General features: G+C 32.1%; 11 protein-coding genes across 19 annotated transcripts; 5 read left to right on the plus strand and 6 right to left on the minus strand.

Moving 5' to 3' along the window:
* Positions 1–582: 582 nt before the first annotated feature.
* On the plus strand, positions 583–6,441 carry LOC103494553 (uncharacterized). Of its 4 annotated transcripts, none has more exons than XM_051087324.1 (10): positions 583–963; positions 1,866–2,025; positions 2,294–2,355; positions 4,147–4,306; positions 4,392–4,512; positions 5,083–5,164; positions 5,262–5,365; positions 5,777–5,867; positions 5,953–6,003; positions 6,075–6,441. In XM_051087324.1, the coding sequence occupies exons 1-10, from the start codon at positions 592–594 to the stop codon at positions 6,156–6,158; spliced, it is 1,287 nt and encodes a 428-aa protein (XP_050943281.1). In that variant the 5' UTR covers positions 583–591; the 3' UTR covers positions 6,159–6,441. The 4 variants fall into 4 exon arrangements, with proteins under 4 accessions (XP_050943281.1, XP_008454000.2, XP_050943283.1 ...); XM_008455778.3 differs by having other exon boundaries at positions 5,789–5,867; XM_051087326.1 differs by having other exon boundaries at positions 815–963; positions 1,860–2,025.
* A 3,257-nt stretch (positions 6,442–9,698) lies between these two features.
* LOC103494554 (uncharacterized) lies at positions 9,699–11,250 on the minus strand. Its single transcript, XM_008455781.2, has 2 exons — positions 10,938–11,250; positions 9,699–10,269 (listed from the first exon to the last, which is right to left on the minus strand). The coding sequence occupies exons 1-2, from the start codon at positions 11,055–11,057 to the stop codon at positions 9,961–9,963; spliced, it is 429 nt and encodes a 142-aa protein (XP_008454003.2). The 5' UTR covers positions 11,058–11,250; the 3' UTR covers positions 9,699–9,960.
* Positions 11,251–13,921: 2,671 nt separating this feature from the next.
* LOC103494555 (rho GDP-dissociation inhibitor 1-like) lies at positions 13,922–16,088 on the plus strand. Its single transcript, XM_008455783.3, has 5 exons — positions 13,922–14,343; positions 14,509–14,575; positions 15,078–15,308; positions 15,514–15,638; positions 15,786–16,088. Exons 1-5 carry the CDS (start codon positions 14,137–14,139, stop codon positions 15,876–15,878), a joined length of 723 nt encoding a protein of 240 aa, XP_008454005.2. The 5' UTR covers positions 13,922–14,136; the 3' UTR covers positions 15,879–16,088.
* A 1,797-nt stretch (positions 16,089–17,885) lies between these two features.
* LOC103494556 (phosphoglucan, water dikinase, chloroplastic) lies at positions 17,886–31,760 on the minus strand. 2 transcript variants are annotated; one of them, XM_051087327.1, is made up of 19 exons: positions 31,058–31,760; positions 30,195–30,915; positions 28,644–28,730; positions 28,433–28,564; positions 27,427–27,552; positions 27,129–27,307; positions 26,293–26,377; positions 24,173–24,340; positions 24,040–24,092; positions 23,343–23,551; positions 22,194–22,303; positions 21,840–21,910; positions 21,634–21,751; positions 20,975–21,061; positions 20,743–20,829; positions 20,584–20,660; positions 20,338–20,509; positions 20,078–20,186; positions 17,886–19,134 (listed from the first exon to the last, which is right to left on the minus strand). In XM_051087327.1, the coding sequence occupies exons 1-19, from the start codon at positions 31,267–31,269 to the stop codon at positions 18,233–18,235; spliced, it is 3,705 nt and encodes a 1,234-aa protein (XP_050943284.1). In that variant the 5' UTR covers positions 31,270–31,760; the 3' UTR covers positions 17,886–18,232. The 2 variants fall into 2 exon arrangements, with proteins under 2 accessions (XP_050943284.1, XP_008454006.2); XM_008455784.3 differs by having other exon boundaries at positions 22,194–22,312.
* Positions 31,761–34,051: 2,291 nt separating this feature from the next.
* LOC103494557 (probable xyloglucan galactosyltransferase GT14) lies at positions 34,052–36,518 on the plus strand. Its single transcript, XM_008455786.3, has one exon. The coding sequence runs from the start codon at positions 34,647–34,649 to the stop codon at positions 36,330–36,332; it is 1,686 nt and encodes a 561-aa protein (XP_008454008.2). The 5' UTR covers positions 34,052–34,646; the 3' UTR covers positions 36,333–36,518.
* A 1,628-nt stretch (positions 36,519–38,146) lies between these two features.
* Positions 38,147–40,974, minus strand: LOC103494559 (probable aldo-keto reductase 2). The gene is made up of 4 exons (XM_008455788.2): positions 40,278–40,974; positions 39,441–39,613; positions 39,255–39,357; positions 38,147–38,643 (listed from the first exon to the last, which is right to left on the minus strand). Exons 1-4 carry the CDS (start codon positions 40,692–40,694, stop codon positions 38,308–38,310), a joined length of 1,029 nt encoding a protein of 342 aa, XP_008454010.2. The 5' UTR covers positions 40,695–40,974; the 3' UTR covers positions 38,147–38,307.
* A 1,340-nt stretch (positions 40,975–42,314) lies between these two features.
* On the minus strand, positions 42,315–45,915 carry LOC103494558 (probable aldo-keto reductase 2). Its single transcript, XM_008455787.3, is given in 5 exon segments — positions 42,315–42,835; positions 43,451–43,553; positions 43,640–43,658; positions 43,661–43,811; positions 45,218–45,915. Coding segments are annotated over 5 exon segments (1,029 nt in total). The 5' UTR covers positions 45,638–45,915; the 3' UTR covers positions 42,315–42,499.
* A 4,210-nt stretch (positions 45,916–50,125) lies between these two features.
* On the plus strand, positions 50,126–54,623 carry LOC103494560 (uncharacterized). Of its 5 annotated transcripts, XR_007822259.1 has the most exons (3): positions 50,126–50,427; positions 52,544–52,734; positions 53,982–54,623. XR_007822259.1 is itself a non-coding variant. In XM_051087329.1 (2 exons), the coding sequence occupies exon 1, from the start codon at positions 50,184–50,186 to the stop codon at positions 50,388–50,390; it is 207 nt and encodes a 68-aa protein (XP_050943286.1). In that variant the 5' UTR covers positions 50,126–50,183; the 3' UTR covers positions 50,391–50,427; positions 52,544–54,623. The 5 variants fall into 5 exon arrangements, 4 of the variants coding, with proteins under 4 accessions (XP_050943286.1, XP_050943287.1, XP_050943288.1 ...); XM_051087329.1 differs by having other exon boundaries at positions 52,544–54,623; XM_051087330.1 differs by lacking the exons at positions 52,544–52,734; positions 53,982–54,623 and adding an exon at positions 51,458–51,682.
* LOC103494562 (uncharacterized) lies at positions 52,582–54,398 on the plus strand. Its single transcript, XM_008455790.3, has 2 exons — positions 52,582–52,734; positions 53,982–54,398. Exons 1-2 carry the CDS (start codon positions 52,582–52,584, stop codon positions 54,396–54,398), a joined length of 570 nt encoding a protein of 189 aa, XP_008454012.1.
* A 60-nt stretch (positions 54,624–54,683) lies between the features above and the next one.
* Positions 54,684–56,697, minus strand: LOC103494563 (nuclear transport factor 2B-like). The gene is made up of 2 exons (XM_008455791.3): positions 56,237–56,697; positions 54,684–54,965 (listed from the first exon to the last, which is right to left on the minus strand). Exons 1-2 carry the CDS (start codon positions 56,531–56,533, stop codon positions 54,891–54,893), a joined length of 372 nt encoding a protein of 123 aa, XP_008454013.1. The 5' UTR covers positions 56,534–56,697; the 3' UTR covers positions 54,684–54,890.
* Positions 56,698–58,416: 1,719 nt separating this feature from the next.
* On the minus strand, positions 58,417–60,239 carry LOC103494564 (probable WRKY transcription factor 24). The gene is made up of 2 exons (XM_008455792.3): positions 59,670–60,239; positions 58,417–58,680 (listed from the first exon to the last, which is right to left on the minus strand). The coding sequence occupies exons 1-2, from the start codon at positions 60,143–60,145 to the stop codon at positions 58,503–58,505; spliced, it is 654 nt and encodes a 217-aa protein (XP_008454014.2). The 5' UTR covers positions 60,146–60,239; the 3' UTR covers positions 58,417–58,502.
* Between the last annotated feature and the right edge of the window lie 682 nt (positions 60,240–60,921).

Below are 60,921 nucleotides of genomic sequence, written 5' to 3' on the forward strand. Positions count from 1 at the left end.
TATTTTTAACCGTGAATTTCCTGTTTTTGAGAGAAGAGATTACTTGCAAGATAAGGGAGAAACTGCAACATACTTACGAAATACATATTCTTTAAGTTGGAGAATTTTAAAGATTGTAGCAACTTCGAACGTTTTGAGAGTCTATAACGAACATACTTCCAATGAATAACATAGTTGAGGGAATCCTTGGGTTCCGCTAACAATGTGTTAAACACAAAAATTTATGCATTTCACTAACAAAGTGTTAACTACGTCCACTAAGCAGAAGAAAAATAATTTTTTTAGAGAGAATATATATAAAAAAAAATCAGAAAATAAATTGTAAAAGATGACAAATACTTAAATAACTTAGGTTTCAGAAACGTTGTCCTCAAACCCCACTAACAGAACTAAGAAATACTTAGTTGTTCATAACATCATACAACAAATACAAGACATTCTAACATCGAGCATATGCAAATTTGGGAAGATCTTGGGTGGTTGGTCAAGTTCAATTTCATGTGTGTTAGGGATATGATTTGTCCAATCTTAAAATCTTCAATTGATAGAGATATATATACATAGTTTGATAAAGGGAAATGAGAGACGTGTATGTTTATGCGTCACGCAAATAAGCGATGGGTTCCCATTCGGATTTGCAGCAGTTGGTGGCATTCCATATCCGAATCCTTTCCCATTACGCTCCTCCCCGCCATTGTCTTCCCTCTTTCCACTCCCATAATCATGCCAATCTTTCTTGCAACCATCGCCTCTGTCTCTACTCATTCCTTCCTCTCACTCCTTGCTTCCACTTCTGATGCTTCTTCAACCTCCTCCTCCTCCTCCTCCTCCTCCTCCATTTTACCACTCAAATCCCCCTCTAAACGCCCTTCCATTTTCCCCTCCAGAGTTTCCCTCTCCGGAAAACCTGACCCCATTGCCGGAGTTCTGGACACCTCCCCGGAATCCGTTCGACGTGCTCGGGTGAGTCACGTTCTTCTTCCCTTCTATCTATGTTGTTAACAACAGACTGGTCTGTTGTTAATTAGTTCGAGATACATGTTATCTTATATACCATACCATGTCGTAGCCCATAAAGCGTAAATGGGTATTTGATCTAATAAAAAAGAAATCGTTATCTACCAAAAGAGTCACCATGTGAGGGGCAAGTTAATAAGTACACATTGGAAAAATCAAGGAAAATCATGAACTACTCCTTTTATTGCCAATTGGTTTTTTTTGATATGGAACCAGCTTGTTATTAAAAACTATAAGGCTTATTCGTCATAGATTTTAATGAACATTTTACTGCTGGCCAAGTATAGGGTGGTGGGAGCGAAGAGGAATTGACATATCTTAGTTACAATTACAACTAAGTGAGAACTAGCATAATGATTTTAGAAGAAATTGTAAAGCACCATCATGCTGTGTTATTATGGAAGGCTAGATAGAAGCTCATTGGCCTATAAAAATTGGCTTCTTATCCGAAAAATTGGTGCACACGACCTGAGGAGAATATCTCTACATAAGGGATTTGAATGATGCAGTTATATAACAAACATAACATGTGTGACAAAATAATATATGCAAGAAATTACTGATATACTTACTTTGCTATTACAAACACAAGGAAATATTAAAGGAATGGTAGGATAAAAGAAGTGCTGCATTCCATAAAACATTGAAGTTTATTCTTTGTAGATTGAGTTGCCAAGATCCAGCAGTGATCGAAAATGCTGCTCATTAATAGTTTAAAACATTTGTACTGATATTGGGCATGTTTAATTAGGAATTTGCTAGAACGAATTCAGTTTATGCTTAGCCTGAGTTTCTATTACTTTCGTATAACTCTTGTAATCTAATACTTGGTTTCTGCAAAGAAGTAGAGATCTGCTGATTGGAAGGCAGCGAGGGAATACCTTGATAGTGGATTTATCTATGAGGGCAGGATCGAAGGTTCAAATGCTGGAGGCTTACTTGTCCGATTTTATTCTCTTATGGGGTTTCTTCCATTCCCTCAATTGAGTCCGTCTCATTCTTGTAAAGGTACAAGTTTTTTTAATGCTATACTTTAAAATTTTTCATTAAGTTGCCTTGACAACATGTCCCATATTTTACTTTTATCCAGAGTAGGTCCTGAATTAAGATTAGTAAAAAAATTATGCTTCCCTTTTTACGTGGTCATTTCTTGGGTTAAATTCTATGGAGAGAAAGTCAGCAGTTTACCTAATGATGACTTAAATTTCTTGAGGTAGATGTGTTTCAAACTTTTAACATGATTCCTCCCTGCGCTTGCCTTCTGAATTTCTTGCAGAACCAAACAAGAGTATTCAAGATATTGCAAAAAGCTTAACTGGTTCGCTTATATCAGTAAAGGTAGTTAGCTTCTATGGTTGTCCGTAATTCTAATCATTTATAGTTCTGAAAGCTTCTCTTTTAGTTAGCTGAAGACTGGTATACCTCTATATATTTGGTCACTCCCTAGGTTTACTGCTGAAAGAAAGTAGGAGACTTGGATATTTGTTTCTTTAATTTCTTGATTTGTTGGATACACCTAAAATAAGGAGTTGAATTATAGATGGTTTGATAATGTACACACTCAGTCACATCCCAAACACCAACTTTTGTCTTGGAGGAAGCAAAGTTCTCTACAACCATGAATCTCTTTTGAGGGTTGCTTTATTTATTGTTTTTCTTTTCTATCTTTCTTTCTTTCTTTCTGTCTCCATTTTTTTCTTTAAAAAAAAAAAAGATTATAAGAAACGATCATTGTATTTAACCGAAAGCAAGACAGCCTAGGGGTTGGAGGAAGAGGAATCCCCTGAATAACAAACTTACAAAAGTGCAGTGCCCACTGTCACTGTCTCTATCACTAATAATCATGAAGCAGATGAAGTCACAAAATAGTTTTTATGGTTTTTACACAAGCAAGAGGTTGTACGTTGTACATTATTACATCCGCTGAGGATGATTTCCTTAAACAATTCTCTGATTTCTCTCTTTCCAAATAAACTATGAGGAATAGGAAAAAAAAAAAAAAAAAACTAAAGAGTAGGTCCGATAGTTCACTTCCATAAGATTCTAGCTTTTCCTTTGAAAAAACCCAGATATAAATACTTTCATTTAGCCATACATCCACAGAAACTGGGAGGGAGATAGCAAGTTAAAATGGTAGAAAATAAAGCTCCACATTTTCTAACCAAAATATAGCAGCAGAAGAAAAACGGTCCAGTGATTTCTTGTCTCTAAAGCAAAGGCAAATGGAAGGAGAAAGACTCCAGTGAGGAAACTTTCTCTGAACTCCGTCTTCGGTGTTTGGGCTCCTGTTTAACAAAGACCAAGTGAAGATCTTTACTTTCTTGGGGACTTCAAAGTTGGAAACTTTGTCCATTTCTCGAACTCTGAACGCCGGCCTTGGTTTGGTGAGATGGACTAAGGCTGATTTAACAGAGAGCTCCGGACGACGCCATCAAAGCCCCTCTCAAATTGGACGGACTCAAGTTCACGGCCCATCATGATAATTCCCTGTCAAACAGTTTTCTACAAATACCTTAGTTCCACATCAGCTTTGAGCCTTGCAACCCAGCAATCAGCAATCCGCAATAGAAGCCCCCTTTTTAGACCAGAGGCCATAGAAGTCAGGAAAAACAGAGGATAAAGAGATTTTGCCCACCCCAAGAGTCTTCCCAAAAACATATGTGATGCCTGTTGGCCACCTTAACTGAACAAAATCCAATAACCACTTTAGAAAATGATCACTCTCCCCACCCTGCTTATTAGGTTTATCGAGAGAAAATATCCCATTCTGCATAGTGTGCACTTTGGAAATTGAACTATGGGATGACATATCCCTGCTTATTAGGTTCAGAACCTGTTGAATATAAATTCAGCTGATCCAATTTAGGTCCAAAATAAATTTTATCATCATGGTCAGTGAAGAGAGTAAAACATATGGATCATGTGGAGAGCAGTGCCATATTTTGATTTTTCATAAAGTGAAATGGGAGTTGTAATATAATTGTTTATGATGGAAATTAGGGAAAAATTAGGAGTCTCTTCCATGTGGGTGAGCTAGTTCTTTCATCATTCATATTAACATTTAACCATCTTTGCTTGTGAAATATTTAAGTAAGAATATGTTAAACCCTGCCATTTCTTGTTTTCAAGGTAATCCAAGCAGATGAGAGAAACAAGAAATTGATATTTTCAGAGAAGGAAGCTACGTGGTCAAAGTTTTCTGGGCAAGTGGGTGTGGGAGATGTCTATGAAGCTAAAGTTGGATCTCTGGAGGATTATGGTGCTTTTGTACATCTACGTTTCTCTGATGGTAATATTTTGTTTCCTATTAATCTTATCTGCTGACGCTGATGTATTTAGAAATCAATGGCCACTTATTTTCCCAAATTCTGCAGGTCTTTATCATCTTACTGGGCTAGTACATGTATCAGAAGTTTCATGGGATCTAGTTCAGGATGTACGAGACATATTAAGTGAGGGTGACGAAGTGACAGTGAAAGTCATTAATGTTGATAGGCAAGTGTTCTCAGATTCCTTCTTGTTACCGACTAATTTGCTATTTGCATTTTCTAGGAAACATCTGTTATTTTTAGTATTTTCAATTATTATGTAGTAGATTTATCTCTTTTTTCTATTATTTACTTATTTTGCATGGACCTCATGAAATTTGTTAGGTTCAGGGTTTTGGTTATGTTGGATAGGGAAGTCGGTTAGGAAGTAGGTGGAATTGTAGAAAGTGGGAAATTAGAGTCACAAGGATAGGTGAAGATTCTCATAAATCCCTCCCCATTTTTTAACAATTATTACTTTTATTATGATTATTTACCAATAATCCCCACTCCATATTAAGAATCAGATTGCTTCTGATTCTCAACGAAATACAATCTGTTTTACTTTGATTATGCAATTTCTGAATTTAGAAACAGGAGTCATTTGAATTGTAATTTTCGCACAAGGTTAAGAAATGGAAAACGAGAAAAATGTGATAGACTTACTAAATTTATATCATCTCAAACTTTTAGTCCACGATCTTTGCCATGCATTTCAGCATTGGGATGCTGAATTTGTCTTATCGGTTTCACGCAGGGATAAGTCTAGGATCACATTGTCGATCAGACAACTCGAGGAAGATCCACTTTTAGAAACATTGGACAAAGTAATACCGCAGGTTTGTAAAACATTATTGTACGCATTTAGTCAACCTTTTCAACTACTCTCATCTCCTAACCAAGCTTTAGCTATATGATGAACGTCATAATTAACAGGACAGTTCTGCTGAACCTGATTCTTTCGGACCTAAAAGCGACAGCGAAATAATACCCCTCCCTGGACTTGGAACAATAATTGAAGAGCTACAGCAGGAAGAGGGGTATGTTACTATTTTTAGTTTGACATATTGAGGGTCATTTCTGAAAAGCTTTGAAAGTAACACGAGCACTGTCTTTAAAGATTACTGATAACAACAATGTATCAGCATCAACAGTAATAAATATGCTGTGGCTTGTTCTGAAATCAATAGCTAATATTCTAGTGATATTTGGACATGTGCAATTTTATGGACATGCTAAATTTCCATAAGCACGGACGAAGTAATTTTACACATACAAACAAGGAGATGTGACAACTAACTCAAAAGATCTTCTTTTTAACTTTCGCGCATACTTTCACTCCATGGATTACCCTTGTTGGGGTTTTAGTCATCGGTGGAGATCATATTATGAGTTCGTGGCTTCTCAAGTTATCTTGACCATGAGTTACAATATGATCTTAATTTGGCTAGTTTGAATATCAGTATAGTAGATGTTCGTGTCAACCGACAAGGATTTGAGAAACGGGTGGTTTCACAAGACCTACAGCTTTGGCTATCGAATGTAAGTTGGTTTTGTTCCTATGAATATGATGTGGGGTTTCGTCATTGGCTTCACTTTTTCGCCTCTCATCTCATTGCTACTGTAGGCACCTCCCATTGAAAAGAAGTTCACTCTCCTTGCTCGTGCCGGGAGGCAGGTAATCGTCTCTCCTCACACACAACAGAAACACATGCAACAGATACTAATCCATTATGTGTGTGAATTTAGGTTCAAGAAATTCAGCTGACAACATCACTCGATCAGGAAGGTATAAAGAGGGCATTGCAGCGAGTGTTGGAACGTGTCCCATGATTTCGGAAACAAAGTTCGTTTTTGTTCGATTTTGTATGAAGTTTTCTGTAAAGAAGATGATGCCAACTCAATTGTTTCCAGTAAGTTGTATATTTTGTCTGATCTCTACATCTATTCTAATGGTAAAAGTAAAAGGTGTTGTAAGCATGAATGCTCGATCCTCGTATAACAACAGCCTTCTGCTTGGAAGACTTGTAGTTTTTGCTTTTCGTAGTCAATATTATATATATGTATGTATGTACATATTCTTTGTTTCATTGAATTCAAAGAAAATTTCAACTAACCTTTGTTTCTTATATTCTTTACTTTCTATATCTCATTCTTCTCACCATAGCTAATATGACCCTATTTGGTATACATATTTGAATTCTCGATCTCTGTGTTCGATATATTTTGTAAGTTTCAGTTCATATTGTATTACAAAAAATTTTAAGTTAGAAATTAAATTTAAGTGTGTTTAAAAGAAGTTCACTTAAACATTGATTTATCTAATAATATAGTTAACATTTAAAATTTTTGTATTTGTACATACCTTATGATTGAAAAGATTATAGGTCCTTTTTGTAAGACTAAAATAATCTGACATTCAAATCTAAAATTATTCAAATATTTTATTGAATTAATTTAGACAGTACAAATCTGTAAGAAATCAAATCTGTAAGAAATCAAATCTTCTTGTTTTATTATATATTTTATCGAGAGAATAATTAACTCTTTTTGTCCCTAAATAATTACACCCATATAGAATACAAATTGGGAATAAATGTAAGTTTGAATTACCTAAATAATTACATAGATGGCTAAAGGTCTATCTATATATGATCATTAAAAGAAAATAAAACAAGTTATTTTTATCCTTTGAAATATTGTAATTGTGCACGATCATGAATAGAATAGACTCGTTTGGTTTAACGTTTTGTACGTGTTTAATTTATTATTTTACTACCACTCAAAATAGTTTTATTTTAAAATGTATTTGAAAAATTGTTTACCAAATTTCTTTTAAATAGAAATGTCCTTTTCTCTGCCCAATTTAATTAGGCTTTAGAGAGATATTTGGTTGAACATGATTTGTGTTTTAAAAATGGTACTAATTATTTCAAAACTACTCTCAAATATATTATTAATAGTTGTCATAATTGGCACCTCAATTTAGGATTTTGATTTTCTTTAGAAAAGAATAATTACTTAGAGATCCTTATATTTGTTTAAGAGACTGAATCTTTAATCTTCGAAGTAGCATTCGACATTATTTTCTTCGTTGATCAATTTTAAAAATGCGGTGAGATTGCATCATCAACTTTTAGAATAGTAATTTAGATGTTTTCATATATAGCAAAATGAGTTAATATATTTACAAATACAACAAATTTTTATCTATGATAAATAATAATAGACTCCGATAAGAATCTATCACTTCAATGATAGAATCTGATAAATTTCTATTTGAGTTAATCACGATCTATCACTTGTACTAATAGAAAATAAAATTTATCTATTTTTATAAATTATCTTTTTAAACAAATAAATAAGTGCACGATAAACTCTTGGTTGAATTTTTTTTTTTTTATAAACTTTGAATTTTGTTCGATTTTATTTTTAAATTTATCTCAAAGTTCATTCTAGATTTTTATTATGAAGTCTAAATATTTTGTTGTTTTATTATTCTTAAAAAATCCCCTTCTTATGATACATTTCAAATATGTATTTACATATTGTATTTTCTTGCAAAATAACGTAACTAAAATTCGTCAATCAAAAATACTAAAACTAAAAATACTACATCAATTAAAAAAAAAAAAAACTAAGCTCAACAAATTCACATTGTTTTCTTCAAATTAACAATTTGCCAGTTTCACGAGTAGAATATAGAACAAAATATTTCTTTCATTAAGTAGTTGAACAAAAAATAGTAATTTTAAGTTTTTAGTTTTAACTTTTTTTTCAAGAAATTGTAATGATTGCTTGAGGAGGGTTAGCAAAAGCTTAAAATTCCAAATCGAGCCGTTGTTTATAATAAGTAATCACACATAAAATATACTATTTATTTTTGTATCCCTCTAAGAGTATTAAACTATCAAAAAATATAATATAAACTATGTCTATTGTATGTACAATAACGTTTGCCCTCTCAACCTTTCAATTTTTTGAACACCTCTATAGCATAGCACAACGCATGTGAATTGAGTTATGTTCGAAAAGATCGTAAAGAAAATAATAAATAGGGAGTAGGGTTTGGGACTTACAGTTATTAGGGTTTGAAAGGATAAGGATTTTGGCAGAGAAATAAATGGGTGTGGGATGTGATTTGTTGTTATTATTATTTATTCCCAATGAAAAAAGTGTTGGGAGAAAGAGAGAGAGAGAGAGTGTGTGTATTGAAAGTGAACCTTCAAGTCGTATCCCTCTGCTGCCAATGGGAATGTCATTTCCCTCCATACTTTCTTTTCTATATCTATATATAGAAAATTACTTTTGATTCAAGATGATTTAGATTTGATCTCTAAATTTCTAACCTTTTTCATCTCAATTTTTCATGAGATATGTAAATGTTTGTTACTTAATTTAAAATAATTTGTGAAGTAAAATTTTCAATTTGATTTTGAAAATGAAGAAAAATAGATGAAATTTGTTAACATACACATGAAAGACGAAAATTAAATATTTAGAATTTTAGTTAATTAATATTTGGAAGGTTATGTGACTTTTAACAAATAGAGACCGAACACTGTTGATATGTTATTCAAAGTTTTAATTTTATTCCTAAGTTTTAATAGGCTTCTTCAAATCTAATAGTCATTTTGAAACGTGATGATTAGAGGTTCACATTCTATATTTAAAATGTGTTTATAAATTTAAATCCCAAGAGTTTATACATTCGTAGTTTTTTACTATTTTTGTTCACAAATTATTCACAAATTTAAAATTAGAGTAATAATTTACCGCACATCTAACACACATAATCTACTGTGATTCCTGCCATCGAACTATTTCATGTAATCTAATGATTAATGTAATTTGATGAACCTTTTTTGAAAATGACAATTCAGTGTAAAATCATCTCGGAAGATATTTGAAATCGTTTTTTTTAAGACAAATTTCAAAAGTGATCAGAATTAACCTTTTCAACAAAAAGAAATCAAATTCAAAATGACAAAAAGTCAGATCATCATGGCACCTAGTGGTCATTGGGACTGGTGAAAAAAAAATAGGACTTTGAAAAAATAAATTCAAACCCAATGACTGCCTGTCTACATATTGTAGAGTCATGCAGTAAATTTAGGATTTATTTAGGTTTATGCAACCCATCCCAACACAAACCCTAAACAAAACAAAAAAAGACACCGATCAAAACAAAAACCATATGTTAATGAATTGAAAGTTCGAAACCCATATTTTTAACTCATCAAAAAAAAAAAAAAAAAAAGGGAGACACCCATAAGAGAGAGAGAGAGAGAGAGAGAGAAACATTTTTAAAATGGGATGAACTCAGCAAAAAAAAAAAAAAAAAAAAAAAAAAAAAAAAAAAAAACAAGCAAATCAACCGAGCAAAGAATCAGTGGAGGCGGATTTGGGGACAGCTAAAGAGTACTATAGCTGAAAAGTGCTTACAAAAAGACAAGCTATGTCAAAGTATCATTAAATATACTCACAAAAGAAGAGCCATGACAAACGACAACAACAACAAACAACATTTAGAAGCTATCCAAGTCAAGTCATAAAGACATAATAAAAATCATACCAAAGTTCATAAGAGACATCATCAATGCTTTTCTCTTATTAAGCCCCGCTGCCACTGTCACTATTTGGTGGGGTCATCTTCTTTTCCACCGTTTTCATTGCAATCTTCTTTGCAGCTGATTTCTGTGTGTTTTCTTGATGACCCTTTACAAAGCTCGACTGGATACTTCTTCCCATTTAGCTCCATCTTCCTTAGTACTGCTTTACCAAGATCAATCCCGCAAATATCAGCAAGTCTTACAAGATAAAGCAAAACATCTGATAGTTCTTCACCAAGATGTTGCTTCTCTTCTTCTTTCCAGTCAGGAAGGCCTCTTGGAACCTCCCCTTTCCATTGGAATATCTCTGATAACTCACCAACTTCGGACACCTGAAGTATATTCCAAAACAGAGAGTCAAAAGCCATGAAGAATGGGACAAGTTAAGAGTGTAAGAAATTTTCTATTTGGCAGTCAAAGTTGGGATATTCTCATAGACAAACAGACAAAACTTCAAATAAACTAATCATTTATGCGCAATCCACTAAATAGAATGGCTATCAAGATTCTCTGACGATGCTTAATCCAATTTCAAATAGTTTAAACAGTTCAAACAGAAGCCGCTTTCACTGTTCCTAAAATTTGTACCTCATGAATGGGAGAATGATTGCTATGCTAAAATGAGATAAAATCTGGGCGGTCAAATGAGTAACCTATGCATAAAATTTCAAGGCAAACAGAAATTGTTCTCCCAAAGATCTTCAATGTCGCAATATAACTTCCGTTAAATTAGTTCTTCAGCGATTAAGCTTCAATGAAACCCTAAAGGAACGAGGAAGTATTGAATGATTCATCGACGAATGAGAAATCCCAACTAAACATTTATTAACACAATACCGACATGAAAAAGACCGATCAACCCTCTCATTCCTCATCGGGAAAACGAACCACTAAACATTCATCATATATCGTTCCGAAGAATGCGATACATTCATATTCTAATTCCACAATGCAAACGCGCAAGAATATACAGTTTGCCGAAAGAACATTAATACATTACCATCGCGAGAAGGAGATTTCTAGGGCTATGAAACTGATCCCAGTCCCTCTCTTTAGCAAAATCCGCCATCATGTTCTTCAATTTCTTGAGAGTTACGTCCATTTCTACAACCTCAGCCATCGCCAGGCGCTGACAGGTAAGTAGTCGCGTTCACTTTTGTCAAACCGGAACACCGTACGCGGGCAGAAGGAGAAGTAAAAGACGGCCGCCGTTTACTCGCCGGACATGAAATTGGAGAGAAGCATTAACTTAGTAAAAGGAAAAACGTCGGGGGTTCTGTTTATGTAGTGCCTTTTTCACTGGGATCACGGGAGAGAGGGAATTAATGACCGGGTACGGGAAAATGCCGGTTGATATGACGGGTGGTTTCATAGCTGCGGAACAAACAGATGTCGGTTACTCGGTTAGTAAGGTTTTTTTTATTTATTTATTTGGGGATTAATTTGCAAAAAAGAAAATCTTTTGTTGGAGAGAATAATAGTTGTAATAATAATAATAATATTGGAGCATAGGAATTATTCCGTGAATCAATGTACGTTGTAATAGAGCCCACTCTACACTATCTCCCATTTAGGTATGTGAATTAACTTTTTTTTCTTTCTTTTGTTTATTATTTTCATTTTCATTCAGTCAAAATCCATGGGAAGAAGATTCACACAAAAACAAAATAGTTTTATCGAGGATAAACCGTATAAAGAATAGGAGACACCCGTTCTTCTAATGTCTTTCTTGCGTCGTTATAAAAGTGGCACAAAGAAAATAGGTTCAATATCATGTCTTTATCGATGAGAAAAGATACCTCTGTGGAAGTATTTGGAACAAAAAGTTGATTGTCATGTAAATTGTTGTGGTTGAATTCGTTTGTGTTTGTAGGTGTAAATGTGTTTGAAATATAAACTATTTTAGTTTGAGAATGTAATAATAAATGCGATAACATCAAAAAAATAAAAAAAGAATGAAATAATGTTAATCGTAAGTAATAGAGGATTACAAAATAATATCACAAAAGATAATTAGATGTTTCCTTCACAGTTTCTATCATAGCGAATCTACGTAGGACTAGGAGGTTGCTGCCCTCATCAAATTATCGATTTTTTTAAGAAATAGTAGAACGTTAGACTACGTTTTTGTAATATTTAAATTATACTTTTTTGATTAAAGCATTCAACTAAACCTTTTAATTATATATATATATATATATATATTTGCATTATATTATTAGTGATACTGTTGAAAACTATATTTGATTGAAAATAATTTAAAATTTTCTTAAATAATCTAAAAAAATAAAAGAGAAAATTTAGATTAGAAAGCTCATTTTTCTACAAATACGTTGTGATCATTATGAAAAAAGCTAACAAAATCCAACCATCAACTTTAATTATAATTATAGAGGATAATAAGTGTTTTTAATTAGTAAGAAGAAAACTAACCTGGTTTTTATTATGATATTACTTTAATTAAGGTCATTATCAGTAACATCACAACAACTTCTGTACTAAATATAAACCAATTCAAACTTTGTTTACAAACACATCTTACTATATCTAAGTTTGATATAACAACATTTCTTAATACTATAAATATAATAAAATCTGTTAGAGGATATTGTCACTACTACAAATTTGATATTTTTTTATGAATGCAAATTTTGATTTCTTGATCGTCTTGGCAAAGGATCATCAAGACAAATATTTTTCTTGATACAATGTTTATCTTGACAGTCTTGTACATCAAGAAAAGTCCCCATATTTTATTAAAGAAATACGAAAAAACGTAAAAACAAAAAAGTGTATTCTTAATTTATTTGATGGGCAAAGTTTCCTTAGTTTTGTTGATGGTCCACAAATGTCAAGAAAACTATTTTTCAATGGATAATAAACATCAAAGATAATATTAACTATACGAAGAAGGTAAAAATTGACATACAGATATATATGATTCACTAACAATATTAGCTACATTCACTGACAAAGATAAAACAAATATTATTGGAGAGAATGTATACAAATACAATACAACCATTAGGTTATAGAGTTTATATATTGCATTTCTCTAAACCTTACTAGATTAATCGCACATCTAAAGGTTATATTGCAAATATTGGTTTATTATGTAACTTTTTTTATAAATGTCTTTATATATTTGATTATTATTATTAAATTTAAGATTTTGTCAATTTTGGGGCACACTCTTTGGGCTCAAGCTTTGTTGGTTTTGAGGGTAACCCTTTGGGCTTGAGCTTGATGACTTTTGGGCTTAATGATTTGGATTTGGACTTGATGCATGGCTTTAAGCCTAATTCTTTGGACTTTAATGAACTTTTTAGGCTTATTTGAACACTGAGTTTGAATAACATAAGATTCAATTTGACCAAACTAACTTTTAATTAACAAACATGACATTATTTAAAATTTTTCATTTTCGTATTCATATTTAATTTAGGATACAATTATTGATTGACATGTCCCAATTTTAATACTATTGTAAATTTTCAATTTAAATATATCAATATGAAAAAATTGAAGATAGGATATATGAATTATTCATCACCTATGTATCTTTTGAGCTCAAACGAAAAAAAAGAGAGAGATGAACATAAACCAAAAATAATAGAGAAAAATGTTTTAAAAAATAGTGAAAAAGGTAGGGTGTTAAGTTGTATATAAAGTTTACTTGCCTAATATTAACAAATACTTTAACTAAAAATAACGTTGTAATACATTTTCTAATTTAGAAAACTAGGAAGAATTATATTTTTTAGTTAGAGATACAAAAAGCAGAAGTGTTATCAAACAGATCGTAAGAGAACATTTTTTTTAACAAAGGACAAAAGTTTAGGTATATTCACATTATAATTTGATGATGTAACTTATGGTTTAATGCAGAATCCTTCTAAGTTGGTATACCACATAATTAGTTAATAGTTAGTGTGTGTGTATATATATGTATATATTTTGTTTGTGTTGAAAAAGGGTTGGCTGGTAAACTTTGCTTAAGACAAATGATAATAATTATAATGTTGCCCTAACCTTTCTCTCTCTTACCTTCCACAGTTTTTATTTATATAAAAGGGAGAGGGGAAACATCTAATTTTAGCAAGGTATCTCCTAAAAGCATCTGCACTTTTTTGGTTTCTTGTTATCTTGGACTTTCTCTCTTTCTTTCGTTCTTTCTTTTCCTTTGTCCATTTTTTACGATGTCGACTGCAGTCGGTTCTCTCTCGACTAAGGATGTTAAGTTTAATCCTCAAGTAAGAGAGGAAGAACTCGGTAGGATGACGATGATAGATCGAGAAGAAGAAAAGATCACTGAAGAAGAAGAAGAAGAGAACAAACTTAAGGGAGAGAGAGAAATGGATCTCGGTCCTCTATTCTCTCTCAAAGAACAACTCGAAAAAGATAAGGTAAATTTTCAATTATGGTTAACTTAGAGTATTACTAACCGCACATCCAACCTTTCATTTCTAGAAATGTATAATATCATATTATTTAACTACTAGTCTAAGCTTATTTTAACTATTGCAACGATTGTGTTTGGAATTCACGTGAATTTGGTTTTCTATACGTAGGACGATGAAAGTTTGAGGAAATGGAAAGAACAGCTGCTGGGTAGTGTGGATCTCTCAGCCATTGGAGGTGAAAATAAACATTAACTCTTCTTTGTAATCATCATGTTTTACTTTAAGAATCATAACTAAACAACTCTTTCATGATATTATAAGCCAAAATCTTCCAAATACTTTATTTGCCAACCATTAGTTTTGTCTTCTTTTTTCTTTAAATGGTCGAAAAAATTCAAAGAAAGTAATAAAACTTGGAAACACAAGAAAAATAATACTTGATATTGCTATATAAATGATTATTAAAAAATATTATATGGATTGAAATTAAGGGTTTGAAACAAACGAAGACAACTGTATTTATAATATCTTGTCTAGGGACTCAAAGTTCTAATTTAGAATCGGTGCTTCATATTATAAATTTAGTATGAACTATAATTTATGAAAAGTCCATGTATTGATTAAATATATTTAGTAAGAGAAATAGAAGGGTTTAAGGATTTACCTTGACACATTATTTGTAACAAAGTTCAATTAATAAGATAAAGTAATGTATGTTTTATTATGGTGAAAAGCAGAAAGTAAAGAAGCAGAAGTGAAAATCCTGAGCCTAACCATCCAATGTCCAGGGCGACAAGATCTTGTGCTCCCATTGCCATTTACCAAAACAGCTTCCAAGAGTAGTAGTAGCTGCCTCTTCACCTTAAAGGAAGGCTCTCGGTACCGACTCCTGTTCAGTTTTGTCGTTGCTGGGAACATCGTCTCGGGTCTCAAGTACACAAACACTGTCTGGAAGACTGGGGTTAGAGGTTGGTATTCATCATATCATTTGAACAAGTCGAAAAAATAAAACTTGGTTTTTTACTTTTGGTTTGATGGGTTTTGGATTCAAAGGATGAAAATATTCATCTGCATGTCGATATAAATATTTTATCGGTTTATCTACGTAGAACAATTGAATTTCGAGATGATCGATATTTTGATTGTTGGTGGTTGGACTATCGTGTTTGGCAGTGGATCATAGCAAGAAAATGCTTGGAACTTTCAGTCCTCAGAAGGAACCTTATGTGTATGAAATGGAAGAAGAAACTACACCCTCTGGAATGTTTGCAAGAGGATCCTATTCTGCAAGAACAAAGGTCACTAGTCTCGTGTTTAATAACTATTTCGTTCTTAATATCACTACTTTTATTTTTTAGATAAACATTTGGAATTCTTAATCAAATGGTAAAAACAAAAACATATTTTTAGACTCTGCTTGATTTTAGTCTTCTGTTGTTAAACAGTTTGTGGATGATGATGGGAAGTGCTATTTGGATGTGAGTTACCATTTTGAAATCCAAAAGAAATGGCCAACAACACCCTCTACTTCATCATGAATATTATATATATATGTTGTTGTTGTTTATTAATTTCAACAAAAACTTTGTTCTAATTCCTATATTTGGAGATATAGCTTTGGCTTTATTATCATTATTCTTATTATTATTGTGTTTCTTTTTTCCATTAGCTTTTGCTGTAATCCAAATTGGAATTATGTCTATTCACTTGTTCATTCAATATATATATACAGATTTTTTTTCCTCTCTCATGTATTTGTTATATGATTTATTTTCTTTTGGGCAATTTTTTACCATCTTTTATCAACTAACAAATAGGCTAAATTATCATTTGTTATAAGTTCAATCAAATATGTTGATATTATTGTTTTAGTACAACAAATGTAATTTATGTTAACATCGTGATATTTTTAATGCCAATTACTATATTGAGCTATGTGGGACAACTTAATATCTATCTAGCTAAGGTTCCGAGAAAGTTATTAGAATTTGTATAGTTTTCATAATTTTAAATGGAAGAACATAAAATTTAAATTAGATATTGAAGGTATGATCTGTAAAATATTCTATATAGTTTAAGAACTCATTAGAGATAAACTTAATTAAAGTTTAAAAAGAGTTCACATTCAAATAGATAGAAACTTTATAACATTCAACGTCTAAAATTATATATTTAAAAATTATTATCTAAAAATTAAATTTCGTCTATAATAATATTCTAACGTTTTTACAAATACATTGAGATAATTGATATATTTAGTGCACTTTATTTATTGTACATAAGTTGGAGCAATTTTAAAATTATAAAAACCATTTTTCTCATATTTAAAATCACTTTTAAACATATTTTTAATCATTTAAAATTGTCCAAATATGAAAATAAGTTTAGTTAAACTATAATTAACTAAATCTTTTAGAGATTCCATCCTAATTATAGAACTAAAGAAGATCACTCGGAATTAATTGATAAAAAGAATATTGGAAGAAGGTTTGGTGGGATATTTCCCTTTTAGGTTTATTATCTTATCAATGACATTATTGTCATTCATGTGGTGCCAAAAAATTAGATACTTTATCTTAAATAATAAATAAAAACAAAACTTTTCATTTTCTCCTTTTAGAGAAGGAGAGATTTTATGCATAAAAGTTTTTTAGCTTAATTATTTGTGTCCCATCGTAAAATCGTACAGAGCTCAATTGATGTAAACGGCATTAGATTTAAGATATTCCTCGTTCTTATTATACTAAAAATAACAATAATATTTATCTGTGTCCATTTTATCAAAATGAGTATAACTCAACTGACGTATTAATAATAATAAATTTATGTCATTTTAAAAAAAAATTGGCTTCTTACCCTCGATATTAATGATAGTTGGACTAGAGAGAGCTTTATAGTATCACCCTTGTAAATCGAAATACGTTATATTGAGTAGTCGACAACACATATGTTTAAAAACCGTTAAATGGTATCTATAGAAACACAATATTAGAAGCTTAGAGTTCTCACTGATTTTGTTTGCTAGTGGTTGAATTCAATGATTATAGGTTTGTTAAAGCTTAATTATGAGAGGTTAAAATGGAAAAAATCATATAGTAGTGGGCAGGCTCTCCCAACATGGTGTGTTTTATTGTTCTTATTATTTTGCTTAACTCTTACTCCAAACTTAATCAATAAATATTTTCATTCCCTTGTCTTATTTCTATTTGGTGATTGATAATTAGTTTGGTGGGTATTTGTCAAATCTTTGTTGGTGTGTGTTTATGCTTTTTTATTTTCCTTTTTCCTTCTTAATCTCAATGTTGAATAACAAATCAAGATTGTGAAGTAAAAATTTATATGTATTTAAAAAATAAATTAAGGTCACATTTGAATAATATATCATTTGGTTTGTAGTGTTTTTATTCTTTAAATTTAATTTCATAAGTTTTTTTTTTATTTTATCTCTATAATAATTCATTGTTTAATATATCATTTTGTTAGTGCGTGAAATGAATGGAACTAAGACATACAATTAAATCTCCAAACTTTCACATCTAAATCAATAGGGAAAAAAACACCGATTCTTGAATTACAAGAAAATAATATTAAAAACATGTCATCACTGCATCCGACCACCTATAATAATCTACCAAGAAAGTAGCCTTGGCCAATGATGAATTAAGTTTGATACAAAACATATTAGATTACTCTATGGCTTTACCAATAAACTGTAATACAACTGCAGTAAATTACACAGCTTCCTCTTTATATCTAATGAACTTCAGATAATGTTGTTTTATTTTAGGACTTAGTGTACTTGAGATGGTAGAATAACAACGGGTGGTTTATTAGACTTCATCATCTCATCTTTCTAAATCCAAGCAGCCGTTCATTGAAAAGACCCTATGTTCTACAATGGTTGCGGGCGTGCTTGGACTATATAAATGTCATCACCCACGGTGCAGCCTTCGACGTCCTGTGGACAGCCAAACTTGCATTCCAAGAAATAGCCAACAGCGCAAAGACGTTGACCTAGCTGTTCACGAAATCTTGGTTCAACGGACAGTGGTTTTTTGCTGTAATCTACAGTAAAACGTGCCATTTCTCCATCAGCAGGGCCAGTAGAAAGAACTCTTAGTTCTTCACTGAAGTTTGCAAATGCCAGTGTTTGTACTACACCATCAAACTTCCCAGATGAAAGACGCCAGGGTGTGCCACGGGTGCCAGAAGCCAGAGTTTCACCAAGTCCACAGGCAATCTCAGCCTCAACAGACTTGTCGTTTTGGTTGGTTGGGCTGTATGTGTGTAGAACAAATGATAAGTCGGGAGAAAGCATTTCTTGCACCAGCACTGCCATTAGAGCATCTTTCTGAGGTACCCCAGCAGCTCGTCTACTTAGAACTGCTCTTCGAGTGTACAACGACGCCCATACTTTGCTAACAGCATTGCTAAAAACAGTTTTATTTCTCACACTTACATTTGGAATTGAATCATAAAGTCCAGCAGCTGACATGCCAGCCAAATCCTCAACATTGGCACTAGACCGGACGATTAAGCGTGCATCTTCAGGAAATATTCTCCCCACACTATCAATTATGTCTTGTGATAATTGCAGGGAGGACACCAACTCCTGTAGTTGTTTGCAGAGTTCATCTAGTTCCACTCCTACTTTTGCTGTTTCTATTTGTTCCAAAATAGATTTGAACGTTTTCATGGAATTGCTTTGAGTGAGTACTGATTCCATAGAACCAAATGGAATCACTGCCCCTGCAGGGACTCGAAACGCAGCTGGAATCTGTAGATTTGTAAAACCTGCCAAAAAAATTTATTCATCAACGGCTGGTAGTTGTGTAATATAATAACCTCCAACAATAAATGACATTAACATCGATAAGTTCAAGCGTCGATAAATCACATCAGACTAAAGCAGTTCTGAAGCCTCACCGTTCATTAACCAGATGACAAAAATAACAAAACATAACAATTTTTTTGGAACCATTTTCCTCTCCACTTTTTTTTCTTTTATAGGTTAGTTTGAAATGAAATTTAGCCCAGCTCATCTACAATCATAATTTACAGAACAGAAATCCATTTACTTCCTCTTTGGGTGAGCAGATAAGCAAAATCTTTGATGTCTGAGAGTTTAAGCTCTAGGGCTTTGGGGCAGGTGCGGATTTTATTAAGCTTGTGCATTCTATATAATGATTTTTACTTTAGACTTCATCCACATTTAGAGACTTTGCAAATAATCTAGTCTGCAATAGCAATTCCTAAACGGAACAAGAACTTTTAGATAATCTAAATTGGAAAAAGGCCACACTAGGGAAATCGGAGCATTGGAATTCCATAACGGAAGTGTTTGCAGAAACAAATACAGACTAATAACTACAAGTTCACATGAAACCTCTGGGATTAATTATTTCAAAATATATGAAGCAGCAACAGAAGTTAACACTATTTGAATATTGATATTTCTAAGTACTTACCTCTCCTAAATGTAAAGTACGTCTTTTTCTATATGGTGTACCTGGATGAAGAGGTACGTACAAATATTGACTTCTCTAATGACCGACTCAATTTACTCCCATGATGTAAGTAGTAGATATTTCCTTATGCACTGTATTAGGACTTCCTACCGGTTCATTTGAGGTGGGAAAGTTTAAAACCTGAGCGTAGTTTCTTCAAAGACAAATTTATGATGCATATGATTACATATATATTTTGTTAAGGGAAAAAGGTTAGATTCAAAACGTACTTTTCTCAGAGATGGCAGCCAAGGAAGCCAAACGACCACAAGCTGCAGCTTTTGCTCCTGCAATTTGAGCACCTGCATCAGCAAGCGGTACCACTCCAGAAGAAATTTCCTGGACAAAAAAGTTCAACCGTTGCTGATCAGGAGAAAAATAAATACACTATGAGAATAAAAATTCTGGTGAGGCAATTTTGGAGATCTTTTAAAGAAGGAAGATATGTCCAAGTATCATTGAGAAATGGTTTGACTACAGTATATGGAACCTGTTTCGAGTCGGGAGGTAATGAGGGATCCTCCATACTGGACTTTTCAAAAGTAAACACATATTCATCTGGAGCAGTTCTGGCAGGAAATTTATCAGTGCTAATGGGAAAATTATTGGGGCTAGAATCTGATGGAGGACATATATGAACGCCAGTTGCCGATGCTTCCATCCTACAATCACCATACAATCACCATATATAAGAACATAAACAAAAAGCCATAAGTAGTGGACGAAGAGTACAGACCTCACAAATTTTCCGAGAAGTTTCTGCAGAACAGAAACTCTCTCCTCGTCTTCACACGTCACAAATACAACTTTTTCCTACAAAGTCCAGGCATATTTTCATTGGTAACTGTACAACAGCACTTGACAAAAGGCACTCTGTTAGAGAGGCTAAACTTACTTGACGAGCCCTGACACCAAGATGAGATAAATGAGGTAGTTCCTGTAGTAGCACAACTCCTGTTATGTCGCTTCCAGCAGCTGTTATCTGCAAATAATCGACTTTAACATCATTTTATTTTCTTTTCTTTCATGGAGGTGCATTCTAATTCTACCATCAATGTCATAAGAAAGAGGTGCAAAACAATAACGGGACCATCGATAGGGAAAGTGATACATATTTAACTTCAAACCTCTTCATCGCCATCAGCTTTATTAACCATAAGAATAACAGGGCCCTCTATGGATGTTGGAAGAGACCCTGGGACAATCCTCTCAACCTGAAGGCAGACTCACAATTACAGTTGCACAATAGTAAAATTTTAACAAGTAGGCAATGCAGATATCTTTACATAACATGTGGGTTGCAGGCTAAGTAATCAATGCATTTCATATTATGTCTTTAAGTAATGTTTAGTCAAAGCCTTTCCTATCAATCCTCACTCTAGCATCTTTCTTCAATACAGACACTCTACCTTAATTTCTCACCATAAAAAAAAAAAAAAAAAAAAAAAAAAAAAAAAAAAAAACAGCCATGTACCCTAGATTCTATTGCTCAAATGAAGCTCTTTGCCCCAACAAGAGTTCCCTGTGTAGGGCTACAACAATGGTAAATTGTAAGCTCCTTTTAGGATTGCCAACTTGCCTTTTTCTTTCTTAGTTTAGTATGCCCATGCCTTCTCCTAAAAAGATTAGACTTTAGATACATTACATGCAAGTTCAAGCTTACGTATGTGTTTTAATGTGTTAGTGTGATGAGATAGATTTCAGTGTTTGTGAACTCACTTAACTTCTTTAACTTCCTCTTTACTTCAATACTTGATTTTTGTAAAACAAATAAATAGATGATCACCTGAACAAATGTTCCTTCAACAGATCCTGGCACAAGAACATCCCAGCCCTGTGATCCAAGTGAACTTCTGACTGCTTTCAGAAGAATAGTGCATAACTTCGATACCTGAAAAATTACACTATATTTCCCCAACAGACCACTATCAACTCTTGACCGACACACAGTAATAAAGAAGAATAAAGTAAAATTATCCCAAACCATTATACCTAGCACGAATTTCAGCTTCAGCATATGTTCTCACATTGTTCTCAGGGATCCCAAATGCTTTTCCAAGCATCTGAAATGAAAAGCCAATCAAATATGTATGTTCCGTTATCCACAAGACAAGTTACAATTTCGAACTTTGCAACTAGAAGAACCATGAAATCCTCTACAGAAGTCTCAGACAAAGGTTGTTCTTAAAATGGTGATATTCAACAGAAACTATGACTATTAATAGATCTACTGTTGCCGACAAAAATACACATTAGTCCATTGGTTGAGTTCATTGTCCAGGAAGTCAAAGTTATCATCTCAGTAAGTAGTTCTTTCGTGCTTATGAATGATAGAAATATTTATACCTGAACTTTCTCAGGGAATATTTGAAGAAGTGCTTCGGAATATTCTTCAGTCAGCCTCCTTGTTCTATCAAGAGTAGCCTTAAGCCTCAATCCCCAAATTTTTTGGCCATCTTCACTTCCTTGATAAGGAAAAGTCAGTCATAGAAATGTCAATTGATTCAGAGCTATGAACATGAACACCTTAATTTGGGTAATGTGTCCTCACTAATATAAATGGTGCACCCACATTTGTTAGACATATGTTAGACATTGGGTAAACACAATAAATGTATTTCCAACAAATATTGAACAAATAGAATTCGTTGGATATGTGTTGCACATTTGCTGAGCACAATAAAGATGTCAGGCACTTGCGAATATATGATCAACAATTGTTGGAACATTTAAACTAAGGAGATCGATTTTTTTTACTTATTTTTCTAACAGATTTATAGACATGAAAAGAAATATAGTTGAAAAAAAAAAAGATTTTAGGTTCTTTTAAAATATGTTAGATTATGTAGAAGTAGAAAGAAAAGTCCGGTAGAAAGTTTATGCTACATTTTAACACAAGGCCCTACTTGTTTCGATATCAGTAACTAGCTCCTTCAACTCTTAATGAATTGCAAATTTTGTTGCTTCTTTCACATTATCTTTACTTCATATAATAGAAAAAGATTAAGAAAAACACTACAATAGTAAAAATTAAAAATTAAGTTAGAAGTAATCATATATGTACTAAATGCATATTTCAATAAAAGTTAAATTATAAGTTTAATCTTTAAACTTTCAAGTTTGTGTTCAATAGGTCCTTGAAATTTAAAAGTGTTAAGAGATCTCTAAATTATCAGCTTTGTGTCTTATAAGTCCATAACATATTTGTCAGTTTTTAAGACTGATATATCTATTAAAGAAAACTGACTTTTGTCTAATAGATATTAAATTTCAAATTGGTACACAATAAATTCATGAATTTTAAAAAATGTCAAATAGGCTAAAGACCTATTAGACACATTTGAAAGATTAAGGACTAAACTTATAATTTAATCTTTAATTCAATGTTCTTTTTCCCAATAAAAATCAATAAATAAACAGCAAGTCCATTTTCTAATCTTGTTAATTTTAAGCAGAAAAAAGATTTTTTTATGTTATGCTAAAGCCAACCATTACCTTCCCTTTCAGCGAGGCCTCTCTCCTTCCAAGCACTAATCTCATTTACAATAGCCACACACTCTTCTGGTTTCCAACCAGATAAACCCAGTTGATGAGTACCAAAAATTAGGGCATCCAGAGGATCATTCCAAGAGCTTACATTCTTTGACTTCACATTTTCTGCCAGCCAATCAGCACCCCTTGTTGCCTCCAGCACATTTAGGAATCTAGCAACATCAGTGATCATTAGAGACCATTGGAATAAATCAACTTTCAGTTTGTACCCTCCATCTGGAATATACTAGTGATAATAAACAAAAACAATTATAATGATAATAATAGACCATCCGATTAAATAAATTTTCAGTTTCAGCCTCCAAAGCTAACATCAAGAATTTCCCCTAAAATGCCTTCAAAAGTTTCATTGAAATTAGGATGGCCGAAATGGGAAGAAAGATCCAAAAGATACCTATGCTTAAAAACAATAAAAAGTTTTTGCTTGTAGGAGTCTACTGCCTCTTCCAACTACTGTCAACCTTATCGCCAAGTTTGGTCGACCGAGTAAGAGTTATGAAGTAAACAGGCTTGCCACTGCCAGATATTTCCTACAGAATTGCCTAAGATAGATGCTTTACAAACAATTCAATTCACCATGCACTGTAGGCCTCTATAGTAAACAAGAAAACAGGCTATAGGAAGCCTGAAAAAACTGTACCTGCTAAGAAGAACAAATAAGTAGTCCTCAAGTCCAATCTCACAAAGGCGCCACTGCACTTGCACAAAATAAGACCTGTAAAGAACTCAAACTTGAATGATTTTATAAATAAAAATACTTTCAGTTAGCTTGCCTTTTGTCGCATGGCTATTGCAGTATCTGAAGCATCATTTCGTAAGCCACTTTCAAGACCTCTTACGAGTATTTCTCTCAAAGCATTCAAGGATTGAATGGTTTTGAAAACCAGGTCAGTGCCTTGGTTTTGGAAAGAACTGCCCAACTCGTCTGCAGCATCCAAGTTCTGCAATAAAATACAATTCCTTCATACTCACCCTAGCTATCTAAAGTTTCTCTACCAAACATTTAAAGAAAAAAGAAAAAAAAAAACTGTTGGTGCGAAAAAAATCTAGTCTTATTCAACTGCATCCAGCACTAAGTGGGGGAAACGAAAGGAAAAAAAAAACAGAAAAAGCAAGATATTGGAGGCCTGAATGTCCTACAAAATTTATTAAAATGATGCTATGCCCCACTTCTAAAAATCAGCAACCATATTATCGAGAAAATAGTTGTCTGTAAACAAGAAAATATAATGTAACAAGAATTGAACAAAATTTATATATTAGCGAACCCTTGGATCTAAGCTGTTTGAAACCCAGAAGAATTGAGAAGATTAATATTCTCATCAAATTTTTGCTTAATCAAGCATTAAGAACTGCTGAAAACTTTTTCAAGAAGAGGGAAAAAAGAAAAGAAAAGAAAAGTGTATTGTTAAGCACGGAGAGCACTAAAACCTTCAGTTTGTTATGTCTTAAGGCAAATGAGGATCAAAATCACCCTTTTTACCCTATTATTAATATATGTAGAAATTGTTGACAGACTTCATTCAATCTTTCAATAACCACTAGGTGCTAAAAAATGATTCCCCAAAGGAAAAAAGAAAAGGAAAAGAAAAAAGGAAAAAAAAAAACCCTTCAGCTTGTGTATGGTCCAAAGTTCACCTCTAAGTTAAGTTGTTTAGATTTGCATGGTCAAACCAAACCACTATTTCAAAAGTTTAGTGCAATGAAACCAAAGAATGTTTTAAGATAAATTCCTTACATGGAGGGAGAATATAGAATTAGCTAAATAATAATGTTCACGGAGGTCACTATCTCCATTTTTTGTTACTCATGATAATGCCAACCATTTTGTTTTTTGAAATAATTGGTGTAATGCCCCATGTGCAAGGTTCTTGTGATTGAGCCACTAAAAAGAATGTGTACTTTGTTGGTATCGGCAGTAACTTTCATTCTTTTACGTCTTTCTTAACCATACTTTAAATATTCTTAGGATCTCTCTCATACAGATGTGATCTTAGTTCATTCATAACCCCCTCCTAAACTCGGACACTACATGTTCTCCAGTTTCTGCCACATCTTTATTGGGAGAAATTCTGCTATGATACTATCTATAACGTCCTAGGCCCAAAATTCGAACCAAGATTCGAATCCGGATTCAACAACTGATGACCCCGACACTTCCTAGTGTCCCCTACAACCTGGTAGCACCATTCTTTCTTGTCTTGAAGGCTTCTGAAAGTGAACTATCTCCACAAACCAACACGAGTCCTTTCAGCATGTTTTATCCTCACTCACAAGCATCATAGTAAATTTCAAGGTCACCCAACATAAGATTACTCCAAGTTAAGCACACTTAACTTTAAAGTTTTATAATTGAGCCATTGGAAAGGAATGTACACTTCGTTGGTATAGATAGTAACTTTCAATTCTTTTAAACCTTTCTTAACCATACTTTCATGTTTCAAGATCTATCTCATTAAGGTGTAATCTCAGCTCATTCATGTCCCCCTCCTAATTTGAGAGGTTACAAATTGGCTTGTAAACTGAAAGCAGGGACTACATAACCAAACCTCATGGGTTAAAGTGTTGCGTTTGAAAACTAAAAAAACTTCATGCAACCAAACCCAAACCTCAATGACTACAACCACAATGTATTTTTCTCTACGAGCATATATTTCTTTTTAAGTTTTCTAGTAAAATTGTCCATTGAAGAATTGAAAGCTCATATTCATATGAAAAGAAAACATACTAATAATATCTTAAACAAGAGTCAAAAAGATAATTTCATTTTATTTAATCACTCTTTTCACTAAATTAATACAAAATAATTAACATGAATAAAATATTCATGTTTCTTACAAAAAACTCAAAAAGAAAAAAAAACACAAACAAATTTAAGACAACAAAATATCACCTTTTTGCACTCCAGGAAGTGGGCAAGAGCCGACAAGCCATGTCCATCAACAGACTCCTTGATTGATTCAAGTTGTTCTGCAAGGCTGAACATAGCACAAAATTTCTTATTTGGGGTCTTAGATTTGCACTATAGTTTGACTCGTCAATAAAGACATGTTACAGGATTTCAACAAGCTTATTTAAAAAAGTGAAAAGATGTATATCTTACCCCCAAGTTGAAACAAACTTTTACATTGAACTATTCTCAAGGTTTTGAAATAATTTCATATTAGTCGGCACATTTTAATTTGACAGATTGAGCATTGAAGATTCAACCTATAAATCAGAAAACGGTGTGCATGGCTTTGATATCAAAACAAGATCATTATAATGTATGAGAGAAAGAGAGAGACAGAAACAGCTTAATGTGAAGAGTATATTTGTTTGACCCCATTATCATTCTTAAAAAATGTGAATCCTAATAAAAGCATTATCAGCCCTTATAAGTTATAACTACTTAGGCTGTAAATGTGAAAGTTCACCTTGTCGATAAAAGACTTAATCTCAAAGATTTGGCATAGATCATTCTTAGTCTTCTGTAAAAAAAAAATCATTTGAATTCTGTACACTTTTCCTTGTCTTGTTGCCAAACATGACTTCTCACTTCGTTATAGCCTAAGTGACTACACTAGAGGAGATAATCCTCCCAGAATCAAGGTTTAGAATCTTTATGATGAATTAAGTAGTCTAATACATGAGAGGGAACTCATATATATCACAGCACATGTAGCACATCGAACATAAACATCAAAGAAAGACAAGATGAAGGCAAAACAATGGGACTCTTTATCTGACCTCCCAGCATTGAAGAAATCTTTCAACTCTTGATAGAATATTTTGAACTGCTCAACAAAAGCTTCACTATATTCTCCAGGGTTTTTGGTTATCCTTGTAAGCATTGCTTCTGTGGCAATTAAGTCCTCTGGACCAGCATTGCGATGAAGCTTGTTTTGTATTGTATGTTTGATTTCTTGCTGAAATGTGAAACTTCAATCAAAACATATAAAATTTACTCTATAGTGAACCAATAAAAATCACTAGTGGAAAAAAAAATCTATTCGTCTCTGACACTGACAGGTCTTCATGGGATTACCTTGAGGTCATGAGGGATATCATTCCGATGAGCAATATCACGTATACGTGTTAACGGAACAGATGCAGTAAATTCTGATTTAAAAGATGGCAAACATGGATGAATTTTTCGGATAATGAGGGCTACCTGAATATAAAAAAAAAAGTAAACAGTTTTAAGCTGAGAAAAACAAAGTCAAAAAGAATGTATGAAGACAGGAATTGACGTATAATGAAATAGGGAAATGCCTACAATAAAAAGGGTAAAAAGTGATGAGGATATAACCGGATGCAAGTTTTAAAAGTTCGTCAATGGCTTTTCTTTTCAATGGAAAAATGGAGCTTTTATAAATGGAAGAAAACAAAAGAGCCTACATAATAAAAGCCTAGAGAAACATAAGGTTGTCAATGGCTTTCCTTTCCTTTCCCTACGAGTTGGAGGGGGTTTGATAAACAGAAGAGCTGATCCTAATGCCTATATTCTTTTTTTAAATTATTATTCTTTTATTAATTCTCTGCATTGAGTCTTCACTACATACTAAGCTCTGTCCTTAATTATTTACTGATCTAACTTGTTGGTTTTAGTCTGTCCTCTACATACCTACTGGCTCAAATAGGTTGGCCGTCATTGTACCATTTCATTATATATTAACAGGTTGGCTATTTGATTTTGCTCTGATACCTAAAGACCAGTCCCACATGCCCGTCCTTAACTGTACATAACTTTCCTTATCTCAGCCTTTTACTTCGAGATCAGAAAAGGTTGCTGCGCATTCTAACACAACAATTGCTACCCTTCTTTCTTCCCATGTCAAGCTTTCTTTACCGTGTCTTCTCTTTTACAAACATAAATCTAATTAAAGAATAAGCTAATCTATAGTAGGTCATTCCAAAGCCAGAACCTTTTTTCTTTTTGGTATGAAGCTGAACTTCATTGAGAAATTGAAAAAGAAAAAAAGGATCATACAAACAAAATTAATTATGAAAAAAGAGGTAAAACAAAGAAGTTAGTAGTAGAAGTAGACCACCTGGGGAGAAATATCTTTCTTGGAGGATAATCGTTCTAATTCACGAAATATAATCCTAGAAATTTCAGCATGCCTATTTGGCCTGTGATGACCTCCATCCTCAAAACAAGGGATTTGACCTGTATTTATCCACTGAACAAGAATGATATTGAGAATATAGAAATACGGAAGGAAAAAATTTTTTAAAATAAAACAAGAAGTTGAAGAAAACCTTGAGGTAGATAGCAGAATATATCAATGACTCCAGGCAATTCTCAGCATGCACATTTTCAACTAATAATTCACGCACAACGTCAAGCTGCACAAGTAAAAGTAGAAAAATGTATCAGGAGGATAATTTTTTTATAATTTTATCAAAATAAAGATGATAGTGAATTCAATGCTAAAAGTAAGGGGTTGTTTGGGTGAAGGAACCGGGAAGTAGGGAGTTAGAAAGTGTGGAGTTGTGAACTTTACCCCTTGATCGACCAAATAAGTTCATGGGTCCCACGACTTGAAAACATTCTGTCTGATTGTTAGTGGTATAATATTAAATTAGCCTCCACCTATCGGTTTAAGCTTTTGAGTCAATCGATAATTTAACATGGTACCAGAGCAAGTGGTCTAGAAGGTCCTTATATTCAAGCCCTTAAAATGTTATTTCTTCCATTAATATTGATTTCACCTTATTGGGTGTCCTATGTATGTTAAACCGATAAGTAAAGGAGAATGTTAGTGATATAATATTAAATTTTCTTTTACCGGACCTATCAACTTAAGCTTTTGGAACGATCAGTGATTTAACACTTATTAACTCCCTACATTGTAGTCCCTATGAGTTCTTAACTCCTTAGATTTCACAACTCCACCTTAGAAATTGCAACATCCTACCAAAAGTTGCAAATGCACGAGTCCAAAAAGGCCATGCATGATGATTCTACAGACTTCATCAAGAGAACGTCCCCTAGGGCAAGGATGCGATGACCAATAAACAGTTAAAAAAAATTGAAGTATGAGGCAAAAATAAAGTCATTTATAACATGACATGTCATTAACTTTCATCTCAGCCATTAGCAGGACTGAGCCACCTCCAAGGTTCTCTGCTCCTAAATTTAATTAGCTATAAAATGGGTCAAATAACCCTATAACTATCTTCACATGTAAATCCAATTAGTAGCATTACTTGCATTCTATTAGAAGGCAGAAACGCAACAAAATTATCTCATCTTCACTAAAAGCTTTGAAGCCCCGATAGTCACTTGGTTCAACCACTTGAAATAGGGTGCTAACAACGATTTCATCACAATCTACTCTAGAGTTCTACTAAGGAATTTTCTTTTCCTTTTTTCATTTTGACCAAGGTAACAATTCGTTTCATTTAAGTTATGGAAACTCTATTATTTTAGAGGAAAACATATACATCGTTCATTGTCGAACCAACTTTCAACTTTTTCCTTTTGAAACATTTTGTTGACCTGACCCGCATGGTTAGTCAAAGTATGCAAATGAAACCTACTTTGGTCGCCTCATAACTACATTATCTCTCCCCCAAATTCAAAAAATGGCAATGATTGATCAAAATTTTCATCACTGCCAGGTGCATCAGAATCACCAACATATCCAGCACTATGTTAGAAGCCTGGTTGAATTTCGAAAAAGAAGAAAAAAAGAAAGAAAGAAAAAACGAGATAGACAAAAGAAAGGCATAAAGATAACAAGACATCCACATCAATCATTTAAACTCGAAATAAATTAATAAAAATAATGGGGTCTGGAAAAGTACCTTTCTTCGCCAATTCCTGGCATTTTTATCTCCTTCCACCAACTGTAGAGCCAACCCCTTAAGATCAGAAGTGTTCCAAATCCTCTCAGATTCTCGGTTGTGATGTTCGTTAGACCTCATAAATGAGATTTCCTTCCCCTTCCACTGCCCAACAAAAGGGCTGGCCTCATCAACCAAAGATCCATTGCCATCTTCAACATCCTTGTTCTTTTCATCTCCTTCGTTAATCTCATTCTCATCAAAAAGCGACGCCCCAACTTCTTTGTTGACCCCTTCTGCATCCAATGGCAACGTTTCATTTCTTTCTCCAATGGCCTTTGCATCCAAAGGCAACGTTCCATCCCCATTAATCTCCTCTACTTTCAGGGGCAACATGTCCACAGCCTCCCCAGTTTTATTCCATTTATAAACTAAGCTAAATTTCCCTACCTTAGGCAACTGGAGAACCCGGTTATCACCTGATTCCCACAATACACTCCCATCCTTCCCCAAAATAACGAACTTGAACTCCACTCGTTCATCCCCTCTGTGCTCTAAATCACAAACCCACCCATCCTTACTCCAATTCAGAAGAGTATAATTCTTCCATGAGCCCAATTCTTCAGACGATCCTAGTATTACAACAGACTCCCCAAATTGAACTTGGTGATCCAACCTCACCTTCAGAAGGACTTTCCCGCCACTTCCAAGTTTCCCAGTCATCATTTGCTCCTCATCTTCCCTGTTAAAGTCCAACACGATTTCATCGTCAAATAGCTGAAATATTAGAGTTAATCAGAAGAAGCAATAAAAAAAACACCTCAAAAGAACAATTCTAATCAAAAGCAAAAGAGGAAAAAAAAAAAAAGAACTCTTCACTTAACCTGATAGTTTCTTGAGAAGCAGAGGAAACCCCACAAACGATTCGTCTGCTATGATTACAAAAAGAAGAGAGAGACCCAGATTGGGAATAAACAGTCAAATGAAAAGGGTTTTTCCGGCATTGCAGCTGGTGACGGCCGTGGCAATTCAAAGAACAGGGGAGTGGGAATCTGTTAGAGGTACGAAAACAATGTGGAAAACGAATGGAACCCATTACTGCTAGAAGGAGAAAAGAATCACTGGTATCACTACAAGCATTCCCAATTCAACACAATCGATTGATTCAAGAGAGAGAGAGAGAGGAAGAAAGTGAGATTTTTCACTCGATTGATAGAACTTCCAAGTTCCCAATGGAAGGAAGATATTTTAAAATTTATGAGGTAATCAATCCCCAGAATGAATCCGACCTTAGCCACGTGAAATTAAGTAGAAATATGAAACTGATAATAATAAATATGCTATCTTTTATCATAATTGAAGTAAAAGACAAGCATACACACAAGACAGAGGAAATGAAAAGACTCTTCGCAAATTCCAAGCCGTCGGTCTACTCTTTTTCTTAGATTTTGCTTTCCATTTGGGTGAGGATGATGAAGAAGCAGCTATGATTATGAACCACAAAATCGATTAAAACAATCGCCAACCTTTCAGTCATCTTTCATCTTATATGAATTGGGAAAAAACAACTTTTTGGACCTTTTTCTCTCCCTCGTGTTGGCTAAAAAAGGTTTGCACATGATTTTCTTTTTTGTTTTTCTCTTTGTTCTTAAGAATATATGAAATATGACGGAGGAAGGTGGAGGATAATTTGCATGATTTTTCTTCTTGGAGTTAGATCTCTCACCGCAGTACAGATTGTATCGAAATATATCTATGTTTACGAAAGGACTAAAAATCGAATCTCAAATTTCGAAGTTGATAGTGGTTCATATGAGTTAAAGTATACAAATAGAATGTGTATTATCAAATAAAAATGTGTATATATATATAGAAAACTTGAATATCTAATCTCTTCATCTATAACATGTATTGAGTCGGTTAATGTTAGTTTGTCCTACTAATAAGGCTAAACATAATAATATATATTAGAGAGAGTACTATGGAGAGCGAAGAGAAAGAGTCGAGAGTAAAGATTGAAAACATGTATATATATAGTAGTGTGACTAGAAGCGAGATCGAAAACGAGAACAAGACTCAAGAGTCCATCAAGTGTGCAGAATAAAATCATTTTAGTAATGTATGATGATGATACAAGTAAAACGTTATAAAATTTGGTTCTAATTGTACACCTATCTCGAACATTTTATTATTTTTTTAGAAAAGCTTTAAATTTCTAATAAAATTTTAAAAATATATAACAAAAGTTTAGATATATCACTGATAAACACGAATAGGTATATAAAAAATATTTTGATATATAGCAAAATTCTATCGTTGGTAGAATTTGAAATTTTGATATATTTTGTAAATATTTTCAATAGTTTTGTCACTTACAATAATTTTATCAAAATCTCTCACTCTATTTTATCATATATATTTTATTACCCGATGGATTTCATTTATTATAGTTGAATTTTACTCTTTAGGTTAAACCACAAGTTTAATCGCCAAACTTTGATATGTTTATGACTTAAAATCTACTAAGTTATTGAATTGCCGAGTTTGTATATTGTGTAGGTTGCATAGCATGTGTCCAACCCAAAAACACCTAATTTTCCTTTTGTGTATTACATATCTTTCAACCTTAAAATGTATTATCTAATTGTCTTTGGATTTCACCAAACGTTGATTATCTGTGTGATGAGTAGCATTTTTAGGGTCGAATATGAAACATATTATAACAATTTTTTTTTCTAAAGAATTGCAAATTAAGAAAATCTATTAGTGTAAATCAACCTTTAATTTTACTACTTATAAATTCTTGTATATTGTACTGATATTTTGATTGAAATACATAATTCTTTATATTTGCAATTCTCTCTAACTTTTTTTAGTCCAAAATCAAAGAAAATAAATTTGAGTTTGTTCTTTGTTAAGGAGCATTGTAATTTTCTTTCCTTATCTTAATAAAAGGTGCTTTTTTTCAAAAATATAAAAAATATTTACTACCTTCTCGAAAACAGAAAAAGTAGATGGGCCCACAACAAAAAATACAGAATAAAAATGGTTCTTAAGTATAGCATATTTTCTTTACAAAGGATAAAATAATTTTAAAGAAAATGTGGAAAAATAAACACTTTTTTCTTTCTGAAAATAAGAGCAATTTTTTTATTTTTTTTTTCTTTTGTAAAACAAAAATCAAACCACACCTAATATACATAATAAATTGTAACATTAAGTAGGCAAAAGAAAAAGAAAAGAATGATTAACCCAAGTAATTGCATTATGGCTTTCCCTAGTTTGGAATTTTCCCCTATTAACTTAGTTATTTGATTTCTTTCAAAAAAAAAAAGTATTTAAGATGATAGACCTTTTCTTCAATAAATTGCAAAAACGAGCTTTAAAGTAAATTCGAATCTTCACATTCATATTCAAATATTGTTGTGTTCAAAATAAATTAAATACTTCAACTAGAGGTGGTCATTCAAACCACAAAAACAGATCAGTTTCTTAAACCGAATCAAACTGAATACTCAATTAAAAACCAAACAACTTTTAATTTAAAGAAAAAACCGAATTATTTTTAGAATGTTTTAAAATTACCAAAACCAAATTTGAAACCAAACCGAATCGCATAAATAGGGTTAGGTTTGAGCTAATAAATCGATTCTGTTTGGTTGAACCGAACCATTTCCACCACTAACTTGAACTATGTTGAGGAACGAGAATATGATCGTTTAGAGGAAGAAAATAGACAATGTAAGATAGAATGTAATTGACGAAACAACACAAAATGGAAACATACAAAACTAAAATTGGGATGAAATTAATTGGCAATAAAAGAGAGGTTATGTTTAGAAGGTTTTTCATTGAAGGACGTAAATATTTTGCCTTGTATGGCTCTATTCTTTCATTCAATGGATTTCTCAAAAGAAAACTCCTCATTTTCCTCCATTCCTTCACCATCAACATCCTCTCTTTCTCTGTCTCCTTCCTTCCCTTTCAAGAAAAATAATAAACAAAACAAAAAACCTCCATTTTCATTCCTTCCTGTTGCAGTTCTTCTGCTAAAAAAGAATCTCTTTTTCTTTCTTTCCTATAATACAATTCCATTTCCCTCATAGCTCTATCTTCACCACTATTTGAAGGGCTTTTTTTTCTTCTCTTTTGAATGCCTTCTTTATAATACCACTCTATTTTTCATTTGTCATCGTAGGGCCGACATCATTACGGTCACTGTGTTGTAGGGTGTTGGCCTCCATACATGGTATTACGACTTTGTGGAAACCTGTGTTGTTTGTTCGAGTTTTATCACTATAATTTGTTGTTACATCGTTTCTTTTGAAGTTATGGAGCTATTTTACTAAACTTCTTCGTGAAGAGAGGAGGCATCCTTCTCTCAAAGTTGTCGTTTGTTAGAGTGAGTTGTTACGTAAAACATTTTGTGCTAATGATTTTAGGTGGTTAAGTCCATTGAAAAACAGCTGAAAAATGCAGAAGATTATAGTTCCAAAATGCACTAATCCAATTCGTTTTATTACACTAACCTCCTTCGTTTTATGTTTTGTATTGTTCTTCTTTGATTACTCTGCCTTGTATGAAACAAGAAAGAATGAAGTCACCCTCTTAACCAATGACTTCTCAAATTCTTCATCCATTTCTCTAAACCCCACCAATGATACAGAACCAGAAAAAGAAGCCATTGTAACTGATAGCGAAAGCTCCTCCATTGACCAAAACCCAGAAAAAGAAGCCATTGTCAAAACTCGAACCATTTCCTCCACTAATTCTCGTCCAGCTAGAAGATCAAGAAAACGAGCACGTCGAAGAGGCAGATCAATAAAAACCAAACCATCTCAATCTCGGGCTGTTGAACTGCCAAAAACAGTTCCATTCAAAACAGAGGATCCATCATGCATAGGAAAATACATTTACATTCATAATCTTCCCAAGAAATTCAATGAAGACTTAGTTGAGAACTGCAGATTACCTCATTTGAAATGGTCAGAAGTTTGCAGATTTGTGTGGGAAAACATGGGATTAGGCCCAAAAGTTCAAAACCCCAAAAGAGCTTTAACAAACAAAGGCTGGTTTTACACCAACCAATTTGCATTGGAAGTCATTTTCCACCAGAGAATGAAGCAATACAAATGCTTAACAAAGGATTCTTCTAAAGCAGCAGCAATTTTTGTGCCATTCTATGCAGGCCTTGATGTTGGCCCATATCTTTGGGGATTCAATGCTTCAATAAGAGACAAAGGCCCACTTGAATTAGGTAAATGGCTTTCACAAACATCAGAATGGAAATCCCTGTGGGGTAGAGACCATTTCTTCATTGGGGGAAGAATCACTTGGGATTTCAGAAGAGACAATCAAAATGACTCAGATTGGGGATCAAAGCTAATGCTTTTACCAGAACCTAAAAACATGACAATGCTAACAATAGAAACAGGATATTGGAACAATGATTATGCAATCCCATATCCCACTTATTTCCATCCTTCAAGTGACTCCCAAATCATAGAATGGCAAAGGAAGGTGAAAAGACAGAAAAGACCTTTCCTTTTCTCCTTCATAGGAGGACCAAGGCCAACACAAGAAACCTCCATTAGAGGGGAACTCATAAACCAGTGCAAAGCTTCAAAAAGCTGTTACTTTTTGGCATGTATCCCTGGAGAGAAGAAATGTGGTGATCCTGTAGCAGTGATGAACACATTTTTGAACTCAGTTTTTTGCTTGCAACCACCAGGGGACTCATTTACAAGAAGATCAATTTTTGATGCTATTTTAGCTGGTTGTATACCTGTTTTCTTTCACCCTGGGACAGCTTACGCACAATACATTTGGCATTTTCCAAAGGATCACAAAAAATACTCTGTTTTTATTCCTTCAAAGAAAGTTAAAGAGAAAGAGGTGAATGTAAGTGAGGTTTTGGAGGGAATTTCTAGTAAGGAAGTTCTGGAGATGAGAAATCAGGTTGTTAGAATGATTCCTAGGGTGGTTTATGCAGATCCCAATTCAAGATTAGAGAGTTTTGAAGATGCTTTTGATGTAGCAGTTAAAGGGATTCTTGAGAGAGTGGAGAGGGTAAGGAAAGGGATTGAGGAAGGTAAAGATCCGACTGCTGATTTTGCTGATATGAACATGAAAAAGTTTGAATTGCTTGGATTTACATAAAACAAGCATGGTGATCTTGATCTCAGTTCTTAGTGTTTTATTGTAAATCCAAGCAACAGGGAATTAGAAGATTTCTTTGGTTTGTTTTGACTAGATAATAATTCTCATGAAGTTGAGTGTTCTTAGTTCAGCGTAATATTATCTTTTTGTCCATCTAATGCATTTTAGCTACATGTTGATTTCTAACTTGCATCAATGGAGAAACAAAGTTCCCATTGTATTAATAGTATGCAGATTCATCACATCCTTTATATATGTGTACGGTCTGATATATGGCCAAACTCTAGGTTGTAGAAGTGCAAGTGAAAATTGAAAAAAAAGTAAACAAAAATCTCGAGATTGATAACCCACGTGATCTGTTGAGGAGTGCTTTTATGATTGATAACCCACCATTCAAAAAGTATGAAATCATTTTTTTTTTCTTACATCAAGTCCTGTTTTTTATCTAACTTATCGGGCTAGGGATGACCATATCTATCGTAGTCCTAATGCGATCATGATTGAGTTTTCCCCATTGAATTTTCTCCACCTATGTTCATGAGAAATTGTAACAATAAAAATGAGATCGGGAATAGAGTTGGTCATTGTGTTAGGGATATGCATGAATATCTCACATGAAAAATGCTAACAAACTGTACATGTGGTAAAAATATATATATGTATATTGCAATGGGATAATGTTACAGTAGAGATGTCATCCCTCACATGATAAGTAGTAAAAGTGCGGTGTCAGATTTGATGTAAGCAAAAGACTAAATTTCATACTTTTGTGAGTGGTGGGTCATCAATCATAAACTAGATCCGAAAGAGGCCATTTGTATAAAAACCAACAAAATATTAGTGAAATTGGTTTGTTTGAACTATATTTGTGGTAGGTTTGATTATCCTAAGATATAAAACAAACAAATAGTGGATCAATTAGGTTTAGATAGGTACTAAAAAAATAGACTTCGGTGGACCTTTTGTTTGCACAATCAAAACAAATTGGTTTGATCAACATTTTTCTGCAATCAAAACAAATTGGTTTGATCAACATTTTATTAGAAACGTCTGAGTGAGTTAAGCTCGTAATTGATGTATAACTCCAACCTTGAGCCCAAGATTTCCAGTTTTCCATTTTGATAATTATTGTACTAAAAGAATATTTCATTTAAAAAATGACCTTTTTTTTACCATGTGAAGGTGGGGGATTTAGGTCTCTAACTTCAAAGTTGAGAGTATAATAACTATGTCAATTGAGCTATCTTCAATTTGGCATCAACTCACATTTGAAAGTGGCTTTAATCTTTACTCTTCAAAATTTGTTGAATTGTCGATGTATTTGTGAATCAAATTCTGTCAATATTCTTTTAACAAATCTTAAAATTAGTTTCCACTAATAATATAAAAAGGTTACTCTATTAACCTTTGCTATAAATTTTGAAAAACATGTTCATATTAAATATTTTCGTGGATAAACACTATTATTACTAATAGCTAATGTAAACATAGTTCAATTAGATACAACATAGACACTCCATTACCTTGATTAATAGGTTAGAGGTTGAGATATGCCCATACAAGTACCACGACTAAAATTTTAAATTTTAAAATACAAAGAACCAAAATATAGAGATCAAAATGACATTTTAATATCACTCCTCGATGACATTTTAATATCACTACTTGATGACATTTTCTTATTATTGTTTCCAAGAACGTACCATTAAACCAAAGCTAAAATCTCCGTTATCATAAACATTCTAATGTTTGAGTAGAATACATAGAAGACATCATCCCAGCTAGAGTTAATAAATAGTGACATCTTGGTCAAGTTTAAGCTGTTATAAAAGTAAAGATGCTTTTATTATCTTTTTTCTTTGATTATTCAAAAATGATCATAGATTTATTATACAATTCGAAAACAGACAGCACACTCCAAAAACACAATGACAAGTCCATAGCATGTAAAGCAGCTTTAGACAGAGGTATGACCTTAGGCTTTCCATGAAGAGAGAGGCGGTGTCTCAGAGGTCTTCCATGTCGCAAAGGCACTTTGATATCGATCGCCTTTGACCACATCATCTGCAGCAAAGCCTTCGAGCTCAGCCAGTTCTTCAGGTGTGAGTTTTACCGCTAAAGCTCCAATGTTCTGGTTGAGATTTTCAATCTTAGTTGTTCCGGGAATTGGACACACATCGTCCCCTTGGTGGTGAACCCAGGCCAAGGCCAGCTGCGATGAGGTGCATCCTTTTCTTTCTGCTATTGCACTCACCTTCTCAAACACAGTTTTATTGTGCTCTAGATTTTCGCCTTGGAACCTCGGCAAATGCTACACAGAATATAATAGACATTTGAAACACTTATTAACTCAAGAACTTGGAAGTCAACCAGAAGAGCGTGTTCCTAGACAGTTAAAGCTTCAGCATTGATTGTAAAGTGAAAAAGCAACCAGCAGATAAGAAAGACCATAGAAATCTCTACCTATCAAGAACAGAAGTGACAAAAAAAATCATTACAACTTGATACAATAAAGAGTAATGCAGATTATAAATTTTATGAAACTGAATAGTTTAAGCATAATCAGGAAGCAATTTAACTTTAACAAATGCTGATGTTAAGTCTGTTTGTCATATAAGAAATTCACGTGATTCTCAAACCTTACATTAAAATAGAAAAGAAAGTATCAAATTACTGATTAATTCTCAATTGAACTCGGTAGTATGCATTAAGAATATTTCGATGATACTTTCCGCTGGTTAATCTATATGTACTCATTTAACGGTTGAGAAACACCAGCAGACAGGGTTGCCAATCACAAAACAGCTTGATCATCTTTGAAATTATATGAGCTAAAGTTGTATTGCATAAACAAAAGGATCCTAAAATTTATTCAAACAAAATAAAAGTAAAAAATTATGAGCTAAACTTTTAGATGCAAACCTTCCGGAAATCATTATCTTGGAGACCTTCAATGAGCTTGGGCCCAGATGAGAAGAAGCCTCGTCCAAGAGGGCTGTAGGCCACAATTCCAATGCCAAGTTCCCTTTGACAATTGAAAAAATAATATTGAGGTCAAAAATCAATCTAGCAAAAGGTTAGATACTGCTAGTACTAATCAATCCTCACCTGCAAGTAGGAATGATCTCTTCCTCTACATCTCTTGACCACAACGACCACTCAAGCTGCACAGCTGTTATTGGATGAACAGCATGTGCTCTTCTGATTGTAGAAGCTGAAGCTTCAGATAAACCTATGTACTTTATTTTCCCTTCTTCAACCAGTTTCTTTAGCTCCCCAATCTATAATCAAATCAATATATACACATATCACCATCCATATTGCATTTTTAATCCCTACTTTCTCACTATATTTTCATCACTATTAAAATTAATTTTAAATTTACATTTCATAATTATTTTAAATTATGTACTTAGTTTACCTTCTTCGACTAATTTTTTAAGTTCCCAACCTTTCCATAGACAAAAGAGGGAAAACATCATGATAAGTTGAAAGACTCACAGCCTTCCACAACTATAGGCAGGATATTTATATATTAAGAAAACTGGTAAAATAATAAATCTTAGGTAGGCAACCAGCCGAATATTGAAAAGTTGAAGGAAAAGTTGAAGGTGAAATTCTTCAGACCTTTAGAAAGCTGATCAAGAAATAAAAGGGGAAAAGGGCATATATACCTAAACAGTAACCACGTATACGGGCTTACCAACATTTAGACATGAAATTATCGTCCTTAAGAATTAATGACAACTTGCAATTCTTAATTACAACTTTTTGACACAGAAATTTAAGGTAAACGTGGGCTTTCATTTCTAAATCATGAAAATGGAAGAACATACTTTTCATCTCAAATAACCAATATGCCAAAACGCAGTATATAATTGATAGCAAGCAAAACCAATCCAAAGAACGTAGCAGCAACAGAGTAGAAGGAAGAAAGCAACAAACCGTGACTTCAATCGGAACCCTGGTGTCAATCCGATGCTGGTAATAGAGATCGATGCAGTCAACATCGAGACGCTTCAAACTAGCCTCGCAAGCGGCTCTAACATAGGCAGGGTCTCCACGAATCTCCCTCTTACCATCGGCGAAACTAATTGCAAATTTAGTGGCAAGTTCGGCCTTGTCTCTGTAGCCGTCCTTGAGAGCCTTACCGACGAGGATTTCGTTGGTGAACGGGCCGTAGATGTCGGAGGTGTCGAGAAGAGTGATGCCGCTGTCGATGGCGTGGTGAATCAAAGCGATCATGTCGGAGTCGGGCTTGGGAGGGCCGTAGAAGGCGGACATGCCCATGCAGCCGAGACCTTGTGCGGACACTTCGAGGCCTTGAGAACCGAGCTTGATTCTAGGAACTTGAGAAGCCATTATGAGGTCGCCGGAGGAAAGGAAAATGGTCGGAGTGGAAGAAGGAGATGGGAAATGGGTTAATTTATCTACGGATTTAGTGGTGGTTGGTAGCTGGTGGCTGCGTCGATGGGGGTTACCTTTTTGCCTTTTTTTCCGGCAAAATTTTTGGAAACGAAAAAACTTAATGAAATTTTCCTTTTCTGTGTTGTCCGGTCCGCCGGCCTTTGAACTTGAAAATAATTATAAATTATATATAATTCCGAATTACTAATTATAAAATTACTGTTTTTTTTAGAAAATAAAGTATTTACAAAATATAACACAATTTTATATTTGTAATCGGAGAAATTAAGGATTACGGATAAATTTCGACCAATATCTATCATTGTAGCAATGTTTACCATTATTATATTTTATAAATATTTTGGTTCTATTTTTAACTATGAATATATAGTTTTCAATTCTAAAATTCTATTTCCATTTTTTTCTATGAGCTTAATCCTCAAATCACATCGCATTGGCAATGAACCGAAAAGAGAAAAAAACAAAGAGACAAGGAAATAAAAAGAAAAAGAAGGAATTAAAGAAAATAAAACTCATATGATCATTATCTACTTAAGGTGTAAGAGGTGGTTTTTGCTAAATATAGTTGTTGGAGGTGGTCATTGAGTTGATCGTTGGTTACTAGAGGTAGTCATCAAAGCTAGTTGTTAAAAGTGGTCACCAAAATTATGTTTGAAGGTGATCTTTGTTGGATTGGGTAGTCGAAGTGATCACCACTATTTGGTCACTAAGGTGGTTATTGAAGTTGATCGTCGAAGTTGGTCGGTACTAAAGGAATCCGTCGAAGTGATCACTGTAGTAGGTCACCAAAGGTAGTCATTCGAGTTGGTAGTTGATGACAGAAGTTATTGCAAACATTGGAGGAAGAGAGTTTAATTAGTTTAACCATTAAAGTTAAAATAAACCTTATTTCTCATTTACTTTAAAACATGCATCGTCCCAAACGTTGAGTAAGTTATAATAACCCACTTCAAGTTTTGGAGCCCAAATTACTCATCTTGTTCATATAGGTGCATTATTTAGGTTCTTAGGTATGATTCTATAAATTCCTTTCAAAACTACTTCGTGCTATGGATCTATAAATTTTTTATTTTGTATCAAGTGAAATATTGAACTTCAATAATATCCAATAGATCAATGAGACGACATCTCCACAAAGGAGTCCTCGTCTTTCTAATTAATATAATTCTATCAATTGTATATATTCAATTCAACCATAGTGTTTGTGAACATGCACACTAATATTAGCTTTAAGGAAAGATGTTAATAAAATGTGAAAAGTATAGAAATTACATGAAGGCTATGATCTTTTCAAGGATGAACACTATTATTATTTATAGCCGACATAAACATAGTTCAATTAGAGACATAAAATAGACACTCGATTACCTTAAAATACGCCTATACAAATACAAAGATTAAAATTTTAAATTTCAATATAATAAGAATCCTCAAGTATAGTGATCAAAAATGACATTTTTAATATCACTAGCACTACGTACTCAATGACAGTTTCTTTTTATTGTTTCCAAGAACATACCAAACTTTCCATTAAACCAAAGCAAAAAACCTCCATTATCATAAACATTCTCTTATTTGAGAACAATACATACAAGAGACCATCCCAGCTAGAGTTGATAAATAGTGTGTGGTCAAAAATGATCTTTTTCATAGATTTATTACACAATTTGAAAACAGACAGCAGACTCCAAAAACATAAGGTCAAGTCCATAGCATGTAAAGCAGCTTAAGGTATGATCTTAGGCTTTCCATGAAGAGAGAGGTGGTGTCTCAGAGGTCTTCCATGTCGCCAAGGCACTTCCATAACGATCACCTTTGACCACGTCATCTGCAGCAAAGCCTTCGAGCTCAGCCAGTTCTTCAGGTGTGAGTTTTACCGCTAAAGCTCCAATGTTCTGGTTGAGATTTTCAATCTTAGTTGTTCCGGGAATTGGACACACATCGTCCCCTTGGTGGTGAACCCAGGCCAAGGCCAGCTGCGATGTGGTGCATCCTTTTCTTTCTGCCATTGCACTCACCTTCTCAAACACAGTTTTATTGTGCTCTAGATTTTCGCCTTGGAAGCGGGGCAATTCCTACAAAGAATACAATAGACATTTGAAACAAAATCTCATTAACTCAAGAACCTGGAAGTTAAACCAGAAGAGCATGTTCCTGGACAGTACTTAAGCTTCAACATTGATTGTAAAGTTAAAAAGCAACCAACATAATAGAAAAACCATAGAAATCACTATCGATCAAGAACCGAACTGACAAAAAAATAATTACAACTTGATATTTTGAAACTGAATAGTAATGCATATTATAAATATTTTGAAACTGAATAGTTTAAACATAATCAGGGAGCAGTTTTAACGTTAATATATAGATACTGATGCTAAGTCTCTTTATCATATAAGAAACTCACATGATTCTCAAACATTACATTAAAATATAAAAGAAAGTATCAAATTAATGATTAATTAATTCTCAATCGATCTCTGTAGTATGTGTTAAGAATATTTCAATGATTCTTTCCACAGGCCACTCTATACTATACTCATTTAACGGTTGAGAAACACTAGCAGACAGGGTTGCCAATCATAAAACAGCTTGATAATCTATGGAAACTATATGAGCTAAACTTGTATTGCATAAACAAAATGAAAGTCAATTTAGTATGAGCTAAACTTTTAGATATATATGCAAACCTTCCGGAAATCATTATCTTGGAGAGCTTGGACGAGCTTGGGCCCAGACGAGAAGAAGCCTCGTCCAAGAGGGCTGTAGGCCACAATTCCAATGCCAAGTTCCCTTTGACAATTGAAAAAATAATATTGAGGTCAACAATCAATGTAGCCAAAAACTTAGATAATAATATTGGTACTAATAAACCTCACCTGCAGGTAGGAATGATCTCTCCTCTACATCTCTTGTCCACAATGACCACTCAAGCTGCACAGCTGTTATGGGATGAACAGCATGTGCCCTTCTGATTGTGGAAGCTGAAGCTTCAGATAAGCCTATATACTTTATTTTCCCTTCTTCAACCAATTTCTTCAGCTCCCCAATCTTTAATCAAATCAATATATATACATATCACTATTTTAAATTATGTACTTAGTTTACCATCTAAACTCGTAGAACAAGAAAAATCTATAAAATGTTAATTCATAGGTAAGCAACCACCGTAGATAATTAGCCAAAGATTGAAAAGTTGAAGATGAAATTCTTGCTACCTTTAGAAATGTGATCAAGAAATAAAAGAAGAAAAGGGAATATATAACTAACCCGCGACCACCTATAAAAGCTTACCTATGTTTAGATAGACATGAAATTATCATACAAAATTCGTAAAAGTATTACACTTTTTCAAAAGTAAAGCATTTTTCTAAAACTCAGTAAAACTGTTTTTTCAACGATACCATAAATTTTTGTAAAATATTAAAAATTTCCAACTTGTTTTAGGTTTTCGCGTGAATCTCAGTAAATATTAGATAGCATGCGAATATTCCCAAATCTTATTTAATTTGTTTCATATTTTCGAAAAAAATATTCAAAAATTCTCAAATCTTAACTAAGCTTTTTTTTTAATGTTTTCAAAAAAAAAACAAAATTGTACCTACAAAGCCTAACTTTATAATTTCGATTCATCTCAACCAAAATTGTCTCGAAAATATTTTACGGATAAAAAATGTTAGTTAAAGATCGGGAATATTTGAGAAAAATTAACTTTTTTATCCGTAAAATTTGAAATCATAAATTTATGCTTATTTATACAATTTCTTAAATCATTTATTCCAATTTTCATTTATGTTGACAAGATTATCATAGAAATCTTATTTTCAATAATTTTATATAAAATTCAATAAGATTATAATAGAAAATTTGACGAGATAGGTAAAAGATTTGGTTGATCTCGTATAAAATTGTATTGATAAAATCCAAAATTATCAGTTTTTAGGCTTTCTCGATACAAATTTGTTCGAGATGAACCGAGATTACCAAGTTGTTAGGCTTTTTTGATACAATTTTGCTTAGGTAAACCGAGATCTATAATTTTCTTTAAAGACAAAAAAAAAAAAAAAAGTTAAGGTCTAATATCTACCGAGAAGCAAGGCCGTCTAATAGCGAAAAACCCAAAACAATTAATAAGTTGAAAAATTTTAATATTTTAGAGAAATCTTGGTGCTCGATTTTGCTATAGATGGACCGAGAAAAAGAGTATTACTAGTTTTAAAAAAATGTGCTACTCTTCAAAACAAAAACAAAAAGTATGCTATTTTGCCAATTTCTCAGTTATCATCCTTAATAATTAATGACAACCGGTAATTCTTAATTACAACTTGTTGAGGCAGAAATTTTAAGATAAATGTGGGCTTTCATTTCCATATCATGAAAATGGAAGAACATACTTTTCATCTCAAATTAACGTCGTAGCAGCAACAAGAGAGTAGAAGGAAGATAAAGCAACAAACCGTGACTTCAACCGGAACCCTGGTGTCAATCCGATGCTGGTAATAGAGATCGATGCACTCAACATCCAGACGCTTCAAACTAGCCTCGCAAGCGGCTCTCACATAGGCAGGGTCTCCACGGATCTCCCTCTTACCGTCGTCGGCGAAAGTATTTCCAAATTTAGTGGCAAGTTCGACCTTGTCTCTGTACCCGTCCTTGAGAGCCTTACCGACGAGGATTTCGTTGGTGAATGGGCCGTAAATGTCAGAGGTGTCGAGAAGAGTGATGCCGTGGTCGACGGCGTGGTGGATCAAAGCGATCATGTCGGATTCGGGCTTCGGAGGGCCGTAGAAGTCGGACATGCCCATGCAGCCGAGACCTTGTGCGGACACTTCGAGGCCTTGAGAACCGAGCTTGATTCTAGGAACTTGAGAAGCCATTATGAGGTGGCCGGAGGGAAGAAAAAATGGTCGGAGTGGAAGAAGGAGATCGGAAATGGGTCAATTTATGTACCGGTTTATTGGCGGTTGGTAGCTGGTGGGCTGCCGCTTCCATGGGGCGGCTTACCCTTTTTACTTTTTTCTTCATTATTATTTTTCTAAAGTAACCTAAAATGAAAAAACGTTAATTATTAAATTTTGTAACACCCTATGCTATCATCTACTCTTTTTTAAATGGGAGTAGTCAAAGCTTAATATTACTCATGATCTTGTTCATATTATTTCGGTTCTATAAATTCCTCACAAAAATATTCCATATCATAGATCTATACTTTTTTTTTTTTTTTATTTCAAGTAAAATATTGAACTTGAGTGATATCTTGAAATTTCAACAATGAGTTCTTCGTCTTTTTAATTACATAATTCTATCAATTTGTGTTCAATTTAAGTAGCATAGTGAGTGCTTGTGAATATGCACATCAATATTAACTTGAGGAAAGACATTAATAAAATATGAAAAGTATAGAAATTATATGAAAGGCTTCTTCCTTCTCTTGTTTAGTCCTTTAAATACGACCAATGAACCAAACTAGACGCAAAAGCATAGTATTCTTCATTGTTGCCATTGTTCCCTCTGCTCACTCCAACAATAATACAAGAGAAAAAATATTTTGATGTCTTTCAAGGTAGTCAAATTCTTGTGGTAATCCATTCGTATATCTAAACCTAATTAGTTGTATGAAAGGATTTTTTAAAAAACATGTTCAGGGAGCCAAAAAGGAAGAAGAGTACGTAAAGATGAGTCAAAGTTCAACAATAATTTTGATTATGGTGGAGACTCCTATTTTAATTAATTCATTAAATTTATTAAAAATGTGATTTAGGCACGATTAAGGTAGTTGAATCATCCATTAAATCTCTTTAAAAATTGGCTTAATATCTTTTTTTTTTCCTATTTCAATTCAGTAAATGTTAATTGAAATCCATATTTATTTTACTACGAACTCTTTTTTCAATCTAGAATTTACAAAGTTAGGGTGATTACAAATTTACTATACCTAATTAAACTTAATTAGATTTTAAATTCAACATTATCTTGTTGTGTTTTCGTTTTAGAATTGAATAAGACATTTTGGATTACTGGTCATGAAATTTCTCTTCAAAAGTCTTCCAAAGTCTTTTAAATAATAATAAGATAAAATGATTTTTAAAATTTGTAGCTATTTCATAGTAATTTCTCTTAATAAACAAAATTGACTAGTCTTTGTTGTATTTTTTTAAAAAAGTATAATTACGTAACAAATATTGTAAAATCACCTCTAAAATATAGCGGTAGTTGTTGCGATAATATACCTTTGCATAGTTTAAATTAAAATTGGATTTCTGACTACGTAAGTATAATAGTCTAATTTAACACCTCTTGCATAGTTTGAGTTCTTAATTTTTATGCTACCGCCAAACTTCAACGTTAACTTTACAATAGGTTCTTAATTCCATATCATCCATACCAAACATATCAAATTCAATACCTTTCAAGAACGAAAAATAAAAACAAAATTCAAACATCAATATATAATCACCATAAATGAATAGATATTCAAAAACGTCATTTTTTGAACTTTATTTTCTTTTCAAGAATAATAATGACAATTATATAAATGATTAAAAAAGACAAATTTGAAATTAATATAATTAGTAGGACCAATTTTATGAAGAAAACTCCCAACCTATCAGTAACTAAAATAATGAAAATTAAAGTTATAGTTTAAACTTTAAAAATGAATGGTTTGTTAGGCCAAATATAAAAACAGCATATATAGATATATATCAGAGACTTTAATTTAGAGAGAAAAGGGCAAAGCTAAGCTAAGCTAAGAAGAAGAATATCAATGGCGGATTGGGGGCCAGTGGTTATAGCACTGATTCTGTTCATTCTTCTATCTCCAGGGCTTCTCTTTCAGGTCCACGGTGCCGAAAAGTTCATCCAGTTCGGAAACTTCGAAACAAGTGCCACCTCCATTTTTCTTCATTCCCTCATCTTCTTCGCCCTCCTATGTCTCTTCACTCTCGTCCTTCATCCTCATATCTACATCTGATCAATCTCATGTAATATCATTTTCATCTCATCCCAGGTATATAAACTAAACTAAGTTCCATATATCGTATCGATTTTTCTTTCTCGTTTCGTTTAAAAAGAAATCTCTAATGGAGTTGTTGTAGTAGCTTGATTGTGTTTGCATTATTCACTCCTCTCGTTCACGTTTGAACTTTTCATTTGATCTCATTTGTATCGGTTAATTTTTTCTTTAAAGTTGGTACCAACGTCGAATTTCACACAGTTAACTCTTTTATATACTAAACATATGTCTTTATTTTTACTCAAAAATTGTTTGAATGAAAGATGTATATATATACATCAAAAGTATGAAATTGTAATTTAACGAAACTAAAAGTTTAGGGTAAAAATTTATGATATAGTTTTCACATTTAATGTTACTCTAATGTTCACCTCTAATGTCTTTGATTGAATTAGTTCAAATAATTATAGAGAAAAAGATAATAGATTAGGTCAAGTTATTATAGATGTGGACCAAGTTATTCATCTATTATTTAATAATGTGTCTATTTGGGGCATCTTTGCCCATAATTTAAATGTCTCACACTTATATATATATACTTTGGTATACAACATATATACCTGCTTCAATATTATATATAAAAAAACAAACAATGACTTCATGTATAATATGAATTAGTAGTTAATTGATGCTCTAAACGAGCTTAATTTAACATTTTTTTATAAATTAGATATTTAATTAGGTGAAAGTATATATATATTTAATTAATAATCTAATTTGTAAAATATATAAATGATAAGAAGAGAGTTTGTGATTTTAAAAAAGAAAATGCAATTTGTCATTATTAATCATTGGAATATAATCAAGTGGGGATTGATCATTTCAATGGATTGGGGTTTTGTGTGGTGGAAATTTAATTAAGAAATTAAGAACTTTCTACCAAATATATTGACAGCTTAACTAAATTATATATAGACTCTTTTTGGATATTAAAATCACTATTATTATTTGTTGTTATTATTTATCCACAATTAGTTTATATTTTAAAGTTTTATTCTTATCCTTAAGCATCCATTTAGTGGTTAATTAGTCTTTTTTTTTTTTAAGTTCTAATATAAAATAATTTTGACATTAATTAGTGGCTCAATTTTATTTAAATTATAAGTTTGAAACTTGTCTCTCTATGTATATTATTTCTATTTTTAAGAACAAATTTATAATAATTTGTTGATGGAAAAAACAAAAACAAGAAAACTAGACCATTATAGGCAATCATCGAATCGATATTCTAGATTCTTACGGAATAGACATCTATATTATCGTAGTATTGTTTGGCATCAAAAGAATTTTGAGTGTCTCGAAGACATACTCGTATTACATTTTTGTTTCTTTTTAATTTTTTAGTTTACGCATATATTAGTCTTTATTTACTTTGCATAATTAAAATAAATATTATATATCATTCCTTTATTCTTCTTTTTGTTATATTTGTAATTTTTATTATTTTAATAAAATATTTAAATTGACATTAATGTGTATTTTATAAGAAAAATTAAATTATGATAAAAATAATTTTAAAAATTAGTATAAATCAGTTTATTTGAAAAGAAATTCAAGTCGATAAAAACAAATATGTTATATAAGTTTAGATTTTATAAAAAAACTAACATATATACAATTGTAATCGTAAGAACATCCTCGAAACATTATGTAAATTTAAAACGTTTTAAAGTAGAAAAATCGACAGTAACGAAAAATATTCTCAAATATGTGTAAAAATATTTCTACAAAAAAAAACATGTAATCAAAAGATGTTTGACATCCTACAATTTCTTATATATATGGTTTCGAACATCTAAAATTTCGATTATCTATATTATCAATAAACAAAAACGCCCAAAAAATTTGTTTGATATATTTAATTTTAACCCAAAACTTACTTCAATATAACATTGAAATTGCATTTGTATTTATGTATTTTGTCCCTTCAATTACGCCATATTTGTCAAATCATTGTCTCTAACGTTATTAAGCGAACTAACCCTTCGTTCACGCCAATCTCTTACCTTAACATTTCATTGTTAAAGGCTTTTGAAACTAAAAGCTTTTTCAATGATTAATGTATTCGTTTTTAAAAGCTTCAACCTAGACCTAATCGATTAACCAACGACCAATTTGACGAATGGAGAGATGAGTCGAAATAAACCATTACAAAAACCAAAAATTTGAAAAGTAGCTAGAAAGTAGGGCCAAAAAAGTAAAAGAAGCAAAAGTGTAGTAGTTAAACCAAAACTTTTATAGCTTTTTAGAAAAGTACAAATCTATCCACAATTACCAAGAAAAAATGGAAAAATAAAGAAGGAGAAATCTGTCATTTTACAAATCCACAAAATATAAAAAAGATCACAAATGAGTCGTAAACCACATAATAGAAAAGAAAAAAAGAAGACAAAGCAAAGAAGAAAACAATGGCGGATTGGGGCCCAGTTTTCGTGGCTGTGGTTCTCTTCCTCCTTCTATCCCCCGGCCTTCTCTTCCAAATCCCCGGCCATCACAGCTTCATTCAGTTCGGCAACTTCCAAACCAGCGGCTCCTCCATTTTCATCCATTCCCTCATCTTCTTTGCCCTAATTTCCCTCTTCACCTTCGTCATTCAACTCCACATCTACATATGATCATCCCAAAATTATCGAACCTATTTCTAATTTCCAGGTATATACACTCGCGTTCCTTCTTTCGATTTCGCTTTTCGATTCTCTACTTTCTCTGTCTGTATAGTTTCCGTATGGATCTTTGTTTAGAGTGAAGCATATATATTATTTATGTTGTAATACATATATATTTTCAATTATAGGTTTTGAAATTGTTGAAGATGAATGAAGATGATCATCATCTCATCATCTCATCATCTCATCATAATCGTACGGAATTTAAGTAAAGATTAATTGGGATTTCTTAATCTGTGTTATTATGGAGTTGTTGTGTGATGATTTAATTAAAGAATATTGGAGTAATGGATGAGAAATTTTGGAAGTGAAGTGATTGATAGTAAGTAATATAAAGGTCAAATTATTAATAATATCATTTAATGTGGGTCAGGTTTAGGTTATTATTTATTATACATACATTTATTAGTACTTTAATGTGGGTGCAAATATTGTCTAATGTCTCATTCATGCCTATTTAATTAATTTACTTACACTTTTCCTTTACTTTAATCTTTTATAAAAGTTTCCCTAAAAATATTTAATGCTTACTTATTAAGGTTTACTAAAATGTTTCTTTTCTTTTTTAACTTTAGAAACTTTAAAGTAATTTAATATAATTAACAAACGGGTAATGTCAAAAATAAATAGCAAATTAATGAGATATTTACGAAATATACAAAATTAAGTTTTTTTTTTTTTGTTAGATTTTGTAAATTTTTTTTTTGCTGCATTTTGTAAATTTTTTTCTTTCCATATCAATTATCCGATAACAAATCTATTGATTAATCTAAAAATCAAAATATTTACAAAATATAATAAAATTTCATATCTATTGTTAATAGACTTCTATATGGTTTTATCGATATATTGATACAAACTAATCTCCCTTAGTTAGGGAATCTGAACTCGAGAAAAGAAAAACAGTGAAATGATATTTTAATGATATAAATTTGAAAGATCAATAGTTTTATTCTTATTATTAGTTTTTGTAATAATATTAAATTTGTTTTCACCTACGAATTTAAAGCTTTCAGGTCAATTGGTGATTAAAGATGATATCAGAGAAGCTTTGTTTAGGAACTCTTATGCTCAAATTCATGTATCATTTGTTTCCCTTCTCAATTTAGACAATTGCAAATATAGCAATTAGATTGAATATATATATATATATATATAACGATATATGTCTTCTTTTCCATCGAGACAATTATGTAGATAATAATATTTTTAAACAATTGTAAATATAGCAAAATTTGTAATTTATCGATCCAAAATACATCAAATCCCTTAGGGATTTTGCCAAATAAAAAGGTTATCTTATCATTAAAACTTTATAAAAGCAAAAACGTATATGATCTCTTTGCCTCTTCTTTTACAAAATTTTCATCTTTCTATTTATTTAAATAAAGAGGAACAAAAGTAACTTTAATTTTTAAACTTTCTAACCTGAGCCTTTTTAGTTAATGTTTGGGTATTCATTAATTATAATAATTTGAAACTATTTCCAACCTATACTAAAATATTGTTGATCCTCCATAGAAATAATAACCTAGGTTCGAAATGTCGATATTTATGAAAATATCAAAGTTTCAATTTTATGACAATATTAATAGAAAAACTTAGGAAGCTTTATGAATATTGATTAAAATTGTTATAATTAGTCGATGAAATTGTATAAATCGTTGTTGAATTAGACTATAATTAACCATTTTTAATCATCATTTTCTATAAAGTATACAATGTTTAATCTATATTGTAAGAGCAGAAATTTAAAAAGAAAATAAGTACAAAATAATGATAAAAAAATATTGAAAATATAAAAAAAAGTGAAAAATCATATCATTAGAGAAAGGTTAAATAACTCACTAATCAAGTTTGAGGTGGAAGGATCTGAAAATTCAATGTAAAAAAGATTTGAACGAAAATCTCAACTACACTATAACAATCGGAGATTGTAATAAGAACAACAAGAGATATGGATATTCCTATTTAGTCAAATTCAATCGGTTAAGAAAAAGAAAAGGAAGGAATGAGAGCATTCCATTAAAAAGAGAACACGTGTCAAAGAGCAATTGGAGGGTTTTCCACATGAAAGTGATATGATACATTCTGTTGAAAAGTGAAAGAAAGAAAAGGAAGAAGGAAAAAAGAAAAGAGAATGGAGAAGGCGGCGGAGGAGGAGATGGAGCTAATCAGCCTTGCGATTCGGAGGCTGATGGAGGAGAACCGCAACAGAACCACCTCTCATCGGAGCTCCGATACCGATACCGACGCGGACGATATGCAACTTCTTTCCCAATTGCTCTCTGAGGTTAGATAGATTTTGTTAGTCTATTCATTCATAACATAATCGGTTTGCTTCAAATCAATTAATACGAAAGAATATTTTCATCGATTAATTTTTTAATTTTAAAATATTAAGATTCAAATCTCTTGTGTCGCTTAATTACTTTCATGACTATTCAACAGAATTGGGAGAGTTGAAATCTGGATTTCATTTAGGCATAACGAAATAGGGGTTGTTCGGTAGATAATTTCGCCTTTCCATGTTTTTGGATTTTGTGTGTTCCAAACTGTTCTTTTGAAATCAATATTTCCTTGGTTTCATAATATCCATAATTTCAATTTTACCTTTTAAAATGCAAAATGGTATTAAATGCATATAAAAATATTTAAAATTAAATTTTTTATCATGGTGTAGACTCAATTCGTTTTCTAAAAGAATAATATGTATTTATGAATAATGTTATAAATTATATAATATTACAAAAATATACATAATTATTATAAAATTTAGTTCCAAAATAGTAACTATTACATGTGTTTTCACACCATAGACACTATATATATATATATATATATATATATATATATATATATATATATATATATATGTAGATATAAGATTTACGAAGTTTATCAAAAATATAAAATAAGTTTAACCAACCCTTTAAAAATAAATTTATATTAACAAATAAATTGATAATAATTTACTGTCAGTTTTATGATTTATAAATATATAAACTTGAAATTACTTACACAATATGATAAAATCCATTCGACAAAACTTATCTAAAATTTTTTTTATGTATAACCATTTTCCTATAAAAAGATACAACATCAAACACATCTAAACATTTGTTTAAATTAAAACACATCTAAACATTTGTTTAAATTAAAATGTAACGCTCGGATCATGCAACCCCAATCTAAAAACATGAAATAAAATCTTAATTTCATTGAATAGCCAAACATATCCCTTAATTACTCTGCCAATTTAAAACCTTTGATAAATATGGCATATTTTAAATTTGAAATTTGACATCTTAATCTTTTTGTTAATGCCAAACTTAGAAGCTTGTAAGTTTTTTCCCACGACCCATTTGGTTATTATCTTTTAAAAGAAAAAATTCAAATGCTTACGAAAAATAGTTAAATTTCTTAATAATTTTCATTTAACTCTTTTTTAAAGAAATTATGAACCACACTGAAAACCATTTTATTTTTATTTTTAAAATTGGGGAAGAACAAGTAATTGGGTTTTATTACCATTAACAGGTGGAATCAACAAGAGAAGAACAGAGGCTTAACCACTACTCTAAGCAAGAGGATGGGGAAATAATTGAGACAAACTTAGAGGCTGAAGGAGAAAATAATGTGGAAAGAAGTGAAATCAAGGTTAAAACAGAGGAGATAGTGAAAGAGCTAAAAGAAGTGAAGAAGCAAAATTTCGTAACTCACTGCCTTGTTTCAGCAATGATTATCCTCACTGTTGCTTGGCAAATCTCTGAAGTGTCTTTCATTTTGAAACTCAGAGATGGGTTGTTGAGCAATCCATTCAAATCCCTAGGAACAATTCTTAAAAGAAAGACAACTTCAGCAATACAACATCAGATTGAAGCTACTGAATTGCCTCAGCTTAATATACCTGCCATACCTCACGTCAGCTTACCCGACTTCGATGATGATTCATAGCTTCATCAACATCCATCACCTAAGTTGTGTTCCTTTGGATGTGCAGCTCTTTGGTTTTGTTTTTATAGCCACAACTAAACATTTGAACAGCTTTGTACAACTTTGTATCTATCTAAATTAGTTGTTTAAGGGAAGAAATTATATTGAACCCCTGTATTTTGTCGGGCGTGTCTACGCCGGTACTGCTTTTTGTTTTGGAAGTTTAAGGCTGGAATTTATAATAAATAGCGAACTGTACAACTCACATTTTTTTGAACAGAATGCAGGGAGTATTGAGCAAATCACTTGAATTTGAAGAAAGTATCTATTTCATCAATTCTCAATGACAACCAAGAAATTCGACTTTGCATAGGCACACATTGAAGCATAAGCACAATAAAATATAATCCAAGTTCCAATTTGAAATGTCTAAAAAACTGAACGGTGATAAACAAACTGGTTGAATAACCTGACATTTCAGGTCTCCCAATACACCATGGATTACTCTCAACTTCAGGCATAGTTCAATCGGAAAATGTCGTTCTGCACAAAGAAGCTTCCTTGTGGGGTTGGCATCAAATGGAACATCTGAATAAACATAGTAAATACATTTTGGTTAGAAAAAATCAATTACAAGATATACTTTAGAACTCACAGCTAAGCTAGTACAACCTATAGAACAAATGGTCTAAGACGTTGGCCTAAGCAACTATAGCATTAGTATACAAGTCAAAGTTTAAAAATATAGAACCACAACTAACAACAAGAAAAGAAAAATTGTCACCAAAGCAATTCAATTAGTCAGGACATACTGTAGTTGTAACAAATTCTCAATTCTTCCAAGCATAACTTGACATAATTGAATTTGTTTCATAACAATACAAAGTACAAACAAGAAAAGCGATGCCTATGTATCACATTCTCAATGGTTATCAATATTCAGAAAAGCAATTCATAGAATATAAAAGATAAAAAAAAAAAAAAGTAGATTTTTTTAACAATACGACTCGTTACTTTAAAAAAAATTCCAACCCACATGGAATTTGAAAATGATTTGAATTTAGAGGAAATAAATGACGAACATACATTTGTATTCCCATAAAATGATATATTAAAGGTAAAAAAACTGCAATGAGAATATAGATCATGATCTTCAAACGTATCACTACAATAAGCCAAGGAAATTGTAACAAGCGAATTCACTTGGAATAAAAGACACATGAAACGAACTCAGTAGCATTCTTTTGTTTGAAGAGAAGAGCAGGTGTCATGTCACCTCAGAAATCCCCGTAAATAAAAAGGCAACCATGAACTTAAAACAAATTATCGGTTCAGCATAAACTTTTTGAGTTAAATAATCAAAAAACCGTTCCTTTTGTTATCTCATTCTCACTACACCCATGCTGATAAATCAAAAAGATGACCATTGACCGGACGAACTCGTTCCACAATATTTATTTTCAGAAACAATAACCCCAAGCAAAAACATAAATCATCTGAGACATACTGAAGCAACAACATAAACACATCACAGTCTCAACCTTGATCTACAGATTCGGTGTCCCGTTATAATACATATAATTCCGACGAAAGCCCCTAGATCTACAAGAACAAGGAAAACGCAAACTACACAAATCCCAATAATGATATTAAACAGCAGAACCACATAAATTAGAGAATCAGAACGCGAATTCAATCAACACAGTCCAACTCTATAATAACAAAAATCAATCAGCCAACTCCAAAACAACACTAGATCCAACAAAGATCAAATCCATAAATCCAAAATCAATAACCACAAGGCTCAAAAATTAGAAACAAATCAAGAAACATCCCGATTAAAAGGAACAACGCATTACCTGACTGAATTTGAGAGCATGTTGTTCACCAACGAGTTGAAGATTGCCGCTGACGAAGACGAGCATGCCACCAGAAGGACCAGAAGGCTGGCAATCGATGGTGCTAACGTTGTGCTTGCACTGCTGGAAGGGTAGACTAGTGAGCTTGGCGACGATATTAGTAGAGCCTTGGATCTTCTGACCTTCAAACGTCAACATGGAATTTTCTTGGTAGAGATTACCAAGACCGGCTCGATTGGCGTCGAAAGTGGAATAATAATGATCGACGAATGCTTTAGCCAGCGTGTCGGGATCCATTCGCGTAACGTCGAAATTCGCCGAGGTAGGAGAGAGCAAATTTCTTCCGCCGGGGGGGTTTAGGAGAGAAACAACTGGAGACGACAGCGTTGGCCGAGGGTTCGAGAAGGGGAAGGTTAATTCGATATTTATATCGTCAACAAATATCGAGGGATAGAATCGTCATTATCTGGGGAATTATTTAATTTTAAATTAATTTTGTATTTATTTATTTGGTATTTTTGAATAGTAATTCGCGTAACTCTAACGCAACGCAACGCAACGCAACCCCTCACTTTTTTGCTTCTATTAGAGTAATATCAAATTTCATCCCCCCTTTTCAAACCTAAATGATTTATTTATTTCATAATCTATCTAATTATAAGAGAAAAAAAAGAAAACTTACATTGAATAATCAAAGAAGACCATTGTTGCTCCAAGAGCTCAACAAAGTCTTTTTTGTTTTTTGGTTTGTTCAAAACTGGTGTGAAATATATGGAACTATTGAAATATAAAAATTGTGTTTCTTTTAATCTTGTAATCATTTTCATATTTAAACTGTAACAAACATAACTAATATATTATATCAATGTATTTGAAGCTATCGAAATTATAATTAATTTCTTTATACATATTACTCAACTCTGGAGTGCACATGCAAGGGAAAGATTCTAATACCATTATCATAAACCACATCGTGCATGCAACCACACAAATTTTAAAAACAACAACAACAAAATTTAAATTACAAAAAATAAACCTAACTTTGTATCAAAAATATTCCCTCAACTTTTAAAAGTTTACTAAATTTTTAAATGGAAATCCTTAGATTTGTGTTTGAAAGACACCCTTCTGAACTATTGAAAAAGTTTTATAAATAAATTTTACACCGATTAAAATAAAAACCTAAATTTTAAGTTAAAACCGTAGTCTTAAAATTTATTTGATTATTAATTAACAATGATTATTGTAATAATTAACATACATTAGTTATCAAATAAAAATATATTTGATTATTAACACACAAATCTGCGAGAGTTTTTTTTTTTTTTTTTTTTTTTATTAACTATTGTTTTGGTATGTTTTAAGGAGAAGCTTTTATTTTGGAACTTTGTGAGATGCTTAAAATATCAATGTTGATGGATATATCAAATTCTTAATTTTACCGAAATTTCGATTTCGATGGATATATCTGAAAAAATATTAAAAAAAATTCGAAAAATGAATTTAAATTATTAAATAAATATTTTATTATTTTGAAATATTATATTTAAATTAGTGTCATTTTTAATGTTTATTTTTGTGATTTGTAAATTTCTTTAAGATGTAATACATAAAAATATCGATTCACCATTTGTATAGATATTGAACCCGTGAAAATATGAAAATATAGATAGAAATATCGACACATGAATAAAAATTTAAAACTATAGTTCTAACTTAAAACTTTTGTTTTTAATCATGAGTAATAATGAATTTGATATAAAAATTAGATTAATAAGACTTTTTTTTTTCTTTAGTTTAAGAGTAGTTATAAAATTTTCAATAGTTCAAAATTATTTTTGAAACAAAACTTTAACGATTTTATCCAAATCCAACTATAAGATTATTTTTTATCGATTTAAAAAAATAATGTGAGAGTATTTTTAAAACTTAAAAAAGTTGATTAGCATTGTTGACACAAACACAAACTTCAGTTGACATTTACATACATATATATAATTTAGCCTAAAAAAGCCTTTCCAACTTTTTCTCAACCTTCTTTTGAGCATTGGGCTGAAAGCCCAAGCCATTTCCAACACAATTAATAGGAATGAAAAGTAAATGTGTTTGTTTCCTTTATGCAACAATATAATATAATATAATAGATGTAACAAAAATAAATGTAATAAAATGTACAAAGATGAGTATAGAGTTTAGTGTATAATTAAAAAGGAAATTGAAAGTGTGTACATATAGTAGGCTAGCTAGCTAAGATCATAAGATGATGTTAATAAGAAGTGTAGATTTGCATTTGAGACAAAATATGCTCAAAATTATCAGTGGATTTCTCAATGGGATGAGAATGAATGCCTTCATAAGTCGTCACCACCACCCCTTCATCTCTTGTTAGCCTCTGAACTTGCTTCTTCACTTTGCAACCTTGGTGTGTACATCTATAGTAGCTTCTGTAATTTTCATTCATTTTCCATATTTTAATATTACTATACTTTCAATTTTATTAAATCCATTCTTTTTTTCTTTCTAATATATGTTCAAAAATTAAAATGTGTTTCATTTATAATTTTATATAATACTCATGGACGATTTTTTCTTACTATTTTTGTATTATTTTATCTAACCCTTCTAAATTAATTTTAAAGTTAATTAGAGACTAGTTTATAAACTAAGACAAATGAATCATATATAGTACAATTAAATGAAAATAGAAAATATTTGAATGATATAAAAGAAATAAATTACACCTTAATCATACTAATTACTGTTTAATTATATATATTGTACCCTTTATGGAACTTTCCCCAGATATATATAAATGTGTTTATAATGATTTTCAATTTTAATATATATATGTATTTTCAGTGAATAATGTGTGTGTTTCAAAATTCTACAATTTTTACAAATTAAGGCCATGAACATATATCTCTTTTATCTCTAATAATCTTTTATTTTGTTATATAATTTAACTATTAATGAACCAAAAGTGAAGTTTGGAAAACTTTAAACAAATATTTTTTAAATCCATATTTTCATTTCTAGAATTTGGATATAATAATTTAATTTTTACTTCACAAAAATGAAACCCATCCTAAAAATTCAATAGAGCTAATTTTGTATATATATATATATATATACCCAACTCAGAAATATTACGAATAATTTTAAGAAAATCAAAAGAAGAAAACGATATATATATATATATATATATATATCTATATATAATTCCCATTGGAAGAGAAAAGATAAGTATAGTGGTAATAGAAATAATTGATGGTATCATTCAATGCTAACCATCAGAATTGACTTTTTTGGATATCCTTTAATGCTAAGAAATAATTATTTTATCTCAAAAGTTAGTTTGATTTACTCCAAATTTCAATATATGAATAAAAGTTCAAAATTAAAAAAAAAAAAAAAAAAGAATGGAATTATATACCTTGGGAATTTGTTGTTCTTCACAGCCTTTTGTCCATACTTCCTCCATCTATAGCCATCATCAAGAATATCAACTTGACTTCTTGTTTGAAAAGCAAATCTCCTACTTCTCATCTTCTTTTTCTTATCACAATCACCCCCTCCCCTCTCCCCCATCATCGCTCCCGCCCTCACCTCCCCCTCCTCCTCCGCCTTCTTCAACGCCGACGACCCATCAACACGAAACCTTTCACTAACCGAAACAACATTATTATTATTGTTATTATTATCCTCATCCTTCACACTACTCGTTGCATCAAACGACATGTCGTCTGTTGAAACGTCACGAAACAACATGGGAAACCCATCGGATACGGACGGTGGGTGTCGAAAATGGTGTCCCCTATGGTCGGATGCTCGAGAAAACAAGATTTGTTGGAGAGAAAGGGAGGATGAAGAGGATGAAGTTGAGAGAAAATTAGGGAAATTTTCCATCATTTGGTGATCTCGAAATAGAGAGAGAGAGAGAGAAATAATATTGGCGGCTGAAGAAGAGAAGTTGTGTTTCAATTACACTTTGAAGTTTGAATATTCGTAAACGGCAAGTAAGAAAGTCTTATTATTTATAAACAATTTTTTTTTTTGTAATTTAAGTTTATATTTATAAATTAAATTTCATCAGGTGGTTTTATTTTCGGAAACTTTCAAAAATATAATAAATTACTCAAATATGTCTTCCTCTTTCTTCTTTTTCTTTATTTTTTTTATTAAGTAACCAAATCTAATGGTATATAAGAATGTTGAAAAGATTGGTTAGACATTTAAATCACGTAACCAAATTATACAATCATAGATTTTGGAACCAAATCTAAACGATTGTAACAAATTAGTCAAATCTAAACGATCGTAGCATTACCAAATATCCTACACGTATTGATAATAAGGCATTTTTGATATTTTAGACGTTGGGCCTTTGGGATATTTTAGACGGCGTAAATAGTTAGCTTTTTTATATTTTGAAGACCTCCTTATTATACATATAAATAAATAATTTTCAATATTATATGTATTAACAATGCAATGTTTACGTAAGTGATGTTACATCTGACTTGACGTCCTTTTATTGGTTTAATTATTCATTATCATGTTATCTATTAATACAAAATAAATTAATTAGAGGATTTTTAAGTTGTTTTTATTTACTGAATGTTATATAAACTAAAATTATGCATTATTATAAATTTATGGTTTACTTGTGAACATATTGTAATTTC

This window comes from Cucumis melo, chromosome 7 (genome assembly GCF_025177605.1).
Source record: "Cucumis melo cultivar AY chromosome 7, USDA_Cmelo_AY_1.0, whole genome shotgun sequence".
In the NCBI taxonomy this organism is placed as follows: domain Eukaryota; kingdom Viridiplantae; phylum Streptophyta; class Magnoliopsida; order Cucurbitales; family Cucurbitaceae; genus Cucumis; species Cucumis melo.

Excerpts from the sequence above, each read along its gene's own strand:
- LOC103494553 (XM_051087324.1), top strand. The coding sequence starts at position 592 with ATGTTTATGCGTCACGCAAATAAGCGATGGGTTCCCATTCGGATTTGC. Across the intron at positions 4,513-5,082 it reads AAAGTCATTAATGTTGATAG|GGATAAGTCTAGGATCACAT; the intron begins GCAAGTGTTCTC and ends GGTTTCACGCAG. Across the intron at positions 5,366-5,776 it reads GAGCTACAGCAGGAAGAGGG|TTTGAATATCAGTATAGTAG; the intron begins GTATGTTACTAT and ends TAATTTGGCTAG.
- LOC103494554 (XM_008455781.2), bottom strand. The coding sequence starts at position 11,057 with ATGGCTGAGGTTGTAGAAATGGACGTAACTCTCAAGAAATTGAAGAAC. Across the intron at positions 10,270-10,937 it reads GAAATCTCCTTCTCGCGATG|GTGTCCGAAGTTGGTGAGTT; the intron begins GTAATGTATTAA and ends AATATACTTCAG.
- LOC103494555 (XM_008455783.3), top strand. The coding sequence starts at position 14,137 with ATGTCGACTGCAGTCGGTTCTCTCTCGACTAAGGATGTTAAGTTTAAT. Across the intron at positions 14,576-15,077 it reads GGATCTCTCAGCCATTGGAG|AAAGTAAAGAAGCAGAAGTG; the intron begins GTGAAAATAAAC and ends GGTGAAAAGCAG. Across the intron at positions 15,639-15,785 it reads CCTATTCTGCAAGAACAAAG|TTTGTGGATGATGATGGGAA; the intron begins GTCACTAGTCTC and ends GTTGTTAAACAG.
- LOC103494556 (XM_008455784.3), bottom strand. The coding sequence starts at position 31,269 with ATGGGTTCCATTCGTTTTCCACATTGTTTTCGTACCTCTAACAGATTC. Across the intron at positions 20,510-20,583 it reads CTTCTCGGAAAATTTGTGAG|GATGGAAGCATCGGCAACTG; the intron begins GTCTGTACTCTT and ends TGGTGATTGTAG. Across the intron at positions 20,187-20,337 it reads TACCTCCCGACTCGAAACAG|GAAATTTCTTCTGGAGTGGT; the intron begins GTTCCATATACT and ends TTTTTTGTCCAG.
- LOC103494557 (XM_008455786.3), top strand. The coding sequence starts at position 34,647 with ATGCAGAAGATTATAGTTCCAAAATGCACTAATCCAATTCGTTTTATT.
- LOC103494559 (XM_008455788.2), bottom strand. The coding sequence starts at position 40,694 with ATGGCTTCTCAAGTTCCTAGAATCAAGCTCGGTTCTCAAGGCCTCGAA. Across the intron at positions 39,614-40,277 it reads GGGTTCCGATTGAAGTCACG|ATTGGGGAGCTAAAGAAACT; the intron begins GTTTGTTGCTTT and ends ATTTGATTATAG. Across the intron at positions 38,644-39,254 it reads AAGATAATGATTTCCGGAAG|CATTTGCCGAGGTTCCAAGG; the intron begins GTTTGCATCTAA and ends TATTCTGTGTAG.
- LOC103494560 (XM_051087329.1), top strand. The coding sequence starts at position 50,184 with ATGGCGGATTGGGGCCCAGTTTTCGTGGCTGTGGTTCTCTTCCTCCTT.
- LOC103494562 (XM_008455790.3), top strand. The coding sequence starts at position 52,582 with ATGGAGAAGGCGGCGGAGGAGGAGATGGAGCTAATCAGCCTTGCGATT. Across the intron at positions 52,735-53,981 it reads TTTCCCAATTGCTCTCTGAG|GTGGAATCAACAAGAGAAGA; the intron begins GTTAGATAGATT and ends TACCATTAACAG.
- LOC103494563 (XM_008455791.3), bottom strand. The coding sequence starts at position 56,533 with ATGGATCCCGACACGCTGGCTAAAGCATTCGTCGATCATTATTATTCC. Across the intron at positions 54,966-56,236 it reads ATGCTCTCAAATTCAGTCAG|ATGTTCCATTTGATGCCAAC; the intron begins GTAATGCGTTGT and ends ATGTTTATTCAG.
- LOC103494564 (XM_008455792.3), bottom strand. The coding sequence starts at position 60,145 with ATGATGGAAAATTTCCCTAATTTTCTCTCAACTTCATCCTCTTCATCC. Across the intron at positions 58,681-59,669 it reads AAGAACAACAAATTCCCAAG|AAGCTACTATAGATGTACAC; the intron begins GTATATAATTCC and ends TGAAAATTACAG.